The sequence below is a fragment of the Ictalurus furcatus genome, chromosome 25 (assembly GCF_023375685.1).
Source record: "Ictalurus furcatus strain D&B chromosome 25, Billie_1.0, whole genome shotgun sequence".
Taxonomy (NCBI): Eukaryota; Metazoa; Chordata; class Actinopteri; order Siluriformes; family Ictaluridae; genus Ictalurus; species Ictalurus furcatus.
The window spans coordinates 5,960,223-6,021,170 of NC_071279.1; the positions used below are offsets into that span (position 1 = coordinate 5,960,223).

Sequence of the window (60,948 nt, forward strand, 5' to 3'; positions counted from 1 at the left end):
CAGATTAGGGTATTAACATGACTGCTGGAAGCTATAATGTCAATTAAGGATTGATTAATTCATGCACATGAGGAGGGCAGGTCATTGTTCCTTCTGCTCATTATCATTATTAAAATCCTGCAAACTTTAGCACGCTGTGTGACAGTCTCAAATCGGTCCCGTAAGGGCACATAAATAAAACATGAGTATCAGGGGCGAGAGCCTCACTTGAAATCCGACAAGGAGCTCCTTAGCTCTTGGGCTATGATTCAGTCAGCTGCAGATAAACAGAGCTCATCCTGTTCGTAAAGGGTCAGTAATTACTACTCCTACCATATGGTGCACTGCCACTTTAGCACTGATCTACCGAGGCCAAGGTAATGAGAGTTTCAGTTTAATTACCCTCATATATGAGAGGAGTCAACCACTTAAGATAGTCTTGAATACAAGCTTGCTGTCCACTTCTTTGCTGCTGAAGACATAAAAAAGGCAATAATCCCTTGTTAAACAGATACAATCATCTAATCATCACTTAATGGTATACAGATTACATGTCTATATTGTTCCATCAGCTTTATTTAAAAAATACTTAAAGATTAAAAAAAAAAAAAACTTTTCAAGGGGCCATTGTGTAATTCATGGTTCTTGGAACTTTTGAAGAAAAGAACTGTTTTAGGGTTTTACATAGAATCATCTATGGGACAATCAGAGTCAAGTTGGTACAAGCTGAATCTCTCCATGCCAAATCTGCAAACACACCAGGGATGTGATTATATTTTGTCACATAAAAAAAAAAAAATGCCACATCAACTTTGTCTTTCTTACATTATTGATTTTCCAATTAAATGTCCACAATGAGGGCAGAAAATAAATGGTTTTGATGTGTCCAGTGACTGGACTGTGCATACCTGTGGAGGAGGAATATAAACAGAATTATAATATATGCAGAAGCAATTTCAAGCATATGCATTATTAATGCAGGAAAATGTGCTCTGAATGAACATCCTTGTTAATATTGAATGTGATTACTCCTTCTGGGAAAGTGCTGTCTAGAATACAGTAGAGTAATTGAAATGGTAAAGCCTAAAGAGCACTCAAGACTAGACCAACATGGCCTCCATAGAACTTAGGTGAAATAGATCAAATGCTGCAGTGTCCTATATAAAATATGAATTGATTAGGAAAAAAACTGTAATTCTTTGTGCATTACAGCAACTGTGAATTGACAAGGACTATGAATATAATATAACAGCGAGCATGAATGTTAGAAAACAATAGCGCTCTACTGTTCTCAAAAACATGACACAGTCCCCTTGAAAACTACTGGAAAGGCAAGGCCCATTCATTAGTTTGTGCTATACACTGAAGACATTTGGGTTTGAGATCAAAAGATATGAGACGAGAGTTTAGGATTTCAGCTTTTATTTCCTGGTATTTACATCTAAATATGTTAAACAAGATAAAACATAGAACCTTTTGCATCAGACCACCCATTTTTTAGGCAAGCAAAAGTATAGGAACAGATTAGTCTTGAAGTAAATAACACTTAATATTCGGTTGCATATCTCTTGGTTGCAATAACTGCATCAAGCCTGCGACTCATTGACACTAAATTGTTGGTTTCTTCTTTTGTGATGCTGTTCTGGGCAGTGATGCTTTTTTTACCCTGTTCCAGAAGCAGCCATGCAAGCCCAAGCCATGACACTACCTCCACCATGTTTCACAGATGAGCTTATATTTTTTGGATCATGAGCAGATCCTTTCTTTCTCCACACTTTGGACTTTCCATCACTGTGGTAGTGATTAATCTTGGTTTCAGAACTTTTGCGGCTCGTCTCAGTATTTCTTTGCGAATTCCAATCTGGTTTTCCAATTCTTACTGCTGATGAGTGGTCTGCATCTTGTGGTATGGCCTCTATATTTCTGCTGTCAAAGTCTTCTTCGAATGGTGGATTGTAATACCTTCACCCCTACCCTGTGGAAGTTGTTGGTGATGTCACTGAATGTTGTTTTTGGGGTTTTCTTCAGCTGTTGTTTTCCTTGGCCGACCCATTCGGTGTCTGTTGCTCAGTGCACCAGTGATTTCTTTCTTTCCCAGGACATTCCAAATTGTCACATTGGTTATGCCCAGTGCTTGTTAAATGCCTCTGATTGATTTTTGCTCTTTTCTCAGCTTCTAAATGGCTTGCTTTTTGCCCTAGACAGCTCTCTGATCTTCATAGCTTATCCTTTTAAACAACAAATGCAGTCTTCACGGGTGAAACTGAAGGCTAAAACAAAGAGTAGATGTTAAACAGTCAATCTAACAGGACACACCTGAGTAACAAGAAACACCTGCCATTATTTTTGCTCACCTACAAATTGGGTTGTCTGATGTTCTATGTCATTTAACACATCTACATATACAGTGCCCTCCACTAATATTGGCACCCTTGTTAAATATGAGCAAAGAAGGCTGTGAAAAATTGTCTTTATTGTTGAACCTTTTGATCTTTTGTTTTAAAAAAAAATCACAAAAATACTCTGCTCTCATGGATATCAAACAATTGCAAACACAACACAGGTTTATCCAAAAAACACATATCTTTGTTAAATATAGGTGTGCAAGAATTATTGGCATGCCTCTGAATTAATTTGAGAAAAATATATTTAAAGTATATTTCCACTGATATTTTACATTTTTTTTGTGCGCCTGGGTGACCAAGAACAGGAAATTGTTCAACCATGACTTCCTGTTTCACAGGGGTATAAATATGAGGTAACACATAGGCCAAATTTCCTTAGTCATTCATAACAATGGGTTAGACCGAGGAATATAGCTGTGATGTGCGGCAAAAGGTTGTTGAGCTTCACAAAATGGAAAGTGGCTACCATCAGGGCAATAATTAAGAAGTTCCAGTCAACTGGAAATGTTATGAATCAACCTGGAAGTGTCTATATTGTCTCAACGCACTGTGAAGAGGATGGTTCGAGAGGCCAAAAAATCTCCAAGGATCACAGCTGGAGAATTGCAGAAGTTAGTTGCGTCTTGGGGTCAGAAAGTCTCCAAAACTACAATCTGAAGTCACCTACATCACCACAAGCTGTTTGGAAGGGTTTCAAGAAAAAAGCCTCTACTGTCTGCGGCAGTGGTGGCTTGGTGGTTAAGGCTCTGGGTCACTGATCAGAAGCCCCAGCACTGCAAAGCTGCCACTGTTGGGCCCTTGAGCAAGGCTCTTAACCCTCTCTGCTCGAGGGGCGCCGTATCATGGCTGACCCTGTGCTCTGACCCCTCTGACTACAGGCTGGGGTATGCGAAGAAAACAATTTCACTGTGCTCTACTGTATATGTGACCAATAAAGACTCATTATCATCATGATTATCAAACTCAAATGTCTTCAGTTTATGGCAAAAACAAATTGGCCTTGCTGTTCCAATAGTTTCAGAGGGGACTGTATATTAACTCAGCTCTGATGTTGTTGTGGTGTGCTAGCTCAGTTCAATTTCCTTCCATTCTCCTAAATGCCATTTGGATATGACTTTTTATACAAAACATTTAGATAATGGCAAATTGTTAAGTCTTTAACATGGACTGATGTACATTATGTTAGCAATTTAAGATATTATACCTAATGTTTAATTATGGTTCAATATACACTCTCACTAAGCAAATTAGCCGTTTTGAAATTTACCCAGGGTTAAATTCCATTTGAAATTCATGATGCTTAACATACAATTGCTTGTAACCTGATGATAATAAGCATTTGATATTTTATGCCTTTTCTGATTGCTTGGCATTAGAATAAATCCACTAATCACACTAAAGTAAATGTTCAGTGAAGCATCTCTCCTCAGTCATTTCAGCAGCTAAAGGATACACAATCATCCTCTTATCAATGCATTAATCAATCACGGGCACATGCATGATTTTTTCCACTCTCTCACCACCTCCATGGAATTCAAGGGGATCTGCACACAGCCCTTCATGACTTTGTTACCTTGGCAACATATTTCTGCATAACTATATGTGAAATGCAAGCTTTGCTTGCTGCAAAGACACACAGGATTCTTCATGAAAATCACATCACCTGCTGTTATCACACCAACACCAAAAGACGCATGTGCATGGACGTACAAATTCACAGACACATACAGTACATGCAATACATTTCTATGTAGATCCACATGAGTGCTACTAAATAAAACATTCACATTTGATAAATAAATGATACAGCTATGATGAAGAGACCAAATAACATATCTACTATTACCGTATGAAGGCAAACAAACAGCTCCATTTAAATCCACTTTTCCATTTCATTATGGTGACAAATTGCGGTGGCATATGCCCAGAAACTTGATGAAGCTTGAGGGGAAATGCTTAATAAACAGGCAGAAAACACCCATGTTTTGCTTACTCTGGGCAGGAGGCCTGACTGCATAAGAAATAGAACATTTGCACCGTTCACAATCGCAACATCGCTCCAGACCTAAACAAACACACGAGCAGTCGACTCCTCTCAGTGCTAAATTGTAAATTCTGCACACATGCATGACACACAAACATGCTTCCGTTCTCCACAGACAAGGCATCCGCTGTTGGCAGCTCCTTCAGAGACAATAGGAAATTTGTGTTGCAGTAGATTTCACATGAAAGATTTACTGACAGAATCCAAATTCATATCCACAGATCTGACAGGCCTTAAAAAGCTGTGTGTGAATTATTAGGTGCATAAATAAATATGAACTTTCTACATTTCCACTATTATTAATCATTCCATCCAGGCAGTACAAGATATTTGTGCTTTCTAGCCTTCAGGCAGAACAGCAGAAAACAAAAGAAGATAAGAATCAATATGGTGGGTACACCACAAACACTGGTTAATGGATTTATCATGGACATATCATTTCTTCTCATATAATTTAACATATTCCAATTTTCCAATCAAGTCTGGTTATAGAATAAAAGGAAGTTTAATAAAGAGTCTCTATTTACAATGTAATGTAATGCAACCGATTCAATCTCTTCAGTCTGTTGAGCACACACAATAAAGTATACACGGGCGTGTCTCGTGCATAAACGGACTCATTCTTAAAAAGTACAAATAAATCAACCTTTTAGATTATCTTTCAAGCTACCACTAATGTTTACTGTTAAATTTTAACCAGTATGCTATTGCACATTAGCCATGTCTCTAGAGCCATGAAGATTCATAAAACTGTCTGAATGTCAGCATGGTCCCATTTTCATCCACGTCCAAGTGAGATTGATCGCTAGGAGATAATATACCTATCTAGTGAACAATAAATATGCGTAACAGAGGCACTGGAGCCTGGTTGGAAATGTGTCTTTCCTTATTTTTGGAATCAACTCCCTTTTTCAGCTTTGTACAAATGTACAGGTGTGCTCTTAAATCTTCATGTTCAATTTTAAATAATGTAGCTAACATAAAATAAAATATGGTAAGATTATAATTAATTGAATATCAAAGAAAAAAATAAAAGAAAGGTTTTGGACCAAGCAGAATTAAGAAAATGATCTACATCCTTTGTTAAACCCCCCCCAAAAAAATTGCGGTATGATTTTTTTTTTTTCACTTTTGCCACAGTAGTGGAAATCACAACAGTTATGTTTACTGTAGAGTTTTACAATTTAATAGTCTGTTTGACAGGCCCCTTGAATTTAATCCAAACCTCAATAGATTAATACAAAGAAGCTGATAAGTAATGCCAATTTTTAGTAGGAAGTAAAAAAAAAAAACCTCATAACCAATAGTAAATATTATTGTAAAAATTTAAATAATTTGAATAGTTAAATTATGTATAATAAAACTGCAGAAGTGCTCTGCATTCCTTTAATGTTTCTTTCAAAGTTAAAAGGATTTTAACTTTGGCTGCAAAATGTTTGAGAACTAAGGTGTGTGGGTGTGTGTGTGTGGGTCTGACGGTCTGTCCCTCCCTCCGAACTTGTGTCCCCTCCAATGTTCTGGGATAGACACCAAATGTTTAAACATTAAGTTAAAAATTTAAACTCACATTGATTATATTCTGACTTCTATCTAACCTCTTAAAAGCTTTTTGGACTTTTTGCATTACAATGAAATTTTGCAGTGATGTTGACAGTCTGATGATAGAACTGTACCCTTCAATAACTGAATGATCCGTCAGTCCAGTCAGGCAAGTAATTTGCACACAGCGAATACTTTCTGTGCTTTTTGAAACTCCATGTGATTAATAGCATGAGTGACACTAGTTTTAATACATGTACAGTTCAAGTAATGGGAACAAACACTAAAGAAAAAAAAATAATCCCCACAGCCACTATGGCTGCTTGTGAAAAATATGGACACTGTAACTTTTGTCTTAAGAGAATAAAACACTAGGGACTCAGTAACATTCATTCATTCATTGTTAGTGACCACTTTACTCTTGTCTGCGTCGTGGTGGATCCAGAGCCTGTCCTGGGAACACGACGCAAAGCAGGTGAATTCACCCCCATGGGATTTCAGTCCATCGCAGGAGACCATGCACACACACCCACATTCCCACGCTCATTCACACCAATGAATAACCTTAGCATAGCCAATCCTACTATCTGCATGTTTACGGACAGTGAGAGGAAACCAATGAACCCGAAGGAAACCCACATAACCATGGAGAGAACATGCGAAACTGCAGACAGTAACCCAGTAAAGCTACCCACTGCACCATCACACCACCCACTCAGTATCATGCGTTATTTTATATAATCAGAATGAATGAATCATCATAGCAGGTCAGGACCATGGACAGTGCATTAATACGTCTCAGAATATTATCAGACGAGCTGGATAGACTTGATGCAGAAATCGGAATATCACACGTCTTTATGAATTTAATGATAGTGTATTAAAATACAAAAGCGGACTCAAGTTTACAATGTTAAGCAACGGCACTGAAACAGCTCTCCATGAAGAGCAGTTCTTCATCTCCCATCGCAATCACACTGACACTAAGGAATAACAAGGAAGTCATTTGCGAAAACAAGGGCATGACGAACCTCTTCATATCTTGACCACAAGAGGTCAGCACATATTCCAAGTCAGTAAGAAAAAACACTTCAGAGATCAAGGATTAAGAGGATGGCATTCGGTATAGCTCTGCTTTTTGTAGGATATTAATACGCCTGCACTAACATGGACCAATTGTGCACTAGTGTATCGTTCACTTTAAAGGCTTGCTTTCCTACAGGCATATAATGAAGCACAGAGAAAACACTGAGGCATTTGTGTTTTTAATTGTAGACTGAAATACATGACAATGCAAGTATTAACAAAGAATATTTCATGATTTAGGCCTTTATAATACATTACAAACAAACAAAAAACAAACTCTCACATTGTGGTTTATCGTGAGACGCGGTTCAATATATGGGTTTAAAACGTGAATTCATGTTTCCTTGCCATGTGACAAAAGAGAAAGCAACTGATGACTGAACGCCTTAAGGCAGTAAACACTTGAAATCACACTGCTGTCCATTTGTACAAGATCTTCATACAGTCATACAATACACGTATACAGGATTATTCAATGGTTAGATTACAACCAAAGAGAAAATGAAAGAAAAAAAGAACTTTTTTTTTTATTTTTATTTTTACATAAAATACTTTTGAAGTATTGTCTTACAGTAAACTATAAATCAACCCTTTCAGGAACACACCCCAAGCAAAACCTTAAATCCTTAGGGATAAAGAATAATCACAAGGTTGCATTACTAAGTACATTCCAAAAATAAGTGTACAATATGCACACTTGGAAAAATACAAAATTAAAAGCTATATCTATGCAGACTGGTGAAATTGATGGAATAGTGAAAAGAAATGGAGCAAATGCCAAAATGTTCCTTGTTCCTTACTGTGGTAAAAAGTAACGTCTACAGATGAGTGTCCATGAGATCCATCATTCTGCTGGCTGCAGTAAGCCATCACAAGGTGGGATGGGCTGCTGGGCCGGACACAGCCGTGCTCTGCTCCTCAGTAAGGGCCACACGCTTAGCGGGCTGATTCAAGAACACAGGGGTTCCCAATGTATCACTTTGTGTCTTTTACAATATGCCGTAATTAAACCCCAAGGCCTTTGGGTCATCATTTCTGCACTCCTTAGGAGAACTACAGACGAGCACAGTTCATACCTCCAGTGTTTTTAAGATGCTGTCACGTTGAGGCTGGATTCAGGTGTAAAAAGAAAAATGCAGAACGAGCTGCTCATTGGTTGTTTTTGGCTTTTGCATGTGTTAGGATGTGCGACTTGAGATTGGTAGACTGAGCAAACTTTTTATTGCAGCCATCGAAAGGACAGACATATGGGCGGTCTCCAGTGTGAATTCGTACATGCGTGCGGAGGTTAAAGTCCAGGGAGAAGCGTTTCCCGCAGCCCTCGAAAGTGCACTAGGTAGGAGAGATAAACAGAGAATTTAGCTCTCTATTACCCACATATTCCATGGCATCAACAGAGGCTTGTGTGTGTAAATTAAACAAACATTCATTCATATTCAGTAAGCGCTTTATTCTGGTAACGTCTGCAACGTATACAAGCATGACTCAAGGCAAATCTTTGGTCGCTTCTTTTCTCCATTGCAAAAAGTATCAGACATTTCAACACCAGAAAACTGGAACTGTGCCTTTCCATTGGGCATCAGGCCAGTACCAAATATTCATATATTAATGCCTCAATAATGTCTTTACAAATATACTGTCACCTTGTTTATCCATCTCTCTTGTTTGCTGCAAACATTGACACAACAATGCCAGAAAGGAGTGTACTGGCACTTCTTTTCTCTCCATTTCAAGCACTGCTGTTAGGTAATGTTGCTGTAGAACAGCAGTAGTAATTATCATCAATTCACACAGAATCAGTGATCTCTTCATAAACCGCCGAAGATAGCAGTGTCTTACAATTCACCATACCAAAAATTCTATACAGGTACACCTCAGGTCGATGCATATTGATGGTTTTGACCTTTAACTGCTTGTTATGGCCATGAAAATTGCATTACAAGGCAACATGCCCATAACATGCGTGTAAGCTACTCTTGTGCTATGTACTCAAAGCACAAAATCTCTTTCCTGTACAGGGTATAATGCAATTTCCACCTCTACGTCTATTCAGGCTGGATTTATATTACCTGGGGATATTCCTACTGGCCCTTTTACAGGAGGTATAAGAAAGTAATCTTCCCAGAAACAGGAACACACACCCCATAAAAATTATTGACACGACAGATTCAGGCAGGACTAAAATCCCAAGATATAACGGTGAAAACTTCATTACCCGACCTCTCTGTGAGCAATTAAATCAGTCTGAATAGGGACATTGAGAAAATTGAAAAACATTTTATCAATGAGCCTTTTTATCAGTAACTTCATTTCAGCCAATATAAGCTAGTTAACCAAGCAGAGTAAATCAATGAGTTTAAAGGAACAAAATTAATCCAAGCATTTCTTCCATTTAGGACCCAGTAATGGGGTCCCTGCATGCTGAAATGTTCATGCAGGTGCTTTCACGGTCATCACAGTTGGTGAAAAATTAGCTACGACTAGAACCTCATGCTCTACTGGCTCCTGTTTAAGCCTGTTCTTGTTTTAAAATGTGCAATGGGGAAAAAGCACTTTGGCCAAGTGTTTAGACCGCACATATCACGCACACTGCCCACAGGCTAAATATGGCCCGCTCTCACATTTCATTCGGCCTGCATGAACTTGGGAATAAAATAATATTGAAACCGCTCGTAGTACACTACTACTCAACGTTTTTACTATATCTAGAATTCACATTAGATCTGTAGTGTAGCGATGACCACTGTACAGCACGCGGCCTCACATCTCACAGGTGCCGATTTTAATCAGCATTTCAACAGTAACTGTGGTGATTGATGTCAAACTCGCAATTAAAAAACTATCCAGAAATATGGCAGGTGTTGGCAATGGTGCAACCAGGAATTAATTTTAGTGTGGTGAGAAAATATACAAAATAAAATTGATAAGTGCAACATGCTCACACAATTTACGTGGACAGTAGTAGGAACGGTGATGACACAAACCGGTTATTTAATCATTTATGACACAATACATCATAAACCATTATTGCCATAAAATAGCTTTATCACAGTTCCACTGAAAAGTTTTAAAATAGTAATTGGGGTAAAATTCCTAAAGGTTATACTGGGGGAGATATATATATCTCCGTCAGGATAGCCTTTAGGAATGCCTTTAACAAAGGAAGAACATATTGAAGTCATTCTCATGGCTGGATCAGGAAGCTACAAAGTTATGATGGACATGCAATTACATGCACAACACCAGATGTGTTAACACAAGTTCATCATGAGTGTGAGAGATGACTGTGTGTGCTTACAAAGAAATGGAAATCATGTAAAGGAAGTTTTGCAAATAAAGCCACACTTTGCTAAAAAGTGCTAATTTCCCCCGTGTATAGAGACTTTCGGGACACCCAGTAGTTGTGTTAGCCCGTCTTTTTCCAAGAAACACACTATTCTAATTTCAAAGCCAGTTATTGATGTGAAGCAATGAAATAATGTTAAAACAAAAGTTCTTTTAGAATTAAGTTAAAAAAAAAAAGAAAAGAAAAGAATAGTCTTTGTTTCCGGCCTTTCAGGGTCTCACAATAAGGCAGATTTTGACTTTGATATCCTTGGTATATACTAACCTGGAAAGGTTTTTCTCCGGTGTGAACAAGTTGGTGGCGCTTTAGTTTTGAACTCTCTACAAAGGCTTTCCCGCACTCTGCGCACACATGAACCCGGGGCCCATGGGTATGGAGGTGCTTCCTCATTGCAGAGTTATCCCTGAACATCTTGGTGCATCCCTGAAAGAAACAGACAGTTTACGCCAACTTGAATTAATAAGACCAAATCAAAGCTTGCTACCAAGAACCCGTAAAGTGCAACGCATCATAACACGGTTAATTAATTAAGATATTAATATAAAGCTGAGATTTGCTTTGCAGCCCTGTTGAGAATTCAACAGCAGCATGGTGTAAGAGGCTTGTGAATGCATGTTACAGTCATGGACAGTGAAGTTGCTTACATATTCTTAGCTTTCCCCAAAAAAAAAAAGATGAGTAAATAATACTGAAGAATTTTGAATACATCACAAACACACTTACTTTGTGGGGACAGGCTATCGTTCTGGGTGCATCATCCTCTTTGACCTTTCGTGGTTTCATTCTGAGAGAACAGAAAGAACATGGTGCCTGATGAGCCGAATTAAGGCAAAATATTATTGTATTTATTGCTCAAAAGAACAACAATTCTCCCATTATGTAGTGTCTCATGTGAACACATCACAGCAAAGCACAGAGACCGTGACCAAAATAGCTGAGACTAACAGTTATACCACCAGTGTCCCCTGTGAACAGCAGAGTTTAGCCCCTTATAGACCCATTGAGAAATATACAAGCTCTGACACCAGTATGATTGACAATCCGCAGGTCTGTGTCTTACCGTACTGAAGTGCGACCCAAAGAGCCGCTATTGTTACTGTAAGAAAAGACCTCAATTAATACTTGTAGATTAAAATGTAGACTAAAACATGCATGATTGAAATGTAAACACTGTTTACTGTAACACGAATTCATTTTATTTCATTGCATGCCATGCACCAAGTGTATTACCATGTAAACTGGAATTCTGGCTTTACACAATACACAAAATATGCCCACTGGAAATCACACACACACACACAGAGATAAAAAAAAAAAAAATAAAATAAAAATACATACTAAAATAAATGTATATAAATGCATCTAGCAAATCTGATTTTCACTCTGAAACTGTAATTCATGCTTCAACTCATTAATCTCACAATGGTCTCAAGCTGAAGGAAAAATCATTTATAGCCATTTCTTCAGTCTTGACTTCCTAAGAGTTCCACACAGAGCTATGATCTGTAATTAGCTGCTAACAGGATTTCTAGTTTGTGACAAATCCTTTCAAAAACCCTAACCAGAGAGCATTTTAATGGTGATCGATTTCAAGTCACAGCGCATTCTCCAGTCAGTGTGCTGAGCAGAACGTCAGAGCATTCATTAGCAATACTGACCGCTTTCCCCACATAATACATGGAACATACAATGGAAAGAATATACTAGGAAATTTAATACAGTGAACATGATGGGTTCATGGCTCTACAGCAACTCATTTATCTAACATGTGTTTTTATCCGAATACACTGAGCTGTATAGTTGAAGGTTAAGGAGCTGGGGTCTGATTTATCAAAGCACGCGCAGAACAAATTCTACATCTGTGTTTTTAAAGTGCCAGGACGGACACAAAGAAATATGGGCAAATGCCCATAAATATCACATATAAATATCACACGTGCGTTCACACAGCTGTACACAATGGACGATAAATGACGAATCCCATACATCCTAAATTGCTCTGCTCGTGCATGACCACTCGCGTTTGTATAAAGATACGCCCCCAAAACACCATATATGGTAAACAGCTTCCCTTCAAAAAGCCCAGCAGCCTGCTCATGGGTCTGTTTGTTGCTGAGGACATGGACCATGTCAAAATATCTAAGAAGATAAACTCAGTCAATGAAGTGGAGATAGTGTTGCACAAAGAAGAGTAAACAAAAATGGACTATTTCATTATTTTATAAGTGGTTTGTCTAAGATATAAATTTTCTTAGATTGTATGGCTTCATGTCTGCATTTTATTGCCCTAATTTACATTGAGACCATGCGATGGTGTGAAAATCTCTCATTATCGTCGTCTTATCCGCTGCCTTAGATAGAAATGTAATGTATTGCACAGTGAGCGATACAAATTCACACAAGATGGGTCATTATTTAGCTCAAAGTCGGTGGGAAAATACCAGACCTGTCTGCAATTTCTCACGGAAATGTACCAGTGGCTAAAAACTCTACAAGAGAGATGAACTAAAACTGCATTGGGCAAACAAAGCTGAATAACGATCCACTGATCGCTCTCAGCAAAGAGGTTTGTGCGCCCCTTCTAAACACATTCCCTACACAAAGCTGTGTGCTAAATCTCCAAGCAAGGAACCATCCTGATGAATCTTTAAATATACGTCTGTTATACAATTTTACTTCACGTTTCATCCGTCACCAGTCTGGTGTCACCTTGTGAGCACGAACGTCAGTAATTACTCCGTCGATTATGCGGTTATGCTGAACAGTAACACGAGATGGAAGGTCCTCATAATCAGTTTTACCCAAGATCATACTTTTCGACCACCGTCCATGGTCAGGAGTGAAAAATATCCACACATCCTCAAGCACAAAATGAAATCTGTGAATAATATTCTATGTGTAAAGACAGTTGACACACAAAACTGTGTGTATACATCTTTGTTAAACGACACCCCTGGAGTGACCTCACAAGGTCACGCTCACTAGCACAAACCCTTATTACCCACGTAAGTGTTTTTCAGTCCTGTTCCTGAGAGTACCCCCATCTTGCATGTCATTTTCCCTTCTCTAACTCGACCACTTCAGTCGGTTTCAGGCTTGTTGATCATCTGATTAGTTGTATCAGGTGATTGGGGGCAGGAAAAACAACAAAATATGCAGGTCAAGGGACCATTTTTTTCCATACGTCGCTTAACTAATGCATAAGCCTCCACAATATAAACGTATTAAGTTAACCTTAAGCTGTAATCTTTTTGTTCAAACTGACGCCATTTTTTTTCCTTATAAAAGAGCCCAAATTTAACCAAACCACCTAACATAGTAATCCGCGTATGAGGAACAGAGCCTAGGACCAGGACTGAGAAACCCTGGCCTACACTACTACAATCATATACAAACGTTTCTTTCTCCATAAGTGCAGACAACTCATTACCCAAATTATATGTTGCTCAGGGGCGTTTGACAAGTCAGTTCTCACAAAAAAACACACTAGTCATTTACAGTAGCCAACCTCAGTCAGCAGTTACATAAATCCATTTGTGTGTGTGTGTGTGTGTGTGTGTGTGTATGTATGCTTGTATACATCTCACCTGGCAAATTCCGCGAGCTGTTTGGGGTCAGAGAGGTCAATGCCCGGGATGCCACCGGGAGGAAGCTTTTTTCCAGTCATGTATTCAGAGTAATCTGGAGGAGAATTCTCTCCAATAATCTGCTCCTCCACCACTGTTTCATGGTCAATGTCCTTTTTATCATCTGGAATGAAAGCACATTATATACTACAAATTATTAAACAGCAAACAAAAGTATACGACAAAACATTTTATGAAAATCTTGCAGAAAGTGTACAATGTCAGTGTAACTAGTTATGGCTTGTTTTGTTCACACAGATTACAGAATGATTATAGTTTTCTAGATGATTACTTTCACTCTGATACAAATAAAAATTTATATTTCAATGCTGAAAACATTACTATGGCAAAAGCACCAGAACACCTGGCATCATCTGATATCCAACACACTGCTTAAAACAACTCTATAACGTATTATGCTTTTTGTACATGTTGATCATTTCTAGGAGAATAAGCTGACACTGTTACAGAGTGAGATCTACGGACCGTACAAAGACAGGCAAATATCATCCGGTATCTTTCAATCTGCCCATTCAAATGACATTTGCATGTGCAATTTGACTTGTCTCTAGTCACACCATCATAGCATTAACCTATAAATACAGACTTGAAATTTAGACTATTGAATTGCTTGCTCCTCTGTGGTACTGAAAAACCATTGAACTTTGTAGTACTGAACACATACAGATGTTTGTGCATCAGATGTGTATTTTTTGGTGCTAAAAATACACGAGTCTGACTTGCATTAGCGCAATCAACAAGAATCACAACTGAGCACCTAGTGTGTAGTAAACTGGCACGGTGCAGTGTAATCAGTGCAAACAATGAGAAGTGAGAAGTAGCAGGGAAGTGGAATACTGCATGTCATAAATAAGTAAACGCATCATGAGTATATACAATTGCAATCAAAATGATTCAACCCCCAGTGCAAATCATGTTTAATGTCAAAATCTGCAGACTTTCAGCTGTTTGCAATGAACAAATCAAACAAAAGCAATTGAAATAGTTCAACACAACGAATGCTTCAAGTGGTTTCCCCAAATTCAACTGAAAATGCAAGTGATAATGACTTCTCCAGTTTCAAAATTATTCAACCACCTGAATAGAATCATTCACAACAGCACAAATATGCAAAACAGGTGTTGTCTCAAGCACACCTGATACTACTAATCAAGGGCTTCATCAGTTGCACCAGGTGTGCTTGAGCTGATGAAATACCTGAACTGGCTAGGGGTAGAAAATTTATGAAATACCTGGACCGGGCAGAAAAAGAAAGCTATCAACGGCTGCAAACAAATTTCTGAGAAGGCAGGTTGTGAAAAACCCTCGAGTGACTGCAAGAGACCTGCGGCAAGACTTTGTGGCAAAAGGCACGGAGGTTTCAGTGAGCACAGTAAGGCTAAAAGCAGAACATTTCCATGCCAGAACTCCAAGACGTATACCACTACTGACCCAAAAGCACAAGAAAAGTCGGCTCAATATCATAAATAAGCCACATGAGTTTTGGGATTTTGCTCTGTGGAGCTCTGAAACAAACTGGAAGTTTTCAGCACGATGGGTCGGAGGTATTTCAGGAGAAAGAAGAATGAAGAAAGAACACTCTGTCCACAGTCAAGCATGGTGGTGGCTCGGTGATGCTCTGGAGCTGCTTTGCCTCCTCTGGCACTGAAAACTTGCAGCATGTGGAAGGCAAGATGGATTCATTGAAGTATCAGGAAATCATAGGAGAAAACGTCATGCCGTCTGTGAGGAAGCTGAAGCTTGGGTGTCGTTGGACCTTCCAACAGGACAATGATCCCAAGCATACATCAAATACCACCAAGGCTTGGTTGCAGAAGAATCCTGGAAGATTCTACAGGGCCATCACAGTCACCTGATTTGAACCCCATAGAAAATCTCTGGTGGGATTTGAAGAAGGCGTTGCAGCACACAAACCCAAAAATATCACTGAACTGGAGGCCATTCCTCATGGGGAATGGACTAAGATTCCTCAGGAACGCTGCCAGAAGCTACGCATCTCATCTGCAACAGGTCATAACAGCAAAAGAGTGCTTTACTAAGTACTAAAAATGCTTGCCATGAAAGTTTTGAATAATTTTGAAACTGGAGAAGTCATTATTGGTTGCATTTTCAGTTGAATTTGGAGAAACCACTCGAAGCATTCGTTGTGTTGAACCATTTCAATTGCTTTTGTTTGAGTTTTTTTTCATTGCAAACAGCTGAAAGTCTGTACATTTTGACAATAAACCTGATTTGCAATGGGGGTTGAATAATTTTGATTACAGCTGTAGGTGCCATAGAGTAACTCCATAGTAAATTATAAATAGCAAGAGTTTGCCCATTGTTGTACACGAGTAAGGTAGCATATTGCTCTTAAATATTGAGTCCAGTATTAGTGATCCTTGTGCATGACTTGTCATTGTTAGACAGGGTGCACACATGGGGTGTTGTTTTCTATGCAAATCAATATACACTCACTGTCCACTTTATTTATTCATACAGTTATCTTATCAGTCAGTCATTTGGTAGCAGTGCAATGCAAAAAATCATGCAGATATAGGTCAAGAGCTTCAGGTAACATTCACATCAAACATCAGAATGAAGAAAATGTCTGATCTCTGAATTTGAATGTGGCGTTCCTAGGGAACCCACCCGGTCATTGTCCAGTCTTCAGCTGTCCAGTTTTGGTGAGTCTGTGCTCATGATTCTTGTTTTGTCTTACAGTAGTGGAACCTGATGTGGTCTTGTGCTGTTGTAGCTCATCCACCTCAAAGTCTGATGTGCTGTGCATTCTGAGATGCTTTTCTGCACACCACGGTTGTAAAGAGTGTTTATTTGAATTACTATAGACTAGGGTTGCCACGATACCATAAACACATCTTGCGATACTATACCAGCTGAAGTATCACGATACCAAGCAATACTGTGTTAATTCATAATTCAAACTACAAAATAAACCAAATTTACACAATTACATAGATATAAATGAAAATAGACAAACCAGATTTTCCTCTGAATACATTATTAATGAGAATGAATAACTGGGTTTTGGAAAAACTCAAGAACAATCATACAACTGGCAGGCAACTAATTCAATGTGCCACATATTTAATCTGTTGTTCCCTAGAGCAATGAAATCATGCAAATGGAAATTGTCCTCAGAGAACCAAGAATGAACACATTAGGAATAAATAACTGAATTTGGAAATGAACTCCAAAAAAGGGGGCGGGGGGGTCAGGGCTGCAGCGGAGAGTCATAATTTAAGTAAAATGATTATTTTCGATAGAACACAAATACAAACACTTTAAAAAGTTATTTAGCGATTTCGTATTTATTGACTTTTTACAATTCAAGCACTTTTTAAACACCGCTAGACAGAAAATATCTATTTCCAAGGTTTTCCAGTACTCACATTTCAAAAAGCCCAATTCGAACGCTGATTTTTATTATTTAAACGCATAACGTAAGCTCACTAACAAGGCTAATTTTATGATTTACACACCGCGGTTAGCACACTGTTAGCTCGCTTGGTAGCAAACAGGACATTTTTAAAGATTAATGTAAATAATTTAGATTAAACGAAGTGTCACTAACCTTTGTGTATTCTGCAAAAGCAGTGAGATGTGTCGTTTTAGGGAAAATAGTATTAACTGTCACACATTCAACAACATTACTTACGGTACTACTGTGTTTAAAAAAAAAAAAAAAAAAAAACAGTGGCATCGGCGGTATTTTGAGACTTTAGTATCGGGATACTACCGTAGTACCGGTATATCGTTCAACCCTACTATAGACTTCCAGTCAGCTCAGACCAGTCTGGTCATTCTCCTCTAATCACTCTAATCTACAGTGTTTCAGCCAGCAGACCCTCTGCTCACAGGAAGTTTTTATTAGTTTTCACACCATTCTGTGTAAATGTTACAGACTGCTGTGTGTGAAAATCCCAGGAGATCAGCAGTCTTCTGAAAGGCTCAAACACAACCCATGTAGTACCAACACCCATGACACAGTTAAAGACACAGAGATGACACTTTTTTTCCCTTCATTCTGATGCTTAATGTAAACATTAACTGAAGCTCTGTGTGATTTTTGCATTGTGCTGCTGCCACATGACTGACTAACTCCATGAATGTACACGTGTTCCTAATAAAGTGGACTGTGAGTGCACCATACGCCTGTACAGGTTAGCATGCATAGTGGCAGCTTGGGGGTGTTTCTCTTGGAACTATTTATACACACTTTACAGTGCATGTCGGTTAATAATGTATGGACTTTGTGGTCAGTAGGATGAGGAAATAGAAATGAAATCAGCAACACTGCTTCATAAAACCCAACACCGTGTACATGTGGTGGGATTAGATACGGCTAAACTACAAGCAAATTAATAATACAGGACAAAAATGTTGAGATTAATTCTCAGGGCAAGCAGGATTTACTTATTATACCATCTGTCTGATCACACGGGGAAGTCTCTCGCTTTGTTGCACAGGGAACCTCATTTACCGAGTAATTCACTTATTCCTTACAGTAAAGAGCTGTATACACGACTGTTAATAAACATTAACGAGTTCGAACAAACGAGGGGGGAAAAAGAGTATTGTAATACAAATTTCTATCAGTCAGGGGTTGAATAAAGTGTTGTTTTTACAAAGACCGAATCGGAAACCATGTAGGGCATCAGTACTAGCCGACAGCTGTTGTTGCTAATTTAGTTAGCCAGCTATATAAGGTGAAACGTATCCTAGTTAGCCTGCTAGCTACATACAGTGTTGGTAGACGCAACTGTAATGACTCAAGAGATAACCCCGTTAGCCTAATACTGTATTTTATAACCGTATCACAGCAGAACTGTGTCATAACGTTTATATTATCTACTGAAACTGACGTGTGCTTTTGTAGTACATATTAAACCCTGAGCTAACAAGTTAGCTTCCAGACTAGCGGCCTAGACTCTACACGAGCAGCGCGCTCGCGCCAGCAAACGGCCGCCATCTTCGTTCGGCCGCGCCATCGCCATGTTTTCGGGCCGCCATACTGGACTCGGGGAACATGGCGGCGCCCAGCAACACTTAAAACATGGCTTCCCTTCAAAACAAAAACACAAGAGTCGAACTCTTCGCATGTTCGCGCACAGAAGTCTCGAAAAGAGAGTCCAGCCATTACTCTATCGGAACAGTCAGTGAAAATAGAGCAATGTAGAAAAGACAACGCCCTGCAAGGCCGCGCTTTGTATCGACAACACAAACCAGCGAGCAGAGAAACTTACGAATTTGTCAGAACCAAACTTACCCGACGCCCACATCGTCACGGAGAATTCTCCCTCCAGAGTCTTTATCTGCACCTGTTTTTGCTCCCATTTTCTCCCAGTGGCTTCTCCGGCGCTCAGGTATGTCTTTTTACCCGCTTTCTTTCCACCGCTTCCCCCCTTCTTCATCCGGCCCATGGAACTCTTCCCAGCTACCGTGACCAGAGTCTGCCCGATGTACTCCTCCTCTGACCCGGGAGCGGGCACCGGGATGAGGATCTGGTCCTCAAACCCATCGTCTGTCCGCAGATCGGACTCGTCCCCGCCGACTACCTCCTCCCGGGTCTGCACCAGGATCACCTCCTGATGGTGGACCTGATTCGGGTCGTCTGTTACGAGCGGCTGCAGCGCGATCATGGGCTGGTGCTCGTCATCATCGTCGCCCCCGACCACCGTGGTCTCGATCGTTTCCACCGGAATCGTCTCCACTTCTATTTCATGAAGTTCCACTATTTCAGCCGGCATCTCCGAGCCGTCTGTCTCGATATACAGCGTTTCCCCGGATGCCATGTTGAATTCCGCCAGCTTGCCTGCTTGCATATACACACACATATACACGCGCGCGCACGCACACAGCGCTCGTTACCCCCACAAACACACACTCCCTCACAGAGAAACGATAGCTGCCCTCCCTCTTCTCTCCGATAATACAAATAACTCCGCTTCGCCTCGCAACGAGATCCCGTCGCCTCTCCGTTTGAGTTTCAGATCTCGCGAGATTTGAGAAAAACGCTCATTGCCAGCAGATTCATGACAGATGGAGCGTGACAAAATATAATAATTAAATACATAGATGTGTTATTCACCGTAAGATTAAGTCAACAAATTTATTCCGAAATGTCTTGTTTAGTTTTTTTTTCTGCATTTATTGTATATACTGACGAATCGAGTGTTTTCCTTTTTTTATTTTGCCACTGAGTGAAAATTTGTACAAAGTACAATCAGTGAAAAATAAAAGCTCAGGAGAACCACACAGATGCCTTATGTATGTTTTTTTTTCTCAGTCTCTTGCATTGTAATATTAAATTAAATATAAAACGGAATTGTGCTAACAGGGTTATGTCCTCTAGAGGGCGCGCTTGAAGTGGATTCCTGTACAAATCTCTCACAAATTAATCATATCACCTAATTTATGCAAGACATGTTCACAACTTTATTTCATGTACTTGAAAGCACGTAGTCAAAAAAGGGGAAATTCAAAACAAACAATATATCACTGTACCCTTTTAGGCAATAAACATTTTTATTAACAACATGGTCACAAATACTCTGGTGTAGTGTGTTTTTTTTTGTTTGTTTGTTTTGTTTTTGTTTTTTTTTTTTGCTGTAAGATCGCAATATCCAAAAAGAAAGTTTGTCTCCTGTCCCTCAGTGTCATGTTCCACCTTCCTGTCAGTGGTTACACATCTGTGTTGCCAAAAGGAGTTAAAAAATACTCTTACAAAATCATGGTGAGAAACAAATATTTTTAACACAAACAAAGGAAAATAAAAGTCAAACAATATAAAATGTAGACATGGGCAATGTTCAGTGTATTATTATTATTATTATTATTATTAAATCACTGAATAAATACGTACTACCACCCAAATAAACACTGCTACCAATAATAGTAATAATAATAATAATAATAATAATAATAATAATAACAAAAGCAATCCAAAAAGGGGGAAAAATCTAGAACAAATTCCTATAAAGACATTAAAGACGTAAAAAGGTCAATATAAATTTAAACCAGAAAACAGAGAGGTCAGTGCAAGTGTCTTCCATCTGTTTTTATATCTGAGGAGTACCACAATGTAGACTACATATTAAAGCAAACTGATCCATTTGCTTTAACATGGCGGTAACGTTGCTGGGTGTCATCCCCTCTTCAGCTACAGCAGTTCCTGCCAGGGGTCAGGGCTCGTAAAAGAGGGGTCACATGAGGCTGGGAGATTATGTCGTGCTAATTCTACTAAGTTCATGTCTAATGGCTGGAAGAGAAAATAAAAACGCACAAGTTACTTACTAATTCATGATTCATTTAGCATATGTACGGTCTCATTTTACCATAATTGTAATTTTTTCATGAAATCTCTGAACATACCATCAATGATTTCATCTTTCACTTTGTGCAATTCACGAACAACTTCTTCCAAGATTTCCTACGGGTAAAGAAGTGAACAGCAAATAAACAAAACAAAGCAGTAAGCAGCAGTAGTAGTAATAATAGTTAACATATAGCTCAGTTTAACAAGATTAAACGCTTACTTGTTTCATTCTATCCAAGTCTAAGGCGTCTGTGTCAGTGCTACTGCCCACGGGTCGAACTCTGAACAGATCACACACACAGACTCATGATCAGAAAGTTTAACTGGTGGGTCCAGGCATACATTCCTCATTATCATAACTACATCATTTATTGATGTAAATTAGTCTTACTGTAGTTACTGAATAAGTCATAGCAAATACTGAATAATATGATATACTGCAGATAATTGAACAGTAACTCGAGAGATTAAGGGGTTAAATACTTCATCGACATACTTTAGTCCCACAGTGGAGCTGCATTTCAAGTATGAAATGTCTATACAAGTATGTTATTGTTATTACACTGATTAATATCACAGCCATCTTTCCCTTAGCATGTAAAATCATCTGAAACACTTATGTGAAACTAATGTGAAACTAATATGCTTTTTTCAGGACAACAATTAGCGTTTTCCACAACCAACACTGATTCATTCAGAGGAGTCAGTGAAAGGAATTAAAGATGAATCATGTAATTCATGGTAACATTGGCATTATTGTTTAATAGCCCTTAATTGTGCTGGTGATATTCCATGATCTGTGAGACTCTCTCACCTTGATACCAGTGATGATCTCTCTGCGGAGTTGGCTCGATCCCACGGCTTCTTTGCACCATCTGCAGGTGAGAATAAAAAAGATTGCAGGCTGATTGACAGCAGAAATCCCTCCTCCTTCACCTTATTTTAAATCATATTAATTTATCATTAGCATGAATCAGCTAAGTTAATAATATTACCATTAACTTTTGACATTGTGTTATACAATAATAAATTAGAAATGTCTATAGTATGAAGGATATGTTGACACAGAGAATATTTTATTTATCGAACAGGGACAATATACATTATTCATTAGATTTGTTCAAATGGATTTGGATTTTCATCTGCACTCCCTGTTGTTAAAGAAAAAAGACCCCCCAAAAAATCCACAAAGCAGCATTAAAAGATCACGGTTACGTAACACATACCTGCGTTCTGTCCTCTAGACATTGGAGAGGAATTTGCATCATCCTGTAATAAAGCATAGTCGTATGAAATGTTTCTTACCAACTACACAATTAAGCAGTTCACTGCTTCCCAAGTCATGTAAATTATTACTTTAGAGGAACACAGGCGATAAGGAACAGGAAAAGATTCTATGTTAAAAAAAAAAAAATCTGTGTTTAAAATATCACAGAAAGTCAGAAAAAACCTGTACACCTAAGTACTTACATTTTGGCAGTCTCCGTCTTTCTCTGACTGGCTTGCTGCTTTTCGTCTACGAATTGTGAAGTGCAAAAAAAACAGCATTAATTATTCCAATACTACTTTCCAAACCAGAAAAAAAGATATCACCTTGATGTTTAAATTTTTTTAATTGTTCCTGACCGTCGTGCCAGCAGGGCATTCATCTCCTCCATCAGGCCTCCACTTCCTCCGCTCGTCCGATTGGCATCGTTTTTGGCTCCTGAGCTCTCGTCAGACTGTAAACAAACGGAGCAGTCACAAATGATACACCATCACGTCCGTATACACAGTACCCCCACCATGCTGCATGCACATAGGTTTCAGAAATCTCAAGCTTCATTTAAGATCATAGAACTGACACCAGCTCCAATCTCCAATGTTATTAGAAACCACTAACAGACATCATGAATTTCAAGTATTCTGAGCATCCCGTTGACATCGTATTATAGCAGCAGTGGTGATACAGAATAAACAAATGATTCGTTTTTAATGAATCCTTGCAGTAGATCACATAACATGTTGCAATTTGCATAACTCAAAGATGAAACAGACCCTCTGCACTCGGCGCAGTTTGGCCCCAGCGATCATGGCGGCGAGGCCTGTTGGTGCGTGTGCATCCTCGTGGTGATGATGATGACCTCCATACCCACCTCCACCCAGAGGTAAGGGAGGTGGAGGAGGAGGAGGGGCTCCTGCTGTTGGAGGCGGAAGCCCAGGAGGTGCAGGAGGAGGAGGTGGAGGCGGGCATGGGCCTCCAATTGACATGACAGGTGGCACAATACTTGGAGGTGCCACCGAGAGCACTGCGGGATGTCCCTGAAATGGGGAGCCTGCCAAAATAAAAGGGAATAATAGATGAAACGTTAAAAAGTTAATACAATAAAAATAACATAAAAACACAGGGAACAGCAAATTAAGCTAATACAAATACCGCCCCCCCAACACACACACTAATTTGTTTCATACTTAGCAAGTATGTGGGAGTTGATGCTTAATCTATATACCGCTCCTTCATTTCCTACCTGAGTTGGATGAGCGTCGCTCTCTCTCAATATGCGCCTGCATTTGCTGCTGCTGCTGTTGCTGTATCTCCATCTGCCTGCAGAGCACACATGCAATTTATAGAGTCCGAGAGCAGAGTATATAATCTGCATTACAATCAGCTCAATAGCATGCAATTACTGTCATGCAACAAGACCTCACAGTTTCTCACTCAGCAATGAAGAGTTAGGGTCTGTTCAGTCTGTTTAGAAAGCTAGCAGTTAAGACTGCTAACTTTCTAAAGGGGTTCGACTTGGAATCATTCCTAAAAGGCAAAGCAACAGTCATAGGGTTCTACACAGAACCATTAAAGGTTGCTACCTTTCTAAAGGGGTTCGACTTGGAATCGTTCCTAAAAGGCAAAGCAACAGTTATAGGGTTCTACACAGAACCATTAAAGGTTCCCCTAGAGAGCGAGAAACCAAATAAACCTTTAGACTGCTAGATGGAACCTTTTCAATAAGAGCGCAAGAAGCAGAAGTTTGAATTGTTACTTTCCGTGTTGGGCCAAAAACATGTTGTAATAGTGCCTCTTTAAGATACGGTGCCCTCCACTAATATTGGCACCCTTGGTAAATATGAGCGAAGAAGGCTGTGAAAAATTGCCTTTATTGTTTAACCTTTTGATCTTTGGTTCAAAGGAATTGACAAAAATCTTCTGCTTTCATGGATATCAAACAATTGCAAACACAACACAGGTTTATCCAAAAAATCTTTGTTAAATATAGGTGTGCAACAATTATTGGCACCCTTTGTGCTAGCTCTGAGTCTTCTTCTATAATGCCTGATGAGGTTGGAGAATACATGGGACTGGGATGGTCATGGAAGGACATTGATTTTGTGGTCAGTAAACCATTTTTTTGTGTTGATTTTGATGTATGTTTTGGATCATTGCCCTGCTGGAAGATCCAACCACGGCCCATTTTAAGTCATCTACATACAACTGTCCTTCTGCTACAGTACTACATTTATACATTATATCACAGATATTGCTTGATATTTTTTGCTAGCACTATATGAGAATAGATGATAAGAAGAGAGATGTGAAGGTTTCCATCAGCAGGTTTCTGACACAGCAGACCTGATAACTGCAAACATGCCACAATTTCATTCTTCCATCTTTGGACTTCAAGAAGCAGCCTTTCTGTAGAATCTTCCAGATCTGTCACCCCCACATTTTCTATTCTGGTACTTCTCATTAAGTCTGACTGCGTCATCCACCGAATGTGAATAAATAAAGCGTTCTGCCTGTTAAACAATCATGAGTGAGAATGATGTCTCTTATTTTGCATGACCCATGACTCTCACATCCCATTGTGAGCCTCACATAATTACGCTGCAGTTATAAGTAGGAATTTACCTTCTCTGCACCTCCAGTTCTTCTGCTGTGGGGCCATTCTGTACATGCCGCTGAACTGCTGGACCTGAGAACAGAAGGTTGAGAACAGGATGATTGCAGGATGTAATATAAAAACTGCCAGGATCTGTCAGGGGGTCCAATCTTTAATTCCTCGCTTTTATAACAGCATTCTTTCCTTTTAGTTTCACCATAGTTATTGAATTTATAATAGTCATTATGTAATATGCTTTTGAATTAATAAATGGAAAATAAGTTCTGACTTTTTAAGGGTTAGTTAATATTCGACATTTGAGCCTGACCTTTGAACCTGAATCTTTGGCAGATGTTGGTATGGAAGTATGATATTGTATGATTATATGTTTTTGGTTTTCTTTTTTTAAACCAGGCTTTAATGTGCCCAAGATGAGCATAATTATATATATATATATATATAAAAAAGATATACTGCAATATGCACTGCATTATCTAATCAAAGCAACTCCTCTTACTCTTATATCCTTCTATAAATTTAGTACATGCTGGCAGACAATTTGCATCTTTCATAATGATATGTGACTAGATTTCATGTATAGACTCTCACTGATATTTTAATAGGAGAAATACCAGCTGGCTGTCACTACTTAAAGCAATGTACTTTCTGTTTTCCTGTGTCCTTTTGTCGGAGTTCATGAATGTTTGAACACTCCAGTGCAAGACAACGCATTTATATTGACAAAATTCCTTGTCTCAATGAGGGCAATATATCTACCATGTCTGTCTTCTCATTACTTTATTTTACAGTTAACTACAGAATGATCTGTGTGTAATGAGGCGCCCATAAATAGTATACATAAGAAAGTGGATTAAAAAATCCCACTGTATCGAGGGATTCTGAATGTCAAGTGCTTTCATTTGTGGAAATAGTAAATGTTCAGGATAAAATCTCGCAGCCAAACAAATTACAACAGACATTACGCAGCTGGCACAGTTACTGTCAAATGCTTAAATATTTTGTGCTGTTACCAGGACAGTACATGATATACAGTGTATAAACTGGAATTTAAAGAAAAATGTTCAAATATAGAAACAGGGTTTTCAAAAACTGATTGACATTTACACATGTACACATAGTATACTGCTTATATATATATATATATATATCAGTCATAACATTAAAACTATAAGTGATTATCTTGTTACAATGGCACTTGTCAAGGGGTGGGATTTATTAGGGAGCAAGTGAACAGTCAGTTTTCGATGTTGATGTGTTGGAAGCAGGGAAATCTGCAAAAAATAGTTTAAGAATGGTTTGAGGAACATGACAGTGAGTTTAAGGTGTTGACTTGGCCTCCAAATTCCCCAGATCCCAACCCAATCGAGCGTCTGTAGGATGAGCTGGACAAAGAAGTCCGATCCATGGACGCCCCACCTCACTACTTACAGAACTTAAAGGTTGCTAACGTCTTGGTGCCAGATACCACAGCACACCTTCACAGGTCTTGTGGAGTCCATGCATTGATGGGTCAGAGCAGTTTTGGCGGCTCAAGAGGGACCTACACAATATTAGTCAGGTGGTTGTAATATTATAGCTGATTGGTGTATATATATATATATATATATACTATATACTATGTATATGTATATATATATATATATATATATATATATATATATATATATATATATATATATATATTACACAGTTACATCCAGTCATACTATATATATATATATATATACACATAGTATGACTGGATGTAACTGTGTAATTAGTTATATGGTTATTTGCTTTTGTTTTTCATGCTCATGGCCCTGTTGTGTATCCTAACAGAACCAAATGAAATGAGTATTTTATTTCAGGGTCTTGCAGACGGTGCAGTGCCCTCTGGCTGTCACACTGTGTTTTACGATAATGATCTAGACTTGGCAGAAATCAGGAGATTAAAGCTTCAGCCTGTTTCATGTCTGCGTGTGTGGGACTATAAATTCAACAACAATAACAAAAATACAAATGTAGATCTCATGCCATCTCTCCATAAAAAATGTGGCTGTGTATTCAAATATAAGCAGTGATTGTATTTTAATTGTCTTGATAAAATAGGATTACCACATATTGTATAAAATATAAAACACATAAAATATTAACACAATTGATTAAAGATAATGAAGGCTGATATACTCTGCCAGATTGACAGAATCACATTTGGGATCTAATTGTAGTGTTGGTTAGAGGATGGAGGCACGCAGGTTTCCTTGAGGACGAAATGAACAGTAGAGGTAAAAAGATAGCAATACACCTCATTACTGCTACATGCTCACTGCCAGCAACTTGGGTAGAAATAAAATATCTGTGATGGATTCTTAGTGATTGCTACTGGGTAATTGACAGCTATGAACCGATAATGTTGTCTGTAATTGATGCATCGTAACAGGGAATGCCAGTCATTCCTCAGGATCAAATGTCAGCTTTCAAACCAACAAATAAAACACAGCAGAACCTGATCTGGTCTTTCAGAGCCTGACACCGGCACTTTGACTCATTTTTCATTGGTAAACCATGACATATACGTTACACAGTATAGCAGAATGTTACAAGTGACACAAATAGAATCATCCAACAAGTGTAAAACAAGATAACAAAGAAATTAGGCCTGTACTTAAGCTGTAATATATCTAGGTGATTATTAACATCCAGAGCAAGCACAAGCTCTAGATAAAGTAATCAGCTATTATGTTTCTTTGTCGGTGTTGTATATCAAGCGTTTGTTGTGAGATTACAAGTTTACAGTGACCTTTAACATTAACCTGTATCCTTGTCTGAATGTACCACTGGTCTGTTCGCATTGTCACTGGGCAATATAGTCTGCACTTGGTGGATATTTTCCAGCTGCGTTTTAATACATACGTGGTCATTTTTCATCTTCATCTGTACGACCGGTTAAAAGTGTTACCATTTCTTAAATTTCCTCAACTAGAAACCTTGAACATGTTCAGTGTAGTAGAGCATCATCATAGATATCATTATTCCAGTTCACCTCAGTAAAACTCTATTTATCCTCCCTACCCAAATAATGATTTTTTTTTCAACATGTACAATTATTTAAAGTAGTTTAATCAGTGACTATATATGTTTACAGCGTTTCAATATATTTCCTGACTTCCCATGTGAATGTTAACATACCAACTAAAGACATGATCTAAAGCCTTTCCCACACGCCCGGGTCCACTAAACCATCCTGATTAGAAAGACAAAGACAGAAGAGAGACAGCGAGCACGCAGTACCTACAAGACATCTTGAAGAAGAAGAGCCGGCCGTGGCAGATACACAGACACCCACAGACCAACTCGCTGCTGATCATAGTGCATTCAGCAGGCACTTCATCCCTTCTTCCTTCTCTTTCCTCCTCCTCCTCTCTGTCTCCTCTACACTCCTACACTGCAGGTCTCCTGTTTCTCTACAGGGTAACCCCATACCTGCAGTGTAGCAGCCGGTTAGCGAGCCCTGAGCAGCTCGCATTTCTCTAAAGCTCCCTGGGCAGCTGTCTGCACTACCACACACACCTCCCGACCAACAGAGAGCACTGCAGCTATATGCATGAAGGTGTGGGGTGACAAAAAATTTGTTTGTAAATGGGACAGTGTACAGAAATTGCTGTTGCTTACTCAGGAACACATTGTGATCTTAGCAGTGCATCCATCCATATCCTACACAAGGTCGTGGGGAGCCTATCACGGGGAAACTTGGGGGAGACCGCCTTGCACAACTGCACACACTGGACAGTTTAGAGATGCCAATCAGCCTACAGTGCATGTCTTTGGAGGAAACCGAAGTACCTGGAGGAATCCCCCGAAGCACACAGAGAACATGGAAATTCCGCGCACACAGGGTGGAGGCGGAATCGAACCCCCAACCCCGGAGGTGCAAGACCAAGATATGTTCCAGGAATAATATGTTAAAAGCATTTACATCATAGCACTGTGTTACTACAATAAAAAAGCACAGCATAGCATAGTTTATTGGTGCTCAGTCTAAAACTATTGGTTTTACACTGAACAGCAGTGGCTATGAAAAAAGAACACTGTGTGATATTGCAGTGGTCCATTTTCCTAGCAGCTCTTTATATACAAGAACGCTGTAACATAGAGGTATGCATTGAGACGTAACAAAAATGTTTTTTTATGTTCATGCAAATGGGAGCAAGCGGTCAGATAGGAAGTTCGCAGGACAAAGAAAGACCACGTTGATTAAAAGGTACTGAGTGGATAGCATTGCCATCTCACAGCTCCAGGGTCCCGGGTTAGATCCTGAGCTCAGGTTACTGTTCTCCCCATGTTCCTCTAGGTTCTCCAGTCCAATATCCAAAATATCCAAATTATCTTTATTCGACTCAGGTTCATCCACGGCATAAACAAAGCACACAAATCATACACGATAAGATGCATTTCATGCAGGCTAATGAAAGTGTGGTTGGCTACATAAAGCAAAATGAATATGTAAATTAAGTGAAATATTAAATGGTGTAACTCTTGTTTATGTTTTTTAAATTCACATTATTTATTTTTAATTACATTAGATCACAAGTCATACTGGCCCAGTCCCTCACTTAACATGACTGAAAAGCTATTAAAACGGTGTGAATCAATGATGGGAAGTTGACAAGTTTAGGGTGTCATTAAAAAAAACTTTTTTTGTTGAACTACAGAGCTTGTTTGCAGTCAACAACTCAGATAGATGAGGAACATGGACTTCTTCCCCTGATTTTTCAGGCCTCTTTCTGATTAGTCTTGTTTTTGCCTAAGATGACAAATTAAAGAAACCTAGAGAATAAACCAGATATAAAAACCAAACTGCTTATAACGTGTTCTTTTCTTCCCAGAACTTATGACTATGCATTCTACCGCATTTATTATTCTCACAGAAAAAGCACTTTGTTCTCATTCTGCTTCAGACTCTTTATTTCTCTCTGTCATTTTGTCTCAACAAGAGAAAGAAAAAGCAGAGAGGCACACTCTAGTACTGAACCCACGGGAGCACAACACAGCCACTTGGTTTAATTAAGATTAGCATTGTACTGGGAAAAATCCTTCTCAGCTAATAACTTAGCAGCCCTCATTCTAATTTATCTCATTATACACAGTTTCTTCATCTTTTCCTGCTTATAACTGTCACCACAACTCAAGTTCATACTATTCATGCCTGGAAAATGAATCGATTGCTGAATTTGAAGCATAAGCCCTGTGTAGGGCCCATATATACGGTGAATATATGTTATATGGCCTGGAAAAGCCCGTTGTATATCAATGAATCCTGGTAAGTAGCCAAAAATTGAGAAAACAACAGGTTTTGACCATTACCAAAAAAAGAAGAAGAAAGAAAACAGATCGTGTTGGATACAAAATGAGCCAGTTTAATGAACTGAAATAGTCTATCAATAAAGATAGGCAAATATTTTTTTTTAAATATTTTAAACGTACTTTATTTATTACATGTTAAAATCAAATTAAATCAATATATGGCACTTGTTTTTAAGACAATCAGCGTGTTGGTGTCATTCATCTTTAAATGACATTTTTCTCTTTTTTTCCACTCTTGTGGGTAATCAGACTTCAAAATGCTAGACCACGACTGAGGTATTTGCAAAAGGGATTCATATTTCAAACATACGTAAACCTGTCGTGTAAGCTAAGAATTTCAAATCCTTATATAATAGTAACAAATGTGCAAATTTCACCAAGTGAAGGATTTCCCAGGCCACCACATATACTGAGTGACTACAGCCACAGTGAACCCTTATGCTATGTCCCTACCAATTACATTTAACCTCAACGTTTAAGCGCTTCCTGTAAAATAAGTCTGTAAACACCAGCTGTGATGTAGTGCACAATGAACACCATTAGAGGGCCTCCTGATTCCCACATGGCCATGCAGGCTCTCTGCCCAGATGGCTGCTCAGTAGAAATGCGTGAGTTGCTCAGAACCTAGCCACAGATGCACACGAGTATTTGCTGAGTTAAAAGTGATAAGACCAACGTCTGCTGCAAATGTTTATGTGTGTTATTTGGAAATCCCATCAAGTCTTCCAGAGCCCTCACAAGTGAAAATCTCATGAGCTGAAAGAACATTATCCATGAACACACAGACACAGACATCAAAGATATAAAGTATCTACAAGGTCCAGGAATGAATGGATGGATAAGTATTTGCTATCGTCCTGATTCTTCTTGATTAGAACGTCCTGATTCTCTGTGACCATCAGTACATGGTTTCATTACAGCCAGGTTTAATCCTCTGGCTCTTCTCTGCAGACTCTGCTGTTCGCTAGCCACCACGGATAGATCCCATTATACCTATATATCCCTGGAAAAATCTTTTTTAATACTGCTTTTCTTATATAACATCACACTGCATCTTGTTGTTACATTATGCTTTTTTGTTTGTTGCATTTGTATTTTCCTTGAAGTCGAAAGATTAAGATGTGGAGAGTTTATACGAGGTCAGTGTGGTTATATAAGAGTCCTAGTAAGATTTAGCACATGTATGTAATGTGCAGTGCAGATATATTTCATTTGCAAGTGACTGTTTTTATTAACTATGAATGAATGAGTCAGTATCAGTCACCACAGAGTAATTTGTTTTGTTGTGGCTGGCGTAGTTGCACATATTGGACCCAAGACTGACTGACTAGCATCAGGTTTGCATGTATCTCTTGAGTCAGAGAGTCACAAATATATATTTAAACAACACAAATAGCAATGATCAGCTGTTTTTACATTACTCAGGATGTTTATTGTCTGCCTTTGATGTCAGCATGATCAGGCCGCACATAAGAGCAAGCCAGGTAATGAATCCTTGAACGAGTCTGAATGAATCATTTCACTGAATAGACTCAAAGGATTCGAGTCACCGAAAAGACTCAATTTCAACTTTAGTGAATACTAACATATAATCCTTAATGGAAGGATCTCTCTCTTTTGGCTTTATTATCAGAATTCATCAAAAATGCTAAAATGAAACACAAATGCATAATAATAATAATAATAATAATAATACATGTGATGTATGCTTTGCATTATGTTGTGTTTGTAGTGCATTTAGTTTCTATAAGTATGACATGTTGCTGTGTCAAAATCGTTTTAAATCATTTTCATGCTGTTCCTGGAACAATAATCCTTTTAACCAATCTCTGTCATCTACCATCATCAGTGTGTACCTCTGACTCCTCCCACTCCTGATTATTCACTCCACATGCACCAGTCAGCTTTCAGACACAAAAGAAATTGTGTGGCTCTGCATTTTCATCTATCCATCTTCTATACCGCTTATCCTTCAGGGTGACGGGGGAACCTGGAGCCTATCCCAGGAGCATGGGGAGCAAGGCAGGGTACATCCTGGACAGTAGGGTTTCACAATTAATCGGATATCGACCGCGATTACGATTTTGACTGCCCACTATTAAATGAGCATGATAGACTGCGATATTGATGTTTAAAGTTCGTCCTTCGCTCATAGAAAACTCTGCTGCAGATCAAATCAAGTGCTTCCTACACTTACAGCCAATCACCATAGAGTGGCGCAGGGATGACATCATTTTGTAATTCCAAATCACGGAAACGGTGTTAGCGATTTAGCGCTCGAGCTGCCAGTTTCTCTGCGAGCTCCAGCGCTTGCGTGAGGGAAAATCATGACACTAGCACGACGCTAAATGGCACTACAGAGGTTGTCGGGGACATTAAACGTCATCACGCCGAACGGGAAAAAACGTTACAGATAAACTCAGGGCTCTACAGTGCGACCATTTCACTCGCATTTGCAACTGAAGTACTCTGTGCGACTGTGAATAAATATTTATTCGCGGTGCGAGTGACTTGTACAGAGTTGTATAATACAATCAGAATAAAAACTACAGGAAGTCCAAAATGCATCTACACCGCGCAACAGTCACTTTCACACTGCTTTTCATCTCCTCAGTCAACCGAACAAGTGTTTAAATACTGCAGAGAAGCCATTATGATGACAAGAGTAACTCTGTACATCATCTTCTTCAACTTCCCGATCTCACAACCGCCATCTTTTATTGATCCCGCAAAATGACCTGAACTTTCACCTGCTCGTGTAGACACAGCGTCGTCGGGCGGAGTAAATGAATAATAATGCTAACGCTACAAGGTGGGGTTAATTCAAACTTCTTTATTAAATAATTCCTCACCAATCATAATCAAGAGTAGCAACTGTTCAGAAGGAGTACACTGATGCTCTCCATCACGCTCTTCACTAACTCAAACACATAGCGTATTCACTTCATTTAAACTTAAGGTAGCCAGATATCACTAGAAAAGTCAGCACAAGTTTCCATGTTTTGATTTAATCCCCCAAAAAGCATAATATTATCAGCAGACATGGCAACACTGTACTGGGGAACCGATCTAAAAGGAACAACTGATAAACAAACAAACAGAAAACTAATAAAATGTAAAGACAGAAAATGTGCTTAGTTATAAATAAAAAATAGATATTATAATAAATTCATAAAATATAAATAAACTGAGAAATGAAATAATGTTTCGTTACTATGGGTTGCATTTAATATCAATTTGAAATTACGCTTAGTTTGCTATTTCCTTAGAAAGCTATTAGTCTTTTTCCTAATATGGATCATGCTTGTGTTAATCTACTTTTAATTAAGACTCTTTAAGATATTTTAAAATAAATATTTTGTTTGTTTATTTATCAATTAACCAACAGTATTTCTCATTGCTATTATTTTAACTCAATTAACAGTGACCACGAGCAGAGAGCTTACATTTAACTGTTTATGACCTCCTGATTAAAGCTTAAACAAAAAAAAGATTGGTATCTGGATCGGTTTCAGTCCTAAAAATCCTGATCGGTGCATCCCTAATGAACACCATTAAACTAAAGCGCTTTGTATCTGACGGGTAAATGAACTCGCCCAATGACATCCTATATGAGATTATTCAGATATATACACAATATATACAGAGCGGTTCGAGAACTGACTCCAGCCCAGAACCATGACAGCGGAAAATGTCTAATAGTGTAGTTTTAAATATATTTAAGAGGTGCAGACTTCAAACACTGAACATTGAGGTTTATTATATTTGTTTAAAAGGTGGAACAGGTTAACGGTGGTTGTTTTTTGCAAACAGTCGGTAAAATGAACTGAAAATATTAAATTTAGTTTATCAGAAGGTAAATTAATGTGTCATGGCTCACACTATGTTCCTAAATTCTGTCATAATTGACAAGCTCAAGTTTTCTCATGCCTACTTGTGTGTTATATTGTGGCACATTAATGTTACCATCTGTAAAAAACAAAAACGAAAAAAAACCCACTAAACTTCAACTGTGCTTCTAAATTTTTGTAATCTCCTAAAAAGAATTGTCTTGCGTCTCTCCTCCTGTAAACACTGTTATTGCCTTTTCTGCTTACCCCTGAATTGTTTTCATTTAGTTGCATATTGTTATATTTGATGCATATTTTCATTTGGTTGATGGCATTTTTACTTATCCTATAATTTGGGTACAATTGTATTTATATTTTGCTTCTACGAGATGATGCACTTTAAGGACCAGTCTAATTTGATGCAAAGATTTGTACGTTAGCAGGAATGTAGCACAACATGGAGGTGAAAGCAGCGGTCTGCTTATTTAAATGTGAAAGTGCAAGAAAAATATGTTGTCACTAAAATCAATGAATAATCACGATAAATAATCAAGATCTCAATATTGATCAAAATAATCGGGTTTATCATTTTGGCCATAATCGTGCAGTCCTACTGGACAGGGTGCCAATCCATCGCAGGGCACAATCACATACACACACCATGGACACTTAGGACATGCCTATCAGCCTACCATGCATGTCTTTGGACTGGGGAAGGAAACCGGAGTACCTGGAGGAAACCCCTACAGCAAACTGAGAGAACATGCAAACTCCGCACACACAGGGTGGGAATCAAACCCCCAACTCTGGAAGTGTGAGGCAAACGTGCTAACCACTAAGCCACTGTGCGCCCTCTGCATTTTCTATTTATTTATTTATTTATTTTACATTTTTAAAAAAATATTGTAACATGACATAGTTCAGTTTGTAACTCACTAACTTTATCAGAACATTTAAAAAGTCTCTCTAAAACACACCCTTCTCTAAACAATACTGTAATTCCACATTTTGGCTTGTAAATATTGAACAGAATGTTTCATTTATTGAAAGTATTCCACCTGTACATCTTTTATCATTTAAATGAGCTTATTCATTTGCATTCAGAGCTAAAAATCTGCTGGCCTAAACAGTGCAGTAACTAGTTTAGCTACCACTAACTATGCATACAACCTAGTGAAAGTACCCGTGGTACACACTGATGTGAAATGCAGTTCCAGAACCAAGAAATCAAGCAACATGCCCTACTTAAAGAAACTATGACAGAGAGGTGATTTAATCCTATTTGTTGCCCTCCATTTAGGCTCACCTCCATCCTGGGTGCTGAGCACGTTGAGGGCAAACAGCATGGCGTTGGAGAAGGTGGTGGCCTCTTCCTTACTGGCAAAGTTGAGTCCATACACCTGCCTGGCATCACGCCATTGGTGAAATGTAGGAGTGGCCTGATTATACTTTAGCCCCTTTACAATAGAGTAGTTAATGACAACCTGAAAAAGAAGTAAAAAGGTCAGATGAGGAATCTGGTAAATGGCCATGAATCTGTCTACATTACACTGATCAGATACTAATTTAGTTGTTGCTTGCTGTTAGTATAGCATGTGTTTATAAATGAGACGCATAAAAAATTATACCAATCATTAATGACTTTACAAATTGTAATTCAGTGTAATTCATTCAAAGGAAGTAATATTAGCATTAGCAATGTAGCTCCTATCTACTCCCTCACTCATTTTTCAGTAATTGCTTTAACCTGATCAGGGTCACAGTGGGTCTCAGAGATGAACAATGAGAGAGCCATGGCTTTCATGTGGCCTGTTGTGAAAAGTACATTTTCTATTTCTATTTCTAATTTGATGAGGCTAAACGTAACAGCCTTGTCAATGTGTGGAGGTAAATTAGTCCATGTCTGGCAGTAAATCAGTAAATGAGACTGTACTGATACAGTTTTGTAACGCTTGATATGATGCTGTTGCCAGATCCTGATACACTTATACTTCTGCAGCTCATCTTACCCTCTGGACCTGCCTGGTTTATCCAAATGCTCGACTTCTGTTTGTAGTTTTCTGCACTTGTGAATCAGCTTCTGCTGATGTGGATAGACCCACATAGATACAACAAAGTTCTGCATTTACCAAAAACAGTTATGCCCAAAACCTTGATACTGTAGCTTTGTACTTGTACTACTATAATCATAAAGACTGTCCTGTGCTCATCCCAGAGACACATATCGAACATTCTTTCAACACTTCTACAACCAGATTTCTGTAAAGCTGCTCTAAACTTGATATTAAAAGCGCCAATCATATAAAATTGAATTAAGCTGAACTCAAGCATATCGAAAATGGGTACTCACCTGCTGATCCTGCAATTTGACCCCCACCACACGGAAGGTGTTGTTGGTAGTGTTGTGGTAGATGTTGATGCGACTGAAGCCTTGCTGGCCTGGTTTGATGGGCACCCACTTCTTGCTGGTGTCATCATAGACCATCACAGAGGCACGGGCCTGGCAAATACTCTGCTCACTACAACACAAGAAAAACAAAAGAGACATGATAGGTAGAGAGTCTATCATCATACAGATACCTTAAAATTCCACTCATCCTTTTAACAGTCATTGCAACCGGTGCTTAATTTTCCAGAACCCCAAGGTAGAGGTGGTGCAGGAAGTGTACTGTACAGGAAGGGATATAGTTCCTAAAACATATACAGTAGACACAACAGTACTTCAAGTGTCACATAATATAGTTCTATAGTTCACATATATAGCAACATAGACCCAGTCCTAGACCCATAGCATAGGTGTTATCTGGGTGTAAACGGTGTGTGTGTTGCACCATCTACTGCTGGGCATAAAAAATGCATAAAATGTATTAGTAATAGTAATCCGCCCTATTAGTACAACTAGTGGGGATACATTTTATGCATTTCTTATGCCCAGCAGTAGATGGTGCAATTTAGAAAGACTAGCTACTGGAATTTCAGAAAGATATTACATATCCACCCAAGTGGAATTAATCAGTGGGCCTATGCATGTACATTACAGCGACTGCTCAATGTGTGACTCACACAAAATCAGTGCAAGGAAATGTCCTCATTTAAAAATCCAAAAATGCATACGCGGCACAGAGATGAATTTTGTGAAAAATGGCAACAAAACCAGTTGGATTTTTTTCACAATATCCATGACACAGTGCTGTGAAAAAGGATTTCTTCGGTTTTTGTGTATATCTCATATTAAATATTGTTTCAGAAATGAAAACAAAATCTAAGATAAAACAAAGGCAACCTGAGGAAACACAAAACACAGTTTTATAGTTACTAATTCCCCAAATCTATGAAACTGCATTCATAATGATGTTCAGCTGGACTAGATGTAACCAGGCCTGATTAGTGCAAACCCTGTTCAATCAAATCAACACTTAAGTAGAACTTTCTCAACAGCATGAGGTTGGTTAAAAGGTCTTACGCAGTAACACACTATGCCAAAGTTGAAAGAAATTCCAGAAACGATGAGGAAGAAGGTGATTGAACTTCATCAGTCTGGGAAGGGTTACAAAGCTATTTCAAAGGCTCTGGGACTCCAACGGACCACAGTGAGAGCCATTATCTCCAAATGGAAAAATTCTGCACAGTAGTGAACCTTCCCAGAAGTGGCCGACCTTCCAAAATTCCTCCAAGAGCACAGTACCTACTCTTCCAGGAAGTCACAAAAGAGCCGAGGTCAACATCAAAGGACCTACAGGCCTCTCTTGCAATAAAGGTCACTGTTCATGACTCCACTATCAGAAAGACACAGGGCAAAAATGGCAGGTGAAAACCACTGCTAACCCAGAAGAACATTAAGGCTCGTCTGAATTTTGCCAAAACACACCAAGAAAAAAAGCCACAGAGGTGCCTGATCCATGCAAATAAGATACAGATCACAGGCATTTTAAATCTGAGACATGTCGGAACTTGTTCTGGTATGACCTGACACAAATTAGGTACTGATTATACTAGTCATTACAGAAACTGAGGCCAATCATTGTATGTAGATAGACAGACAGACAGACAGATAGATAGATAGATAGATAGATAGATAGATAGATAGATATTTCCATTTATCTATCCTAAATGTATTTTATCAAAATACTTTGCATGTTACTAACAGTCATTCCTGACAAATGTTCAGACAATTATCATCAGATCTATTATCTCTCTCTCTCTCTCTCTCTCTCTCTCTCTCTCTATATATATATATATATATATATATATATATATATATATATATATATATATATATACACTTTATTAACACAGATTTAACACAGATGGGCAATCTTGTACCACATGAATTTACACGAATACTATAACATCTGGAAAAGTTCATATAATTCATGCCTCTTGAACTCATCTGAGAGATTGGATTTACATCTGCTCTAAAGGGTGCATTTAATTTTGCATTCCTCTGTAGTTCCTGTCTGGATACGATCATGATATTAAAGACTCATGAACAACAAGGTGTAAACAGGGTCTTAATGGCTACACATCAAATATATCCAAAGTAACAGTGAAACAGAATCCTTCTATGTGATAGAAGGAGAAAAGAGAGCATGAGAAGGACATAGGCTAGATGGAGAGAGAGAAGGAGAGAGAAGCACAGAGGGGGGAGAATGGGAAAAGTGAAGCAGGAATAAGCACTGATATGAGTTTTTCACTAAAATGAGAAAAACAAACAGAGGCTACATTTGGCTCCAAACATGGACTGAGAATGAGAGGGGAATGACAGGAAGAGGAAAAGGGTCTTGAGAAACTTTGGCCAGTGCAGTAAACAATCCATACTTATTCAACTATGGGTTTATTTTTGGACTGTATGTTCTGCATTCTTTCCTTCAGACTACATACTTATAATTGTACTGCAGATGGAGGCTGTAAATGTAGCAATGCTTTAAAAATGGAGAATACATTGAGAATGCATGACCAGGATGAAACTTGTATTTGACCAACACATTTGGACTCTGGAGGTTTGTTGCACATGTCAGTTGAAAGAAATGCATTAAACAACTGGTATTTAAGTCCTAGAGTTGCATGTATTCTACTGAAATCATTCATCTTTTTCTACAGTCCAGTTAAAAATGCAGTATAATTTGATTGAAACAATCCTGTTCCTTTTGGAGTACAAAAAATTGGCTGGGAAATGTAAACTTACCAGACAGTCTGGTTATAAATAACCACATGTAAGACTAAGAGACTAATGCATCACTCACAGTACATTAGCAGCTCTCCTCCTCTAAGTGAGCTGTTTAATTTACATAGTTTCCTAAATTTGTTTGCTCTGGGCAAAATGATGAGTGATGAGAGCCAGTGAGGGTGAGAGAGTGATTGGGTGAGAGAGAGAGAGAGAGAGAGAGAGAGAGAGAGAGAGAGTATAAAATAAATAGCAAGATATGGAAAGAAGATCTGGTTGCAACCTACATACAGTACAAAATCTTTAAAAAAAAAAAAAAAACAAAGACACAATATACACACAGGTTAACATACACACACTCACACTGTGCATTGTCTTCCATACGACATTCTCAGAAAAAGAATAAACACTCTGTAAGTTATGAATTACAGTAGAATATTCCTCAACAGAAGAAAGGAGAAATGATCAATCTATTTATCCTGGCCCGCAATTCGAAAGATATACATTATAAAATCTGAAATGTGAACGATCGTAAATCCTTGCTGTCTGTGGAAGTCCTATCGTATCTCCTATACCACTACATGAGCACTAAAATACATCCTTCGAAGACATCCTTTTCAGTTTGCAAAGGTCTAAGAACATTTTCAGATCAGATTAAGGTTTTATAAATCTTGATTTGTGCATGATTTAACATAAGAATGAATAAGAATAAATCCATGAATTATAATAGAAAATCTGACTGTATGGATTTTATACATGAGGCCCCCTCTTCTCATCTGCCAGGACTGTACAGAGATTGTCTGTCACACACCTTCACAGGAAGTCTGCAGTACCATTAGCACAAATACTCAGAGGAAGTCTTTACTGTATATTTCAGATCACTGACTTTCTCTGTTAAATTACATGTGAAACAATCATAGCGCCAGTATTGTGTGTGCATGCGTCCATGTGTGTGTGTGTAGCCAGCAGGCAGTCTCTCAGTACTAATTGATGTGTCTTTTTCCAGTGTGTATGTACAGTATGTGTGGACTGAGGCTGTGTGAGGCAGAATGTCTGTCCCCTTAAAGATCTGAACACATCCCTGCATCGCTCATGGATAATTCAGCGGCATGTCAGTGCACACATCTCACCTCTTCCCTCTTCCTCTCCCACTTTCCCCAGCCTCCATGTTTAATATCTCTCACCCTTTTCTTTTGTCTTGTGCCCTACATGCTGGATATAAAGCTATAAAACTAAAGGCGTTTAGTTGGATACTAATGCAGGAGTTTATTCAAGAAAACACCAGAGACAAACAATCCAAAGGGCAATTCCACACTTGTAATTCAAACAACAGGCAAAAAGGCCAAGTAATGTTCGAACAGAGCAAACAGGGATCGGACGAGAATCCGAGTCAATAACCAAAACTAGAATCAAAAACAATATCTGAACTAAGGCTTGGAATCTTTTACTACACATGCTAGAAGCAAGACTTTGCACTGAACGCTGGAAAGTTCAGTGACCTGAAAACAATGGTTACCAGGATTGCAAAAGTCGCCCAATAGACAAAAACTGACACTATGCCTATCCCTAACACTATACATTGCATTTAAAGTCCTTGTGTTATTGTTATTTCTTTCGTAATACTTTCAAACATCATACAATACTTTTTAGCAGCACTTAAAGAAGTACATCTAAATTGCTTTGTATTATCATTGGCAGCTGGGGAAAACCTGTTGGATGTCACTGTGGCTGAAATATGGAATGAAAATTAAATAAGATTATCTCCCTTTTCATTTCTGGATTTAAAAATTCTACAACTTTACTTCTGGTTGAGACACAAAGAACATAGAAAGGCATTTCATTTCAGGAAAACTCTGTAGTTTCCAGAACTATATATACTATATGTTTCACCACCTGAAGGATTTTCCCAGGCCACCACACATATTGTCATAAATAAGGAATGTCTATTTAAAAAAAAAAGTGTAGACAAATTGGCTGGCATGGTCGCTTAGTATTTAGAATGTTTGCCTCGCACCCATGGGTTGTGGGTTTGATTCATGCCTCCGCTCTGTTTGTGTGGAGTTTGCACGTTGTCCCTATGCTCCTCCGGATACTCCGGTTTCTAGTCCAAAGACATGCGTTGTAGACTGACTGGCATTTCTAAATTGTCCATAGTGTGTGAATGGGTGTGTGAGTGTGTGCGTAGGTGTGTCCTGTGATGGGTTGGCACCCTGTCCAGGGTGTCCCCCGCCTAGTGCCCTGAGTTCCCTTGGATAGGCTCCAGGTTCCCTGTGAGTCTGTGTAGGATAAGCAGTGCAGAAAAAGTACTGCTGGAAGGATGGAGTAGACACATTAACCGACACACTGCAAATAGGATGAAGAGGCACACTTGGCCAGTAGAACATTGAGAGAAGTTTAGAGGTGTGTATGTCATTTCTATTTCTATGGTTTCCATGGGAACTTTTGTGATTTGTGATGACTCTGAATTTGAATTATTCCAAGACTACAACAAAACTAGTGGGAGAGATATGTATTTGCAAGAGAGAGAGAGAGAGAGAGAGAGAGAGAGAGAGAGAGAGAGGAATGTGAGTCTGAAGCTGTTAGTGGGTCCTGGAAGTTGAAGGGGTTCATTTAATTTTTCAGCCCCAGGTCTGTTGAAAAAGCTGGGCCTGCCAACACTGCTTGAAACTTTCAGTGTCTCTCATCTCTTTCTTTCTGTCTCTCCATGGTGTTTTCTGTGACTATCTCTTATAGAATATTTCCATGTAGTGCATGTATTTGGAATCATCCCTAGCTAAATATAACAAGACTCAATTAAAAACTATTTACTCACCGGAGAGCACAATGCAGGGCCTTATGTTGGAGTTGGGTAAACTGTGCACAGTGAGGCCTTGATCATTGTCTAATATTAGTTCGAGTACAGGATTGTTGTTCCTGAGAGTATGACATATTATGACCATGTTCTGCTATTACAATAAATATACATTGGCACTTGGTAACAGAGGCTGGTTGTGTGTGTGTGTGTGTGTGTGTGTGTGTATTCAGAGTTTATGCCTGTGTTGACTGAAATGCTCTGGAAGCATCTGTATCTCTTTCTCGATCAACATTAGAGCTGATTGAGCACTACTTTCGCTCGCCTTGTTTATCACTAAACATTGGCATTATGATCATTAACCCAATGATTTGGGATCAGCAGAAGAGGCTTTGTCATGAACCCCTCCCACCTGGTCATTGCTTTAACATAGTCTGACTAATTCTGCAGACTGATCTTCATGGTGTTTAGGCAAAATTAATTTAACTTTGATTTTCAGCACACAAGTATACACATGGCCATACACACTGGTGTGCCTCTCTGAGAACGATCTTCCTGATCAGTCTGTCACATCTTCCCTTTTATCATCATCCTATGCCATGATTTATAATCAGACAAATGTAAAACAGGCAATATCCAATTCACTACTGCAATGAACAATGACTCATGCAGTTGTGATAAAGCGTGTGATTCACAGGGCGGCTATTTTTATCAAGAGATGTACTCTGAGATGACGGTAAGGGAGATGTTTACTGTCTGCAAGGCCGTCTGATCCCATCTGCGTAAATCTAATACTGCAAAGTTAATTCAAAGATGTAATGAAGCCAACACAGCACAGACAGCATTATTATTAATGATGACACAATGCTATCATTTACACAGTGCTACCTCTGCTCATGAGATGTTTCATAAAAAATAATCATATCATTGCATAATAACGTCTTCCATTATCACATCATGTCTGGCGAGTGTGTGAGCATTAACATGCACATATAAACCAGCATGTTAAATCTCCAGTAGGGACAAAGTTAGCTTAAGACCAAATTTGGACTTGGAGCGGAAATAAAGGAATCAACTCACAATCCATCTTTAGGAACTTTTAAAGGTTATATGTAGAATCTTGCAAAAGACTGTTTCCCTTTTCTGAAAATGTTTCAAGTGGAACCTTTTTAGAAAGCTGGAACTGATAACCATCTGAAGGATCCCCTTTTCTAAGAGTGTAGGTAGAATTCAGCTACCACTCTACATACAACCAACACCCTTTAAGGGTCAAAGCTTATTTTTTTTCCACATCCTCAGGGAATGTTAACATGCATAAATATCATATTGGTTGCATAGACAGTATTAGAGCCTCACAGCTCAAGGGTTCACTCCTGCACTCAGGTTGCTTTAGTATACTTGGAGTTTCACATGTTCTCCCAGTGTCTGTGTAGGTTTATTCTCCAGTTTCCTCCCACCTCCCAAAAACATGCCTGATGGACTGGCTACACTAAACTCCCATCCAGGATATATCCTTGCCTTGTACACAGTGTTCCCAGGATAAGCTACAGATCCATCACAATCCTGACCAGAATAAAGCAATTATCATATAATAAATCAAAAAAACCACATTATTCTACTTGCAGTATTACTTCTCTATACATTTAAGTACTAATATGTTCTAAAGGTCAGTAATTCAGAATAATGGTCTGTATTACAATTATAGCTGAAAAAGTTTTTTTTTTTCTTTTTTTTAAGTCATAGAGAATGTACAATTTAATCTCCGTGGCTTGTTTAAAGACATTTTACATATTACATTTATTATATTACTGCATTACTTATAGAATTACATTTGGGTAGCATGGTGGTGTTGCAGCCAAAAATCTATGTCTCTCTAACCAGGTAATAAATCACAACCTGTATGATAAAATTCTAATAACATTGTGCCTCGTCATCCAGCGATAAGTTCATTAACACACGGCTATTCCCATTAATACTGTCTCTGTCTTTCAGAGTAAGCACCAATGGTTCATATTCAAATATAAACTACAATCCAACTAAACTAACCCTGTATCAGTTAGCTGACTTTAGCAACTTGAATAATTTTGTAGAATCATCAGCATATGTAGACACTACAATTGTTAGAGGCTGTATATACACACAGTTAGAGCTTTGCAAGGTTTGAGAGTTTTTATGATACAAGTGGCAGAACGCCCTGCCAAAGAAAACAGCCTTCCAGTACTAGGAACTGCAGTCAGAATTATGAGTCAGGCTTTTTTGGGGATGGTGTTACATAAGAAGCTTGCTGGCCTGCGCATTTGAGGTTTGGTGGCAGTGGAGGAACAACAAGAAGAAAAAGCTTTCTGTGCTTGAAAGCCTTGACTGCAGAAATAAAAAGCATTGACATTTAAAATGTCTGTGAAATCATTTAGAGTCTGAAAAGATAGGATTGATAGGATGGACTTGATAGAAATGATCTGATTGTGCATATTCTTCACGAGCATTTCTTTTGTTCGGATCAGGAACAGACATAAATAAAATCCCTTGAGACATATTTTATGGGAATGAACCTTTTGTGTTAGGATAGTATTTGTTGACAGATTATGTAGCCCCCTAAATACACCTACAGTTTAAGCACCTTGGATTGGCTGTAGTGCAACCTATGTGAGACACTATTAAAAACATGACTAAATCTTCACTTTACTATTTACCAACCCAAATTGCTCTAGATACCCTTTATAAAACAAGAGAATGAGCAATTCCCCCACAGCAATATAAGCAATCTGTTTTTTTTCTACAAACTGTTGCAGAGGAAACTAGTTAGCCTGATGTCACATCACATTACCTTGTGTTTATTAAATATTTTCCTGTCACATCATGCCCATTCAGGTTTATTTATTCCTGACTTTATAAATAAAATGAAATCATTTGACTCATTTGAGATGGATTTTATTTCCTCTCAAACTGGAAATATCAGGCTAACCAGTTTCCTTGCATCCAGTGCCCAAATTTGTAGCATTAGCTGCACATACAAATATAGTATCTATAAATTTGTTATTATTAAAGAATGACACGTAAAAAAAAATCTATTTATAGTTACATTTAATGTACAGGTTAGTTCCTGTTATCACTTACATTACAGCAGCTATAAAGTCATTCCTTTATGTTCTATTGAAGGCAATAAAAATTCAGCCAGTTACCAAGAAACTGTGAAACTCAACATATCAGAATTATTATATATAATTATATCTATAAAATTAGATATTAATATATCTAATTTTATAGATATATTTAGATATAATAATTCTGATATGTTGAGTAATGTAACTGTAACTATAAGTTCACATTTATAGTATCATTTACATTATTTTATCTAATTATATCTATAAAATTAGATATTAATATATACAATTTTATAGCTATAATTAGATATAATAATGTAAATGTAAATATAAATGTGAATTACAGCTTGCACTACAGTCAGAAAATGAATCAACAGAAGAATTTACTAGCACTATGGTATAAAAGCTTGATAAGTGCTTTAAATCCAAGAGTGTATTACACTGTGTATTGGTGTGAAGTGTATTGAGCTGGACATTGAATAAACCTAGCTAATCAATCCATCACTGGATACACAATAGAGTGGGAATGTTTTCGCTGCACTAATTTGCTGCTGCTCAGTGTCTAGTAAAGTAGTTAGTGGCACAGAGTATCTATATCTTAACACAAAATGTCCCATCTCATTTAAATTAATGTGCACAAAACAGACACAAACTACGGCAACTCGGTTCATTAGGCAGTAATTGTTTATGTGTTAATTTGTGACAATAATCACGATCATTTGGGGTACAATAATGTAATGTCCTGTTGAGTTCAACCACTTACTGAGATATTACTTGCCTTCAGTGAAATTAGCATGTGCCTGGTCACACATCTGATGGCATCTTTTCTGTGTGTGAGCAATGACTGTATAGGTACAATATTCCTGTCTGTATCACAAACTCTATATAACCCACCATTAAAATAATGCATGATCTGTAAGTAGACTATGGCCTCTAAAGGCATCACTGATGGCTTCTAATATCTGCTTACAGCCTACACAAGCTGGACGTGCTACAATCGCTGACCTTTACAAATGAGAAAAATGCAAATGCAAAACATCTTCAAAGGCTTTGTAATAATCCCGTGGATTACACCATATGGAAAAAACGAAAGCATAGCCATTATCCCCTGCTAGTGTGTAAATATTTAGCAACACTACACAAAGCTATACTACACACAGAAAGAATGAAACGACGACACATGCACAGTTGATTAGACAAGGCGGATGCATACCGTCAACATTCATTGACTTATAACAACATTTTAACCTAATTACCATGTATAAACCGCATTAAGCCTCTTTTCCTTGGATTAACAGTCAGCGTTAAAAAGAGGCTTCAGCTGGAAAAGCTGAAAATTTAAGAGCCTTGCTGGGTTATAGTGATGCAGATCATAGAGTTGACATTACACTCAGCCTCCGTAAACAGTTGAAGCCAAGACAGCGTTTCATTTTACCTCATTTGGTCATCTGTAGCAATCAATTAAAAGAGAAAATAGTTGCTTAATAATATTCTCTTTTTTTCCACCATGCTCATGCACAAAACGTTAATACAGTATTATAATATTAGGCCTTGTTTCACAATGTTCAGCCTGCTTTACAATTGGTATTTCACATTATCATTAGTTCTGATAGGATTCACCAACACTTCACAGTCCGTTGGAGTTTACAATATTTACCATCAAACTAAAATAACTATTTTGGCCATTTAGAAGCCATTCATGAGTAAAGACAGTCAAACGCTAAACCTTTAAGAGATCCTGTTTTAAAAGAATCTCATTTGTATAATGTATGGTGTTCAGACAGACACAAATCCATGTGAGGAAAATGTTATAACAGAGGATCATACCTAAATTAGGAGAACAATGGAATGAGAGCCTTTGTCTTTGAGACTACAGTTTTCAATGTTCCACGTGAGCACATGTGAAGCCTTGAAGCAGGAGCTAATCTAGTACCGTAGGGTATAAACACCCTAAAGCTTTCAGTCAGTTATGTTTTATGCTTTTACTCCGGTTTCATTCCTTCTTGGGAATCTATGGCATGATGAATGATGATTGAGACCACAGAAATGGTTGAGACAATCATAGTTAATTTGATTCATTTTGTAAATGCATCTTGGTATGCGAAAGAAAAGCCTATAGGCTGTTATTCCTTGCAGAAATCCATGAAAGCACACGTAAATGAACACACATCAGAAAAGATTATGTTTGGTCCCTTTGCCTCTCTGTTTGAGGAGACACTGAGTGCTCTCCTGTCGCATGGTTGCCATGGAGTCTTGGCCATGGAGTATTATGGGATGCTGGGAAGCACCTCATCTCCATGGTATCCAGAATCCTTACTGCGGTACAAAGCTTTTCTGTAGCATCCATTTCCTTATATTGTCCCCTCTTATGGACAACACACACACATTTCACACCCGTTTTGTCCTTTTTTGAATTTGCAATTTTCTTTCATATACTGTTCATTCTCTCCTTTTCCTTTTCTTCTCTTATTCAGTCTGCTTCCCTTTAATTACTTAGTATTTTCTTCCTCTCCATCAAGCCATCTGACCTTCACACCTTTCTCTTTACCCTTTCTTCTTTTTGCATTTGTTTTCCCTGTCCTTCCCCATCTGACCTAATAACCTCATTATTGATCAAGCCAGTGTGTCTGTAGCCTGATACTGAAGCTGTGCTCTTCTAACTCAGTCCAGCTGATCTGTATTACCTCAATAACAGTCAGTGGAAACTTGGTGCACCGAGACCGCAAACCTCACAACTATGTTACAAACAGCACAAACCCAAAACCTCCACTTCTAAAAACATCCTGGCTACAATAACACAGCCAGAATGTAAGCAACTCCACATTGAATACTTTTTTTCTCTTTATTATTATTTTTGTCACGTTTAATACAGTATGGAGCATCATGTTTTTCTTTATGCACTATAAAATGTCATACCTTACTTCAACTGCTAAAATTTAACCGCATAACTTTCAACACATCTTTAGTGGGTTAGATCAACGGAATGTGCTAAAACAATATCTCTGCTCCCAAGAGAGGACATGGATTCGGATTCAAAGCCAGAAATACAATCCTCATGCTGTATCACTACCTCTACGTCCAAATCAAACAGATATGCAAGGACTATTTCACCAAACCAGTGCACTCACACACACACACACACACACACACACACACACACACCAGCCAAACACATTAAGGTTGAGCCTCCAAGTAATATCGCCAATGTCATGCTCAAAATCCAGTGGCAGCTTTGTGCACTGTAAGTTCCTCTACAGCCCAGTAGGAAGGTCACAAGCATCACAGCAATAAAATCTGATTAGTATAATAATACTCAGTGGGTCATTAAATCAGCTGTAACTGTGCAAGGGAGGGAAATAAGAAGGAGATTAGAGGGCTAGATGAATCTGAAACAATGAATGGGAGTGGAAATGGATGGATATGGTTGTAAATCGGTAGGTTATGAGAAAATTTCATGCCTGATTCATTATGCTGCAAAGATGTATAGATTAGCGCTAACTTTAGACACAGTATCTAACTGGTTTTGATAAGCATGGAGTAATATTCAAAAACCTTTCACTGGTGTACTACCACTCACTCTATCTGAGCTATTTAAATGTATATACAGTATGTGGTCTTGAGATATATCATTGGCATAATGAGGAAAAGACTCTGACATGAAGTTAAAGCTGTGTGAGGCCAAACAAAGGGCTGAAAATATTCAATCATGTTCCTCAAGTATCCTCAAGACTTCCACTGTAACAATATCAGTGATGTGGCCCAACAAGGCATCCTGAGAAAACACCAACAAAGCAGAAAACAAGAAAGAACAAAAGACTCATAGTCGTACACTTTAATCTCACGAACAGCACTTCCACTGCCAGTCACCGCAGCAGTCCCAGCTACAAAGGAAAGCATAACTCAACCTCCAGTCTCACAGTTTTCATCAAAACCACTCAATTAGAATTCCTCTCGACAACTCAGAGCAGCTACAAGGGACAGCTGGACAGAGGACAAACCTACCTGAGCTTATACTCAATGACCTGAGCGCTGGCGTCACAGTAGATCTGGGGGAAGTAGAAGCGATGTGACTGCAGGTTAATACCCATCGTTTTGGGTCACAGCAGAGGACCAGGTGCTCTCATTCACTTGTTCTATCGCTCAGTGGGCTGTAAGCTGGGCTCCTCCTCCACTCAATGTAGCCTTCGTTAACGGTTCAAAGGCAGAAAGAGCAACAGCATCTTATCCGAGCAGCAGTTGCACAAAGGGTGGCACAAGCTGCCTGATCTCACTTCACCTTCCATCACACATGCATTCACAGAGCAGACACTCAGCTGAACAATGACGCTGAAGGGATTTGCTTTGAAAAAATGGCATGAAGTAATGAAATGCTAAGGTGTTCTTAGTAAGAAAGAAACTATGAGTCATCTCATCCTCACTGAATCAATCCTGACAGAATATCACACCAGAGAAACACATTAATAAGAGAAAGGAGTCGATTTTTTTTTTTTTAAAAAAAAGGAAAAAAAAGACAGAATAGAGCTCTCTTCTGAGAGGAGGGAATGATGTTCTCTATGAGGTGTCACCCTCAGACTGCTTCTCGCTTCATCCACTAGATTAGTTCCCTCCCACAACCCTCCATCTCTCCATCCCTCCCTCCCTCCTTCCTGCTGTGATATAAAATAGGCTTAAAACCCCCAATTTACCATTACAGCTACTACTGTTGCTTGGTCCTTTTCTCCTATCTTCATTCTTCCCTCTGTTCCTTTTTGCCTCTCAATTTTTACTTCCCCTTTTCTCATTTTCTCTCTCTCTCTCTCTCTCTCTCACACACACACACACACCCTCTCTTTTTCTCGACCTCTTTCTCTCTCACACACACACACACCCTCTCTCTTTCTCTATCGCTCTCTCTTTCTCTCACACCCTCTCTCTTTCTCTATCGCTCTCTCTTTCTCTCACACCCTCTCTCTTTCTCTATCGCTCTCTCTTTCTCTCACACCCTCTCTCTTTCTCTATCGCTCTCTCTTTCTCTCACATCCTCTCTCTTTCTCTATCGCTCTCTCTTTCTCTCACACCCTCTCTCTTTCTCTATCGCTCTCTCTTTCTCTCACACCCTCTCTCTTTCTCTATCGCTCTCTCTTTCTCTCACACCCTCTCTCTTTCTCTCACACCCTCTCTCTTTCTCTATCGCTCTCTCTTTCTCTCACACCCTCTCTCTTTCTCTATCGCTCTCTCTTTCTCTCACACCCTCTCTCTTTCTCTATCGCTCTCTCTTTCTCTCACATCCTCTCTCTTTCTCTATCGCTCTCTCTTTCTCTCACACCCTCTCTCTTTCTCTATCGCTCTCTCTTTCTCTCACACCCTCTCTCTTTCTCTATCGCTCTCTCTTTCTCTCACACCCTCTCTCTTTCTCTCACACCCTCTCTCTTTCTCTCACACCCTCTCTCTTTCTCTATCGCTCTCTCTTTCTCTCACACCCTCTCTCTTTCTCTATCGCTCTCTCTTTCTCTCACACCCTCTCTCTTTCTCTCACACCCTCTCTCTTTCTCTATCGCTCTCTCTTTCTCTCACACCCTCTCTCTTTCTCTATCGCTCTCTCTTTCTCTCACACCCTCTCTCTTTCTCTCACACCCTCTCTCTTTCTCTATCGCTCTCTCTTTCTCTCACACCCTCTCTCTTTCTCTATTGCTCTCTCTTTCTCTCACACCCTCTCTCTTTCTCTATCGCTCTCTCTTTCTCTCACACCCTCTCTCTTTCTCTATCGCTCTCTCTTTCTCTCACACCCTCTCTCTTTCTCTATCGCTCTCTCTTTCTCTCACACCCTCTCTCTTTCTCTCACACCCTCTCTCTTTCTCTATCGCTCTCTCTTTCTCTCACATCCTCTCTCTTTCTCTATCGCTCTCTCTTTCTCTCACACCCTCCCTCTTTCTCTATCGCTCTCTCTTTCTCTCACACCCTCTCTCTCTATCACTCTCTCTTTCTCTCACACCCTCTCTCTTTCTCTCACACCCTCTCTCTCTATCGCTCTCTCTTTCTCTCACACTCTTTCTCTCACACCCTCTCTCTTTCTCTCACACCCTCTCTCTCTATCGCTCTCTCTTTCTCTCACACCCTCTCTCTTTCTCTATCGTGCTCTCTTTCTCTCACACTCTCTCTCTCTCTCTCTCTCTCTCTCTCTCTCTGACTTGCTGGATGTGTATCCTCTATGCCACGGGAAAATTCACACAGTGCTGCGATTGATTCTACTGTAAATGCTAGTAGAAAATACTTGCTTTTAGGTCCCTAAACAGAGGCTGTAAACTGAAGTCACCAGAGCCTAAACCTCCATCATCATCATCTCTGAGACATGACACATATAGTCATTACCTTCATCATTTATTCTGATCTGGTCAAGTACGCAGTGATGAATGGGTACTACTAGCACATGCCTTTAACATAGGATCATTAAAAGCACCATGCATGCTCCATTACTGGAATTTCCTGCCAGGGATTCAAGATTCAAGATTTTATTTGTCACATACACAATTATATCCAGTATATAACTTGCAGTGAAATGAAAACCGGGCCCACTCCACTTAAATAAAGACGATAAAGCATTAACTTTTCTCATCTTTTCTTATGCAAGGTTTGTGTTGTCTTATGCAAGGCATGTTCATTGTGTTACAAACTTAAAAATGTTATGAAAATGCGTAATTTTGTTTCCCATGATTAGTGTGCAACACAGACTAGAGTCCCAGCATTTCACATTCTGTACTTCTATTGTCTTAAATCTTTCTTTCTCTCAGTGGTGAATGAATTATCTAAACCTTTTATATACAACTTTAAAAAAAAAAATCCTAAAACTTTCACTAATCAATCCTCTCTGGTCCAATAAATCAGTAAAAATTAAATGATTTCAAATGTTATTGTTTAAATCTGCTATTATCAGTAAACTAACATTGGCAGTTCAAGGTTCAGTTGAATAAGACTAAATGAAACCTGAAAAGCAGCACTTGCTTAATGTAAACCCTCCCAAACACTCATTTCTCAAATGTAAGTCTGTACAGAAATGACCTTCTCTCATAATGCAGTTTACGGCTGTTTATCTCTTTTTAATTGATAAAAAACTAATGAATTAATTAGTTAATAAAGTCCACATTGCCTATGTTGCAAATATATAAGTGCAATTAATTGTGTGTGATAAATATAATTATAAAAGGTTAAGGGTTGGATGTGGTTAGAATTCATACCTTTTCATACAGCGTGTACTGTGTATAACACTGAGTGCAATCCAATCACATCGTCCTCACTTGGTAGTATTCCTACAACATTGTTAACAAGATTAGGTTTCTGCTAATAATGATACAGTGCTGTGTATATAAAAAGTATTTGCGCCATCCTGATTTTTTGTGGTGTGTATTTTGTTTTTGTTTATATATGAGCTACAGGCCTCTCTTGCATCACTAAAGGTCACTCCACTATCAGAAAGACACTGGGCAAAAATGGCATCCATGGAAGAGTGGTGAGGTGAAAACCACTGCTAACCCGGAAGAACATTAAGACTCGTCTGAATTTTGCCAAAACACACCTTGATGATCCTCAAACCTTCTGGGAGAATGTTCTTTGGACTGAAGACTGGGGTCCTGTTACATGTGGCATAAACCAAACACAGAATTCCACAAAAAACAACATCATACCTACAGTCAAGCATGGTGGTGGAAGTGTGATGGTGTGGGGAAGCTTTGCTGCTTCAGGGCCTGGGCAACTTGCAGTAATTGAGGGAAATATGAATTCTGCTCTCTACCAGAAAATCCTAAAGGAGAATGTCTGGTCTTCAGTCCGTAAGTTGAAACTCAAGCGCAACTGGATTACGCAGCAAGACAATGATCCAAAGCATAGGAGTAAATCCTAGTCCTAGAAGTAAGTGGAAGACTGATCTCCAGTTATCAGAAGCGCTCGATTGCAGTTATTGCTGCTAAAAGTATCACAACCAGATTTTAAGTTTAAAGGGGTAATGCATTTTTCACGTTGGTGATAGGTGTTGGATACATTTTTTTGCTTCAATAAAATAAATAAATAGATAGATAGATAGATAGATAGATAGATAGATAGATAGATAGAAACTGTATTTTGTGTTTGTTCAGGTTGCCTTTGTTTTATGTTGTATTTCGTTTGAAGCTCTAAAACTATTTTGTATGAGATATATACAGAAACAGAAGAAATCAGGATGGGGCAAATACTTTTTCACAGCACTATATGTTTCCATATGCGCAGGTTTCCATTATAATACGGAAAAAAGCAAGATATTTCCCAGACAATGAAAATCTCTCTTGATTGGTAATAAAACACTAGTACACATACTACTATCCAGAATGTCATGCTTCATAGAATATGACCTGGCCAATGAATGCATTTAGTCTTGATGTTAAATACAGATACAGATATAGCCATAAATATAAATATAGATATAAGGGAAGAGCAGAGGCTGCTTATACAGAGGGAGCAAGCAGCCCTTCCCCCATCATCATCCCCTCCAGCAGGTTCCTGCATGGCTGCAGACTGCATTTTAATCCTTAAAGGGAAACACGCCCCTTTAAGTGGAGCTCAGCCAAGAGTCAACTGTAACCCGCACAACCATTAGCACACCGCAGGGACCATGACTTTCTGTTAGACATCCGACCAGACACATGGGCACAGCCACCCATGATGAAGAGCATGACCACAGAGGGAAATGGGGGAGGTGAGGATGGGGGTATACAGGCTAATGAAATGAAGAAAGAGAAAGGTAATGAAATACGCATGTGAATGAAGGGGAACCCATCAAACATAATTAATGTATGGCACAGGAGAGTGTGAAAAGACAACTTTCATAGGCATAGAGCAAAGTAGAGAACTGGCTGACAGTGAAAGTCTGATTAAGCAGAGAGACAAGAAGAGAGGTTGGATGGATGGAGATTGGCAGCTGGCTCCAAGGCGGATCAGTTTTCTTAGCCTTTTTACAGCCATTTGTTGGCAGGGTTTTCCATTAGGGGAAGTGGATTATATGTATGTCATCCAAGACAAGGTCAAAAAGGCACTATACAGTTGTGCTCATAAATGTACATACTTCTTGCAGAATCTGCAAAATTTTAATAGTTCAAATTATTATTATTATTATTATTAATAATAATAATAATAATAAGAGGGATCATAAAAATGGCATTTTGTGTTTTTTGGGGGTTTTTTTCCTTCCCCGAATAAACTATTTCACATAACAGATGTTCACATATAGTCCACAAGACACAATAATAAATGAATTTACACAAATGAGAAAGTTTACATACACTCGATTCTTAATACATGATGTTGAGATCCGTCTTTTCACACATAGGACAACTGAGGAACTCATATTCAGGGGGCCTAGAAATAAATAAATGCAAGCTCACACACACAATGTAAATTCAACTTAACAAACGTTATGAAACCGTAATACCAAAGAAGAATATTACTGAATATTGAATGCACAATAACTGCACTGTTTTACTATATACTCTTTATACAACAGGAAGTAAAATCAGGAAACAGAGATTTGTAAAGCTAGTTTTCTTTCAGTCAGTCCAGGGTGTATCCCTGCCCTACCCATCAGTGTTTGTGCAATAGGCTCCAGATCCATCATGGAGAATCAAGCAGTTACTAAATAATGAATCTATCCAATGCAAAGTGGAAATTGTGGTTAAACACATTCCTCAAATGAACCCAGGTTACCACAAATAGAAAAAAAAAAAACCTGTTTGTTTTATTTTAATTCTCTCAAAGTTCAAATATGCCCTATTTATGTTTACACTAAAGCAGAATTCTCCTTAGACTAAATTCCATGTAATGTATCTGCTTGTGTATATATCACTGGGAAACCTGTAGGAACATGGGTCTCTCAGTATCTATCGAACTAAACCAACTGAGTCTCAATTACTTCCTTCAGAAACAGATGGATGTTTTCCACTTGAGAGAATAATTGCAGTGTGATGCTAATGCCACACTCTGTATTTACTCAGAAGACATCCATGAGTGGTTTCCTTTGCCTTTAAAGGCATCTCAGCAGATCCAGAGAAGAATTCAGCCCAAGCTATTCTATTTCAAACTCATATGTGGGCCATCCAAGCAAGCACACTGAGGAAGATCCATACACTGACCAGGATCAATATTTACGGTCTGGATCTATAGCACATGCATTTAGTGCATTTCCTATGAATTATATTTTAGCTCTGAAAAGCCCAATGTATTTGTAGTGTTCATGTGTACTATAAAAGCAAACCCTGAAATTATGTTTAATTTTGTGTGATGCCATTAATTTAATACATGTGATCAAGGCCTACTACTATCCCAGGTTATACTTTGACTTCCTGATGTTGCCCCAAATGAACTAAGAATAACCAGAGCATTCATCATGCTCTTTGATTTGGAGATGAGATGGAGATTAGATAGATAGATAGATAGACAGACAGACAGACAGACAGACAGACTTTATTGATCCCAAAGGGAAAATCTGAATATTTTATAAAATGGGAGATGAAGTGTGACTACTTCTGAATAATAATAAATAAATAAATAACATTAATATGTGAATAGTCATAAATGTAATTATGCTAAATTCCCCTAGCTGTGAATGAGTGTGTGAATATATGCATGGTACTCTGTGATGAACAGGCATCCCATCCAGAGTGTGTTCCTCCCGCCCAGTGTTCCCAGAATAGGATCCGTATTCACCACAACCCTGAGCAGAATAAAGCAGTTACTGAAGATGAACAAATAAATGTATCTCATACCTTATATTCCATGCCATATTTTCTCCCTTTCTAAATGAAACCGTGTCCATTTCTGATTTTCTCTTTCATAAAAAATCTGTTTTCTACTACTTGACACTACTTGTGTTTTCAGTTCTAAAAATCCCACATTCACATGTGTTCAGACACAAAACACTGACAACACTAAAAACACAGCTGTGTGATCCCTTACAATCCTTCCCACCTGTGTTAGATGTGCATGTCTGACCTATAAAATACATGCCAGGTTTTACAGTACCTGAATTGATGTATGTAGGGGATCAAAAGATATTCTGACTCAGCGACTCTGAGAGGAATTAAACTAGGTCTGTCACTGCTTAGTCTGTCTGCTCTACAGCAAAGATAAACCAGAAGGCTTAATTGCAGACCGAACCCCACTGGTTTTAAATGAGGTCAGTAAAATTCACATGCTGCTAATGCTCTTAGATTTTGTTAGATGTACTATTATGGTAGAATCAAGTGTTACATGTAAGGTACCTTGTAAATATAATAATTATATTGTGTTTTTTTAATTTAAACTTTAAGCATTTTTAAATTAACCTCGTATGCCTATTTATGCTTCCACACCTTACAGTCTATTATCCTATGTATATCCTATCTATTACATGTTTAGAGTGAGGAGACCATCCACTGAGAAGGGGATAATCTGTGACACACTTGTGCACACCTATACACACAAACCTCAAAAAGACTGCATTTAAAGATGAATCCAAACTAGCAGCAGACTAAAGAATGATGGAAGACTTATTGGGGTAGCATACTCAGCACACTCGCCCAACACCTCCAGGCCAACATATATTACAGTCCACATCAACTGACTGAAATCTGACTGTGCGATTTGTAGCTCCTTCAGGACATCCAGCATATCCCAAGTATATACAAGTGTCTCAAATAGTTCACCCACACAAATACATTCCATAATCAGCATCATGGAAAAGTCTGAGGTTGCTCAAAGGGCACAAACTAAACAACGTGTTGGACAGATGGATGAATGTAGATACAAAAATATTTATATATCTGGAGTTTATATAAAGGATTTAAATGAGCAAATTAGCTGTCTGTTTAGACAGGGGAGCTCCCCATCTCTTTCTTCGTCATAGATGGTCTTAAAAGAGTCGGTCTTATGATCGAATCATCAATGTACTGTTCAAATAATACTGTAAGGTGTGTGCTGCACATAGCAATGAACACTCGTCAGGCGCCCCTTCATGGAAAGCTCCAACAGACTGGTTTTTAAAAAATGTAGGAGATTTGACCTGGGGCAGACCCCCAAGGGTCAACCACAAAATCACTCTGGTTTTATATGGTCACCAACCCATTTACGGCCAGCTTATTTCCAAGGCACTCATTCTGCTGAAATGATTGAATGACAGTGTACTAAGGGCTCTTGCATTCAGGAGCTTCTCCTGTACTGTCCTCAACATACTCTTCACTCTGTGGGGCCAAATCCACAGAAACACGTGACCTGGCAGAGAGTCTCCTTCCATTATCTTTACCATGAATCTATTTGGGGAGGAAGCAACCAAGGTTTTCTGGTGATCACAAAGTTGTCCAAACGGACCATCTTATGGTGGCCTCGCAGAACCAGAAACACAAAAAAAAAGTGAGGGCTAGATCGACTGCCCTCACTTCCAGGTGGTTGATGTGTTTTACTGTCACACTGGGGCTCCACACACCACCCATATCTCCATAAAGAGACACTTCACCTAGACATTCACCCTTTGTGAGAAAAGTCTTGCATCTTGAGCATGTTAGAGCTTGGGGTTTAGTCTCAGGTCGGTACTCCATTTTATAACATTTCCTTAATTCCAACAGGTACAAGGGAACTGCATCCTCAACAGCAAATGGTACCACACAAATTTGACTGGGCAGCATTACAATGTCTGCCACATGATTGTGTGGTCTGTTTTGGTACTACTGTGTGGAGCTTCACGGTGAGACAGAGTGCTGTAATGCATGCAAGGAGCGTGAATGTCTACCAGATGGCCTGCTCCATGGTGGAAGTACATATGTCCAAATACAGCAGTATCCTGAAGCCTCTGGTACTAGAGAAAGGCCAAAAAGTATGGCTTTGAATTGGGATGTCAGTCTTTAGAAAACAAGCCTCAAAAAACATCTGTGCTTCGAGTGAGGGGACCATGATATGTATTGTGCAGATCCACTGACTTAATCAGTCTTGTCTTTGCATGAAACAAGAGGGATTTTTGGAACCAGCCCATCTTCTGAACTAGGAAGTACATTGAGTAGAATGCCTTGTTCTAAACCATGGCATGTCAAAGAGGGAACAAACTTGATGGGGTCTGAAATAGCTGAGACCCTGAGCCCAGAGGAGGTTGGGGGCCAATGTCCATGGTACTTTAGAGCTTGATTCACAGGGTAAATGGTGGGTGCCTGTCCTCTCCATAGCTTCTTTAGCCACAGGCCCAGAAAGCATGCCACGGACATAGCATCAAATCCTTAGGATGGCTTGTCAATTAATCAAAGCAGATGCTATGTATAGTGGAAAACAGCTAACTTGGTGGCTAACCTTGAGAATCACGTGTAAGGGCTGAAAGAAACACTCGAACACATTAGCAGAATAAATTCACAGGCCTGCGAGTCTTTGGTGAGATGGTGAGAGATGTGAATGGGGAATGAATCTCAGAGAGGAAAAAAAGGCTTGGTGGAACGAAAGAGGAGTTTATGGCGTTTACCCACTGGCCTGCTGGTCTCAGCTTCCTAGCTCATATATATGCTTTGATTCCAGAAGTCTTTCGTGTAGTTTTTCTTTTTTTTTTTTTTTTGCGACTCTATACAAAACACAACAACAATTCAGAATTTGATGCTGATTGAAGCATGCGACTGAAGCTTAAAAGTAGACAATATACATGGTTTATCTCTTATCACTGTAATCCGGAGACAGCACAGAGTCGCTGCTGTAGTTAGGTATATTTTATTAAAGTTTTGTGATATCCATGCGTAATCAGACCCGCATAACTACGTTTGCTAACTCATAACCACAGATTTCACAATAGATCCATCGTTGGAAAGAAGAACTGTACAGATGTAGAGATTCATTAATAATTATCTTCGAAGAATGTTGTACAAAAATACATAATGCATGTATTTACATACAGTGCATGTAATACTACAACTGAATAAACATACCGGCTGAACCAACAACTGGTCTTATAACTTCTATTCTAGGTCAGTTTTGTACTTCTTGTTCATGGTGCAAATGCTCTAGATTGAGTATTCTTTTAATGAATACATTTATGAACATCTTGGTGTGGGTCCGTGTCAGTACACAGACAGGCTGCAGTATGTCATTCTGAGCTATAGTTACATAAATACAGCCAAAGCATAACAGCATCAAATAACCTAACACCTTTCATAAATGTTGGGCCCTGGATGTGCTTCCTATTCCTATTATACTGAAAATAGAAACTTTTGGAATCCATTCTCTAAGGACCTCCTAGCTAGGGGCCTTGGATAGGGGCCTAGGGGTCAGCTCCACTGACAGCAGTGCATGTCATACAGCCGGGATTGAGCCATTCTTACCGGGGCACATTAGGCCCGTGATGCTGTTACATGCATCATGTAGCCTATTGATGATACTGATGTGGCTACAATATAGTGATCGCCCTCTTTTCATCAATGAAAGCCGCACGTGCGCTCGGGTTTCTATGACAACGGCTCCTTTCTATGCAACCCTTCGGCTCCTTGCACTAACATACATTGATGTTTTATGTTGCTACAAAGACAAAACAAGAAAGAAAAAAATCAGTGCCTGTAAACAGTCGAACTGGAGTAGTGACGTGTGGCGCCCCACCTCAGAGGCAGTACAACATCAGGTGGACGCCGGTCGCCTCACTCACACACACACACACACATACACACACACACCTGATTATTAATTAATGATTTGACTACACGAAGTCACATATAAACGTCACACCTGCCAGACAGATGTGGCCAGTTCAGGTGTAAATCCAATAACAGGGCATTGGCACTGGCACGCGGCGGTTGCAGTAGCGCTCGCGCCCTTCATTGTGCGATATAACGGCGCCGTGTGTCAGGACGAGCGCGTGATTTTGCTTACCTCATCTTTCTCCTCTCCCCTCCGTGTGGAGGACTGCGCAAAATCGTTCCCGGCCTCTTTTCTTCCTGAATTCACTTCCCACGCCTCTGGTTTAAGTCTCTTGTCCTTGTAATGCTGACGGCTCCGTTAACGCGCCGGCTGTGGGGCAGGCTGCCGGGGATGTGCGGATGCGGGAAGCCGTCGCGACGCCTTGAAAAACGCCACAAAAGATTCGCTTGGTGCCGCGTCCAAAGCGCGAGACGCTCTCCCGTTTGTTTCTGGACGTCTGCGCTCCGCCGATCTCTCCCTCACTTCCATTTCACATCGATCGCCAATTCTGCTGTCTCTGTGGAGCGAGGCAGTGTGTGGAGAGACAACGGCTTCGGAGATGCCATCTTTCCATCCTCCAGCACCAGAGAGAGAGAGAGAGAGAGAGAGTGAGTGAGAGAGCGCGCGCGCGCGAGAGAGAGAGAAAGAGAGAGAGAGAGAGAGAGAGACCGCGAGACAGAGTGAGAGAGAGAGCGAGAGAGAGAGAGAGAGAGAGAGAGCAGTTTGCTGTGCTGTAATATTTCAGTGATAGCTGATTCACCGAAGAATCGGTTCCTTTTGAACGAGTAAATCATTCGGGGGAGTCAA

General features: G+C 39.0%; 2 protein-coding genes across 4 annotated transcripts; both read right to left on the minus strand.

The window, feature by feature from the left end:
* Nucleotides 1–7,215: 7,215 nt before the first annotated feature.
* yy1b (YY1 transcription factor b) lies at nt 7,216–20,030 on the minus strand. 2 transcript variants are annotated; one of them, XM_053613911.1, is made up of 6 exons: nt 19,316–20,030; nt 13,987–14,149; nt 11,460–11,495; nt 11,123–11,183; nt 10,664–10,822; nt 7,216–8,385 (listed from the first exon to the last, which is right to left on the minus strand). In XM_053613911.1, exons 1-6 carry the CDS (start codon nt 19,881–19,883, stop codon nt 8,203–8,205), a joined length of 1,170 nt encoding a protein of 389 aa, XP_053469886.1. In that variant the 5' UTR covers nt 19,884–20,030; the 3' UTR covers nt 7,216–8,202. The 2 variants fall into 2 exon arrangements, with proteins under 2 accessions (XP_053469886.1, XP_053469887.1); XM_053613912.1 differs by lacking the exon at nt 11,460–11,495 and having other exon boundaries at nt 19,316–20,029.
* Nucleotides 20,031–20,360: 330 nt separating this feature from the next.
* On the minus strand, nt 20,361–60,744 carry evlb (Enah/Vasp-like b). Of its 2 annotated transcripts, none has more exons than XM_053613908.1 (13): nt 49,474–49,742; nt 36,766–36,934; nt 35,722–35,899; nt 25,251–25,314; nt 23,872–23,948; nt 23,402–23,679; nt 22,991–23,085; nt 22,835–22,880; nt 22,591–22,633; nt 22,179–22,239; nt 21,585–21,645; nt 21,421–21,478; nt 20,361–21,307 (listed from the first exon to the last, which is right to left on the minus strand). In XM_053613908.1, the coding sequence occupies exons 1-13, from the start codon at nt 49,557–49,559 to the stop codon at nt 21,270–21,272; spliced, it is 1,254 nt and encodes a 417-aa protein (XP_053469883.1). In that variant the 5' UTR covers nt 49,560–49,742; the 3' UTR covers nt 20,361–21,269. The 2 variants fall into 2 exon arrangements, with proteins under 2 accessions (XP_053469883.1, XP_053469884.1); XM_053613909.1 differs by lacking the exon at nt 49,474–49,742 and adding an exon at nt 60,334–60,744 and having other exon boundaries at nt 20,365–21,307.
* Nucleotides 60,745–60,948: the final 204 nt, after the last annotated feature.

Coding starts and splice junctions, on each gene's coding strand:
- yy1b (XM_053613911.1), bottom strand. CDS start 19,883: ATGTGTGTGTATATGCAAGCAGGCAAGCTGGCGGAATTCAACATGGCA. Junction 11,496..13,986: donor CAGCTCGCGGAATTTGCCAG/GTGAGATGTATA, acceptor CTTTTCTTACAG/TAACAATAGCGGCTCTTTGG. Junction 10,823..11,122: donor CGATAGCCTGTCCCCACAAA/GTAAGTGTGTTT, acceptor TGTTTCTTTCAG/GGATGCACCAAGATGTTCAG.
- evlb (XM_053613908.1), bottom strand. CDS start 49,559: ATGGGTATTAACCTGCAGTCACATCGCTTCTACTTCCCCCAGATCTAC. Junction 22,881..22,990: donor AATGCCCTGCTGGCACGACG/GTCAGGAACAAT, acceptor CACAATTCGTAG/ACGAAAAGCAGCAAGCCAGT. Junction 22,634..22,834: donor AAGACGGAGACTGCCAAAAT/GTAAGTACTTAG, acceptor GCTTTATTACAG/GATGATGCAAATTCCTCTCC.